Here is a 72,089-nt window from a genome sequence, read left to right as displayed (position 1 = left end):
ATCTTAATTCCATACTTGTGAATAGATCTTGGAAGATGGTATCTGCCAAACTGCCTTGTTCAATAAGGAGTCTGCCAACCTTCTTGTTGTTTAATTTTTATGTAATGACCGAGGGTTCATCATGCCCTCGGATGATACCTTCATAGTCATGGTCATCGAATGAGATTGTAGGAGCATTTCGACTAACACGCTAAAGGCGGGCAGTTCTGGCGGCTACTTGCATGTCTTCTCGCACATAGCTGTCTATGGCTTACTTACACCATGGTGACCACTAGAAACCAAGTAAACCCTACCAACGAGATAACATCTTGCGACGGAGTCTTCCTCCAGATAGGATTTGCCACCTGTAGCCCTAGCAGATGAAACCTTACTCATTTTTTTGGAAGATTATTTTATTTACCTTTTTTATCATATATAACTTGATTCATAGTATGAATGACTTTTATTTAGCTTTTAAAGTCAAAAAATGTTCAATTATCTTTATTAAATAATATAATTTTCGCTTATTTGTGTGCTTACCACTTATGTATCAAAGTTAATGGATGTAGTTGTTTTAACTAAACAAGTATACTCAACAATACCATACACACAGAATTTTGGAGCATTGCTTTTTGGTTTTTTGTTGAATCTTTTAGTTTTGTCAATGTTGGATTTAGCAATACAATATTTTGTTGTTTTTCATAAAGAATACTTTTCGTTAAAAATGATCATTTACTATGCATATAAGTATTGGCCAAAAATTTGAAATGCTTCAAAAAGCAGATAAGGCAAAGGATCATATAAGGATTAATGATTTAGAGCTAAAAAACTATTTATAATTGTATGCACAAGAATATGTTGATGAGTTATTGTCTTGATACGTTATCATTGTAATAAATAAAATAGAAATTGTTCCCTTATTTAATAAAAGCATTTAAGGTGTATGATCATTTATATATTCTATTGAGAATTTGGCTTTGATCCGTGATGTTTTTTTAGAATTTTGAGTATATTTACTATTATTTTTATAAAACATCCTTATTAATTGAGTGAAATAAAAAATTGGATGAAGTTAATAAAATCAATATTGAATAAAAAGAAAAGGAGAAAAGAGTTACAATAATGACAGGTATTTTTCTAAAAAATCAACTTTTGAAAAATTTAATACTAATAGTTATACCAACCAACTTCTCCTTAATTCACATGAAACTACTAAAAGAAGGATGAGACAAAGACACATCTATTATACATGAGTTTTATACATTATTATTACGTCATCTATTGTTTATATTTAATCATCATTAACTATTATAAAAAATAATTTAAATGAATTTTGAATGATATAATGACTGCATATAAAATTTTAATCTAAAATTGCATAGATATGACATTCAAAAATCATATAAAAAAGACTAGATAAAGTAAAAGCTTGAAAATGAAGTTATTTAATATTTTTATTGATACTTTATTTGTTATCAAAATTTTCCATTTATTATTATAGGTTAAGTAAACAAACAAATTTTTAATCAATCATTGTTAATTATCATTATTGTTTATTTTAAAAAAAGTGCGGCTAATAGATTTTGCTAAAGGCCATCAAAAATGCTTTTTACTCAAAATCCATGAGTTCCCTATTGACTTTGATATTAAGTTGGGGAGAGAAAAGGTTTCTTTCCCACCATGATTCTATAATGGTAATATTGAATCAATGCAAAATAGTATGCCTCTTCAAACTTCTTTAACTAGTATGTAAAGAATATACATTGACATTGAGAACTATGCAGCTAAATTGTAATGCCTTCGTATTGCAACTCATTGTTGACTCATTGGTCCAAATGTGGTGCCATTGAAGCAATGGTAGAATTGTTTCCATCAATGTTATGTTGACCTGACAATAAGATCCGACGATAGATTAGATAAGTGAATAATTTCGAACAGTCTAGAAAACTGTCTAGTTAGTCAGTCCGCTTTAAGTTGGGTGTTTTGACCGACCATTTTGATCACATTAAAAAACAAAAGGATAGATGTGTTAAAGTCAATTGTGAAACCTATCCTGTCTCAACCTCATCTGTCATTAACTTGGAATCTGCTATAATTTATAATTATATAATATTTGAGGTTATCCAGCCTGGTCATGTCGATGGTTTAACCAGTTAGAACCTATACGAGACCTTTCCTATTTTAATGTTCGACTCGAGTATCATAACATTGATTGCATATATAAAGGCATCGTTAATATCTGCTTCAACAATTCTCATGAACTCCCAGTTACACTGAATTGCTTCACGTGCTTTAAAATTTGGACTTGAAGGCAATGTTATTAAATTTAGATTGGTCGGTCATGACACTGAGTAAATGAGTCACTGGTTGGGCCAGTGAGTCAATGGTTGAACCAGTTGATTCGGATTGCATTAATAATTCTACAAAATTCATGATATTAGCTAGCATTATTTAATATCTCTAGTTCTCTATAGTAAAAAAACATTATCATACTTAATTAAACAACCAACAAAAAAAATTTCACTACTACAAAATGTCACAAATAAGTTAAAAATGTTATCAAAAAAACATATGTGGTATGTTTTAATTGAAACAAAGCTACAATAAGTTTAAAATTTAATTGAACAACAAACGTTTTGCTATAACATAAGTTAACATATGATAAAATAACTATAATTAAGTTAAAAACATTTGATTTTTTAATCTCAAGACGATATCATTTTATTTGTTTTTAAAAATTATTTTTTGATTGATTTGGTCAGTCCAACCACTCTGACCATCTAAGTCACCAATTTAAGTTTAAATTGACCAAATCAAACCGAATGGTCAATCCGACTTTGATACAAGATCGGTTAGATGAGATACTTGGAGCAATCAAATGTCCAGTTCATGGTTGAACTGGCCAAACCAGCCAGTCCAAGCCGAGTTTTATTATACTGCTTGAAGGAGATATTTCAGTTGCATGTTTCTTTATAGAGCCCTTGTTGTACATGCATTTTTGGAGCATGACTGCACTAAGTTACTCCAAAGCTTTGGTTAATCTTTCCCATTCAAATAATGCAATGGCCTTTGTGGATATCACTATCATCAATCAAAGAATTTCCACCATGAGGACAACATGGTTTTCAAGCGGCGTGATAATGTTAGGAAAGTGAGACCGAGTAATTAGTAGTTTAATTTTGGTATAACCAAGGCTATCTCCACACCTCATGGAAAATGAACTAATCCCTTTCAAAATACGTGTTTATTCATCCCAATAAGTTTCGCTCACAGGAATTCGACTTTTGACCTTCAGCCTAGTATTATTACTAGGGATCCAATTACAGCTTACACCACTAGATCTAGATCGAGCCTCGCTCGTGTGTAGTAGTGGTTTACATGCCTACATTTCAATTTCTAGAGAGAGAAAACTGTAGCAACTTTCACAAATGCAAAGGTAATAAATTGGTAAGCATAATACAATATCAAGCAATGGAAAGCTCACTCTCAGAACACCAAACAATGCCTTACTAGGAGCAGAATGGCTAAACCAACACCAACAAACACCCTGCAATATTGCACATAACAATAGCTTTTTATCATAACTTCCCGGAACAAATCCCATTGTCCCCTTGACCCGGATTTCTTATGCACAATGACTAGGTATGACTGTTCTCATTTGTCAAACTACTACTGCTACCTCCACCTACACGATTCGGTTCACCGACCCTGGCCGCCAAAGCAAGAACTTCGGGGGACATTTCCCAGCTTCCACTTTTTCTTCCCCAACTAGATCGCCTAGGATGCATTCCAGAACGTTCATCTACAGTCGTTCTAATTTTCGGAGACAGTTCACCTAAGTCGCCCTCCTTCACAGCCACACGATCGTTGTTCAATTGACCTTCAGAATGATCAATTCCAGTGCCCATGCCTTCCCAAACCGCTTTCCTGCCCATCTCTATGTCGTCCTCAGGTTTTCCCATATTTCGGTTCATAAAGCCTCCACCCACGGATCGAGCAGGTAATGCTGGTTCATTTGGCACCATTTCCCTGAAATTATTCTTCGATGGGGGAATGCCAGCACAGAATATCTCTCCGAAATTATCCAGCACTCCTTTATTATATGGGTTGGCTCGTCGGTCATATCGGTATCTGAAGTTCTCGTAAGTAGTCTGCAAGAGTAACAGCACAAATATCAACTTGCACTTTGAAAAATTAGCTTACTTTAAAGTATGTGAAATTGTGGATAAAAAAATGAACGTTAGTTACCTGATTTGTACTTATCAGATATAAATGGAAAGCAGTGAGGCCGCCGACAAACCACATCGATATGAAGGTGTAAATGATTAACACTATGGAGGCTGGAGTTTTGATCATTGCCTTCCAAATTGTCTCCTCTGACTCCATAATTCTTCTAATATACACCCAGCAGAATGCAAAAACATAAATACAAAGTAGCGTAGTTGAGAAGACAAACATGAAGAAGAACCGATAATTACGCTGCATAAAAATCGAGCAAGCATTCAGATGCATAACACATTCAAGAATGACAAGTAACAAATCAAAGAAAGTAATCTGAAAAGAAAATATATACAGTTAATGGAAATGAAAAATCCATGAAAAAAGGAAAATCGGAATCTGAGCAAAGAGCAATCCTCAAACGCAAACAGAAATCCTCAAACGCAAACAGAAAAGATAACTACATTTAAACCCCTTATACTTAGGAACAAACAGAGCCCCCCAATCTTGCAAATTTTCACAGGTAAAATTCCCTCAAGAAACATAAGTACGAGAATGAGAACCAAAACGAATAAATAAAAATTCATTACATCATCAGAATTTCATTACACATAAAATTTGCCTGAAATTTGTTCCATATGGAGATATCCTTTTGGTCACATCATTTCTCACTCATATTGTTATTAAACAAAAAAAGTTAAGGAGCCAAAAGATGGTAAGTTATATTGGGAAATGGTGTATTTAACTAATAAATTTCAGATTTTTTTCCCCAATAAATCTCATCTTCTTTGGGCTCCTTATTCACTTGCTCCAGGTTCCAACAGTTTCTGAACCAAAAAATTTCTAAGATGAGAAACTAAAAAAATTCCACTAAATTCATTATGAGGCATTTGTCAGCCCATACTATCAGATTATGAAACACAAAACTAAAAAAGATTTTATTAAAAAGGAAATTTTCCATAACAGAAGTAAATTTTAGAATAGCATTAAGCCCATTAAGTAGCCAACATTTTAAAGCTAAATATCGACTATAACAAACTTTAGAGTGATATTATACTTACACCAATAACATAATTTACTAAAGAATAATTTTTCACTTGAAAAATGGAGCCTGATAAAGTCGAATTTGATAAATTTATGAAGTCTATGCTAGTTTTCTTGGCAGAGTCAATGTACAAAATATGAACCATCTCAACAAGTTTAGAGATGACTAAAACTTGTCCTTTTAATGTTAATAGAAACTACTCCCCCCAAATAACATACCAATCTCTCACTTGATCTTGGAACTAGGTTGTTGATCGCACGAGATAGCGGTGCGATAGCAGAATGGTGCATAGCGGTGCGGTTGGCCATCGTGCCTGTCGCAGGTTGAGTTGCAGCAGAGACGTGGGCCAAAACCCACATCATTTTAATAGGAAATATCATTTTTGTTCTTATTTTTTATTACATGGCATTGGTTTTTTAAGTTTCTTTTTATAAAACACTTCTCCTTTTCCTTCCTTTTACAAAGTCACGTGAAAACACACGTGCTTCACTTCCTTCCCTTCTACCCCTTCTCTTCTCCGCCTTCCTTCCTTTTCTTTTGTTTTCCCCTTCCCTTCCTTCCGTGTGTTTCTTTTTGTTATCAAAACATTACTTATATTTTAATGTATTTTGGTGTATTTGTATATTTATATGTGTGTAGGATATAACATATAATTTGGTGTATTTGAAGTTTTTTTAAAGTATTTATATGTTTAGGATTTTCCCCTTAGTTGTAGTGGTCATCCCGCTATAGTGTTTTTGGGGTCGACCTCTATGCTCCACTATCTGCAATTGACTACCTAGCCTTGGAATAGGGTCAAGATCCACTTCCCCCTAAATTTTCTTCACCTAGAAAGTAAGAACACATGGCATAATAAAGATCATACGTACCAGCCCAATACATTGCCCAACCCAAGGGCAGTGATGATCAAACCGTTCTACACAGTTATTACAGATCGAACAATGTGAGCATCGAGGAGGCCTGTAGAGCATGCAAGTATCACAATACTTGACCTTAACAGTGATGCCATTCACCTCAGCCTCCTTAAAGCGAGGTAACCGCAATTGAGGCGTCTGACCAGCACCAACATCTAGATTACCATCAAAACCTTCTGGCTCTGGAGGATGTGCATTGCGTGGAATTATGCCAGGATCTCGACCAGATGTTACAAATAGAAGAACCAAGACCTGAACAGATAACAGTATCAGCATAGACTCGGAAAGAATATAACTTAATGTGGATAGCACATGAAATTGGTAAGTTGATGAATTAATGGACGCACTTTATGTTACAAAATCACCAAACAATAATTAAATTAAAAAGCAACTGTATTAAAATAAATAAATTAAAAAAAATTAAAATTTGGAACTAATAAGCCAAACAGCAAAATAAAGAACTAACATGTAGGTACCACATCAAGATGCACCATTCATAATCAATTCCTTGCATGTATCTAATTAAAATTAGTTCCATGAATCATGGCTAAGTCATTGAATCATCTTCTTAAGATTAGGGTTGTGTTACCTGCACTAGTTTGAGCGTATTAGTTTAGTTTTGTTTTGGTTATTTTTCCAATCGGAAACTGCTAAAAATAGGCATCAAAACACTTTACATTTCATTGAGAATCCAAATTCCAGCCTCTCAGTTCAAACATGTGTATGAGAGGTTCAATATAGAGCAATAGTGCAATACTTAAGATGATTCTGAAGGTTGATATCAAACGAAATTGAATAGATATAGCTAGAGAAAAAAAATTCTTATTGTACATCTATATGAGAGAAAAATACTCACATAAACTGTGAATACGACAGCAACAGCCATTATGGTTATCCCCAAGTGATCAGAAAATTCATCCATCAGTTTTCTGGCAACGAAGACACAGAAAACTGCTACAGGAGCAACGATAAGTAATATTGTCAGTGCCAGTGATCTCACATCTGGTCCGAATATGAACCTTCCCTGAAGAAAAAATTTCTGCAAGAAAAAAATGATGAATAAGGATCTCGATAGCTATAAAACGGTCAGATACTGCAACACGACTCAAATAACAATGCAGCAAAGGTGACTAATGCAATCAATTTGTTGAACAGTATGTCAAAGGCTAATGCGATCAATTTCATCAGAGCATCAGAAAATTGCCGTCTCGGTCATTTTTTGAGAACTTCACATTTATTTTTAGTGTTTCCATACAATCAAAGTGGACAGAACACATTGGTAATAAGATTTACTTTATTCTGCTCACTACTTATGTATTTAATACCTTCATTCAATTTTCAGATATTACATCAAAATCAAATAATATTATAATTTCACATAAAGAAAATAAAACTCATTCAAAAATCATTTCAAATTCATTTTTCTGAGAATTTAACAGATATAAGCTCCCAAAACCTTTGTATCCTTAAGTACCCTGAAAAAATCCACATTTTCCTAATTTCTTGTCAAATAAACCTACCACCTAAATGGTAACACCCCTGACATGAATCTCAGTTCCACTAAAACTTAAAAAGAGAAATGTTACAAAAAAAAAACCAAAATTAGAAAGAAAAAAGTTACCTAAAAAATTGAGACACATAACAAACAATTGTAAAAAGATAATTTTTGGGATAATACAATCATAACACACTAACATAGTCAACAACAAAATTCCATAAGCTATAAAAAACAAAAATTTATGAAACCCAGAAGAAGAACTTACATTACTTCCCTTCCATGCTTGATAAACCCGCAAATCACCAGATCCTGAACCCAGATCGGAGCTTTTGGGTGGAGGCACTACATACATATCGTTTAGTAACAAATTCTAACAGTATCTCACAGTTCAAAAAGTAAAACTCAGCAATAATTTCAGAAAATAAAGGTGAGAACTTTTAGGATATGTGAAGTTAGAAAATGATGAACATGGACAAATTCGGTGACCCTTTTAGCCAAAGAATCTTGGGAAGTAAAAGATTTGGCGTAGTTCGGAGATAAGGCATGAAGGGTAGGTGGTGGTGGTGATGATGCAAGGGTTTCACTTTTACACTGTTGATGAGTGTGTGTGAGCTGGTTTTGGTTATTAGCAAATTTTTGTCTAAAGACAATTTACACTTTCACTAATGTTTTTGCCTTATATGAAGAGTAGGGTTTTTAAATATATAAATTTCAACAAAATCGAAAATCGGTCCAAAAAATAAAATATAAAATTAAATGTGTTTTTATGGTCCATGATTGTTTTTAAAAACATTGGTTCATTTGGTTTGATTTTTTTGTTCCAATTTTAAGTATTAGTGGGGTCCATAGGTCCATATTGAACAGATTCTTACATGCATATATATACATAAAATGAATTTTTTTTGAACATAATGGAATAAGCTTTCACCTTCTTTATTTTTGCTATTAGTGAATCTTAAATTATTATTGTTAAATTAAATATATTTAGATGTATATTAGACTTGATATTTATAGTTTTGAAGTTGATTTATTATTTTTTATAGTTTTTTTTATAGTTTGTAAGGTTTTGAAGTATATGTACATTGTGCATCACCTTTTCATTTGCAGATAGTGTGTTACTTATAAATTCAAGAATATACTGTATATGGATAAAACTTTTCATAGATTTGAATCACCAATTCTTGTGAAATGGTTAATAAAATGCATTTCTAATTAAAAATATGAATCAAAACAAGCAAAATTGTATATAATGTTTTAATCGAAGTAGATCAGATATTTATGTAACCTAATCAAACTGTACCACATGTTATTTATGTATTAAAATCATATGACTTTTTGCCAAAAAAAATTCAACCTAAACCAATCTCTAAACACCTCTAATTAAGTGCGGAAATAAATTAGCTAGTTTACTCGAGAACATATTACTTATAATAGACAATCATACTTTTTAATAAATATGTTAAGGTTACCAATTTAGCATAACATGACTCACTTTAAACCATTTACAACATCTATCAAGCATAACATATATCTTTACTTAATTATATTATATATTTATAATATTTTATTTTAATATAATTAAATTATTATACAATAAGACATTAATCTAGTGATATAAAGTTTTGCTAGATCCCTAATATGACCAAAAGGTAATAATTCGATTCATATGAGCAATATTTGAGAAAATCAATCACATACCCCGAAAGAAATTAACTTTACCTATAAAGTGAGAGATACTCTTGATAGTACCAAAAAATTGAATAGTTATGTTTTTTATTATATTGTATATTTATATTATACTATTTTAATATAAATTAAAGAGTGTAATATTGATGCACTGACAGTGTAAAGAATTATGCACAATCAGTGCATTATCCACCCTTCATTTGGATTACTTTTTGTGAAAAGTCAAACATAACTGAAAATAAATGGTAGATAATGGAGTGATAGTGTAAAAAATTCTTACACTGTCAGTGTATACATCTTTTTCTCTGAGACAATTATTGAATGTATTATAAAATGACATATTTTGACTAGAGTACCCCTAATAACTAATACTTATCATTATCACACTATATTAATTTGTATTAAGTGTCATGAGGGAAAAGTTAATAATTATTGATATTCTAACATGATAAAAAGTATAAAATAATAGAAAGTATCAATTAAATAAGAATGGATGGAATAATTTTGACAATGGCCTAATCATGAAGGAATGAATTTCTCTTAGATTCTCACATAACCTAGTTTTGAAATGTACCAAACTAAATTATCCTTCCAAATATATGACATGTAAATACATGAATGCAAAGTAGTGATTTTGTCCAAACCAACATCACTAGTCTTCTCTACAAGTATAATATAATTTGACATCTTCATAGGTTTCACAACCAGCAAATCTGTTGTCTCACTTTTTGTATCACTCCATGTATCGTTACCTCTGACTGGTTGAAAAAAAATTATTCAAGTTAAAATTACGATTATTAAATATTTTTCTAGCTAACCATACCTCCTAATAAATAGAGTAGCATAAAGCAACTTCTGGTTTCATGTATCCCTTTAGTGACATCTTTGATGTGATGTAATTTCTAAAATAGGTTGAATTGGTTAGAGAAAATTGTTTAAGAAAGTTTGCTCCAACTAGTCCTAAGTGGTAAATGTGTTAGCACATATAGAATTCAACCATACATTTGTTTTATCCCTTAGTGGTGACAAAAATAGTTGCATGCGAATATCATCTCATTCAATCATGAGTATCTCATAGATTTCAAAGAACACATCTTCATGATCGTAATAAGGATTTAATATGAATATTGACAATGTAAATGTTTTTTATACTGTCCGTAAATTTCTATTATTTATATGTTAACTATCATTGATTTTCAAACCAAAAAATATTACAAATCAACAGTAGATGATGTACTGATAGTGTAATCTATTAAATTAGTTCGAATTTATCAAGGAGAGTAAATCATGTATTATTGTGATGTGGGCGTCTTCTATGGCTGGTCTTACAATATTGTATTGCAGACCTCCAGCATTAGTTGCTACTTAATCCTTAAGCAATTTGTTGTTTTCTAGATCAACCATGTCTTGTATCAATTCAATACTTCTCCCACTCTTTCCTTGTTATTGTCTCTATCAACCTACATGTAATCAAAGAGGAAATAAAAAATGTAATACATTTGCTTTTAAAAATAATCAAACAAAGAATTAAGAAGATATTTGACACAATCATGGGTAACAACGCCAAAATATTAATGTGTATAATAAGAAAAGTGTAGAATTTTGTTGTCAAATAATAAAAGATATCTATTACAGATACCTCATACATGTGTGTAATCTATAGGGATTTTCTTTTTCTCCTTCTTATGCAACCCTGAGCTAGTCAAATACTCTGTTCTACTTACCATTGACAATGAAACACATGAAACAGAAAAGATTTTGCTTTGTATGTGAGATCTTTTTTAGTAAAAATGTTCACACCTATGTTATGATAAATCAAGTAACAATAGTTTTTTTTCTGAGTTCAACTTGCAACCTTCTTCAAGCCATTTATTAGAGTGTTGTAAGAAATAATATCTAGGCCAAAACCAGTATCCTTCATGGATTCAAATACATCAACCATTTCATCCACATGGTCTATACAACCCAATATATCTAGAACAATATTATATATGATCAAATCTACATTGTAGTTCTGTCTTTTATGATGATCAAATATCACCAAGGCTGATGTAAACCCTCCTAGGGCAGCCTTTGATTCCAAGGGCAAAGGAAGTCATGATGGTCCTACAACTAGGGCCAAGGCTAATGCAGGAATTCTTAAGGTCTCAAAGGAACGATTGACCCAGGAGAGGGTATGTGAGAAGGACATTTATGTCCTTATGTTATATTCTAACTTAGGTTTATTTTAATTGCATTGATTCAAATAAATGAGATTGCATTCTCATATAGTCTTAGGTTTATTTTTATTCAAGTATTTTAGTATTTAATTCATGTAATATAGGTTGGGAATTATTTGTAACATTAGTCCATATTCATGACCAAGTAGTTCACTTAGGTTCAAGGGTAAGCCTTTCACGTGGCTAGGGCAAATGGGAATCAAGGCATGATCATTTTCTTACAAGGCAACCACTAAGCTAAGCGTGTAGCATTTGAAGATAAAGCCTTGGAAATTCAAATGGCATAATCAAATTTTCTCCAACCAACATGAGGATTCAGTTAGCATAAAAATAGGACAAGATAGATGATTTATGCACATCGCGTAAATCATTAAATCTGGTCAAAAGCCTTAGGGATAACATGGCTATAATCAAGGAAATTAGATTTGAAAGTTGTTATCATACTTGCTTGAAGATAAATTCGGTTGCTTGAAGATAGATATAATTTGGCAAAGGACTTGGTTCACTATCTTATCTTCTCCAAACTATGGGGATTTTGAAATCAAAAGAGGCTTGTGAATCTTCAAATAGATCAAGACTTGGTCAAGGCATCAACAACTCAGCCAACCAAGATCTCAACCAAATTACATTATTTAAGATCTTATCTACTTGATTTAATTAGGAGTTACATTATTATTTCATATTTATTTTTAGCCTAAGTTTTAATTAGGATTTTCCATTATGCAAGTTAATTAGGACTTAGTTTTTTATTTCAGCCCAAGACATTCAAATTGCGTATTTATGTAATTGAATTGTCATTAATAAAGTTAAGTTGAATTTTGAGTAAATTTGAATTGTTTTAGTTGAGAGCACTTCTCCTAAAAACTTTAGGTTGGCTGTGGCCACCATTAACAAGTTCTTATCAAACTTCCTTACTTGTGGCGAACCTCATAGCTTATCAAGCTTTCATGCTTGTGACACTTTCCCCTCCTAATCTTTTCCATTTCCTTCACCAAAACAACCTCAAATTCCCACAATTTACCAAAAATGAATTACAGTTTAAAAAGCTCAAGACTTCAAGCTAAAACGATCCTAATTCTAAGGCAACCCCTTAGAGGTTGTCATCAAAAGCCTTATCCCTCTGTCCGCTTTTCGCAAAGGCAAAAATGATCCTGTTTATGAATGATGTATTTGAACAATTTATCTCTGATATTTCTATAATGAATCTCAATAGCTCCTTACTATCATATACTTTTGTGATAGCCTGGGCAAAATTAAGACATGAGGTTACAGTTGGGGATTTTCTGGACATGAAAGGTTAATACCATTCTTTTGACTTGGTCCCATTAATATGTAGTGTATTGTGTAGTTCACGTGTATACACCATTTATAACACTTCCTCATTATGGTGATGCAATGATTCTTAATAATTCAATAATAGAAAATTGTTTTATCTTTCTTTGGTTATGTAGCAAACAAAAGTGCAGAGAGGAAATGTGTTATGTAGAATGCATAATCTTATTCATCAACAAGACACATGATTTATACATCATGGAAAAGAAAACTGATGCAGAAAAATAAATTTCTACATGAATGGCATAATGAGTCACATAAGTGCTCTAACATTGTGTAGGTGGAATATTCCTAACTGCCATATTGACTCTTTATTTCCTAATGAATACTCCTTGTTGCCTAATGAATTGAAACATAACAGATTCTGAGTCATATTAATCAACACTCCTCCTTGACTCTGGAGCTGCAAACTCCAAGCTTTTGCCTCAAGAATTCAAATCTTTCTTTAGGAAGTGCCTTTGTTAGGATGTCAGCACTTTGATTTTCTGTTTTGCAATAGATTAGTTGTACTTCTCCTTCCTTTTGTATCTCCCGGAGAACATGAAACTTGATCTTAAAGTGTTTTGTTTTGCCATGGAACACTGGATTGTTAGCCATTGAAATTGTAGCTTGGTTGTCCATAAATACATGTGTGCTTTCTGTTTGTTCCATATGCAAATCTGTCATGAGCTTTCTGATCCAAATAGCTTGATTCACAACTGTAACAACAACTACATATTCTGCTTTTGCTATTGGTTGAGCAATGACTTCCTGTTTTGTAGAACACCATGAAAAAAATTCCAGAACTAAAACTAAAACAATAACTTGAAGTGCTTTTCATATCTTCATCAAATCCAGCCTAATCACTATCAGAGTAACCATGAAGATTAAAATTCTTGACAGAACTGAACCTTATTCCATAATCTATTGTGCTTTTAACATATCTAAGAATTCTTTTTGCTACTTGGAAATGAATTTCACTAACACAATGCATATACCTTGATAATAAACTTACTGCATGCATGACCCCGTGTCTGATGTGTTTCAAATTATACTTACCAGGATCCCGTGTCTGATGTGTTTCAAATCTGAATTTCTAAGACCACACGCCTAAAGTGTTATAAATCTTACTTGTCAAGACTACATTTCTGATGTGTTTAGAAATCATACTTTCCATGATCTTGTGTTTGATGTGTTCCAAATTCATGCTTTCCAGGACGTGTGACTGATGTGTTTCAATATCATATTTTCTAAGACCTCGTGTCAGATGTGCATCAAAATCATATTTTTCAGGATCCCATGCCTAATGTGCCTCATAATTATACTTTCCATGACCTCATGGCTGATGTGTTTCAAAATCATACTTTTCTAGGGCCTAAAGCCTGATGTGATATCAATTATTGATTTTCAGGACCCCAAGCGTGATATGATTTTAATCTTACTTGCCAGGACAACGTACCTGACATGTTCTAAAATAATCTTTCCAAGACCCCGAGCCTGATATGAAATTAATTTCCAAGTTTCGCCAGTACACCGACATGTGTCCCTGGTTTTATATTTTTGTCTCCAAGTCCCGAAAATACACCGACATGTGTTCTTGATTTCACATTTTTCTCCTTAAGTTCCAGCTGTACACCGATCTGCGTCCTTGGTTATATCTTTGTGTCTCAAAATTCCTATAGTACATTGATCTGTATCCTTGGTTTCACCTTTTCCTCCCCAAGTTATAGCACTACATTGACTTGCATCATTAGTTTCACCATCTTCTTCCTAAGTTCCTGAAGTACACTGCATGTGTTAATGGTTTTATTTATATCATCAAATTCCATCAATACACTGACCTACGTCCTTGGTTTCACCTTTTCTCCTCAAGTTCCAGCATTACACCGACCTGCATCATTGGTTTATCTTTGTTTCTCCAAGTTCTAGAAGTATACTGACTTGTGTCCTTGGTTTAACCTTTTTCTCCCCAAGTTACGGTAGTAAACTGACTTGCATCCTTGGTTTATCTTTGTGTCGTCAAGTTCTGTCAGTACACAAACCTCTGTCTTTAGTTTCACATTTTTCTCCCCAAGTTTCGATAGTACACTGACCTATGTTATTGGTTTCACTTTTTTCTTCCCAAGTTCAAACAGTACATTGACACGTTTTCTCTGTTTCATCTTTGTGTCTCCAAGTTCCGGTAGTACACCAACCTGGTTGCATCCTTGGTTTCACCTTTTTCTTCTCAAGTTCCGACAATACACCAACTTGTGTCATATGTTTTATCTTTGTGTCTCCATGTTCTGACTGTACACCAACTTGCATTCTTGGTTTCATATTTTTTCTCCCTAAGTTCTTGCAGTAGACCAACCTGCATTCTTGGTTTTATCTTTATGTCTCCAAGTTTCGGAAGTACACCGACATGCGCTATTAGTTCACTTCCACTTTTATCACACCTCTTGAGAACAAACTCGAACCATCTTAAGAAATCTCAACTCAGAAAATATGATATACACTTTCAAGGAATTTGTCAACTAAGTTTTTCTAGGCCTTGAAAAATTATCGTTCATTTCTTTACTAACTACTTAGTAAGACATCTCTCAAACCTTGACTAGTTTGCTATCATGTAAGTAACAAGTAAAAATGACAATTGTGTAAATCCAATTTTGTCCGACCCAAAAAAACCATTTTTAGTAAAAAAAATAGTTTTTTAAAAGAAATATTTATTAAAATTCGAAAATAAATAAAATAAATATTAAAGTTTCCACATTGATTTTGAATCCTAAATTAAGAGGGGAAAACTAATAATTGCGGCTTTATTTTCTTGTTTATAAGTTCGATACATTTTTTAAAATTAGTTAATTAATAAATTTCAAAAATTAATAAAATATTAAACTTTCAGAGTTTGTTAGGGTGTAATTTCATTTTTTTTTTAAAAATACCAAGACAATATTCTCTAAAATAGAGCATCTAGTGGTTGCAAATACCCTTTAAAACAAAAAACAAAAACAAAAAATTAAGTTAAAATTGGTTGATGCTCATCCCTACAAAATAGGTAACAAAATTTAGAGTAAATAAAATAGGTTAAGATGCTAATCCCAAAGTAATAGATAATCAAATGAAAGTTGTTTACCATTTTTTTTTGTTGCTAAATAAGACCCTTTGGTTATTAGGTTAGTAACGAGGAAAACCAAAAAAACTATGATATTAACACACAAGAACACCATAAAAAACCAAAAAGAATATAAGCAGACATCTCTTTTATTTTTTTGAGATCTATCAAGAATTCTGCAAATCTCTTTCCTTTAGTTTTTTTGGTTCTTATGGGAGTAATTAACTTATCATTAAGAGATTAATTCACCCTATAGTTATTGTGTCGTTTTCCACAGCCATTAATGAGCTGTTGTAGCCAAAATACAAGGCCACATTGATTCCTTAATTATTGTCATCATACTCATTATTACTCTTCTATTTTTCGTGTAAAGCAACATTTATTCATCATTATACTCCATTAATCACGATGCTATTATTTCCATGTCATTGTTCATTGTTGCGGTTACCCTCTATTTTGACACTCACAAGTATACATTTCTTTTCATTTTCTTTTTTTAGTAATTTACTTCCTCATTTTGCAATTTGATTTAATTAATAATATGAACAGTGCCAGCATAACAATAATAATAATGATAATAATAATAATCACAATGTGATACAAAATTAAAATAATGCAAACAATAGCATAAAATGAAAAAAAATTTGGTTAATAAATAAATATTCTAGTAATTAATGCATCTACAAATCAATTAGTGGCAACAACTTTGCAATAAAAGGGAAACATCAATTTAATTATTATATTTTTTTAATATCTAACAACATCCTAAGTAGAGAAATATTTGCATAAACAGTTGCAATTTTTTTATTAAATATAATTTTTAACCAAATTTGTATGTAACAAATAATTATTTTTATCACTATATGTCAATTTAAATCTGAGTCACTATAATAAAAATGACAATTAATGAGATTGTTTGCTTTAGAAAATATATTTCATATGATAATTTTTTAACATCGTTTATTTATCACTTCACGTTCTCGTATTATTTTTGAACGGTCGCATTATGACACTTCTATTAATTTGGTTAAAAAATATTTTTCTATTTAAATCAAATAAAAAAAATTATTTTTTAAATAAAGATGCCATTTTAAAAAAATAAAAATGTATTATAATTATTATCAAATATCTCCTTAAGATGGGATACAGTGCGAACATTGTCTCTGTTATTTCGCTCTTCTTGAGCGGTAATATTTTACTATTTTTAAACCTCTTTAATATGAGATGTAGTACGAACATTAGTTTCTATTGCGTTGCCCTTTTTGAAGAGGATAAAATTTTAATGTTTTCCAATCTCTTTAAGTTGTGACTTGTGATGTAGTGCAGATATTAGTTTATGATGTTTCAGACTTTCACCTTTCTTAATAGAGGTAAATACAATTCGACTATTTTTTATTTTAAGCAATCAACATCATTTTTTAAAAAGAAACCTAGAACTACATAGTCTTGATTTCCTAAATCATTTAGGGATATGTAAGAGAAAGATTAATTCTTGTCACACAGAAATAAAAATAAATATTTTTTAACAATTTAATTTTAATAACTCTTGGTATTTAGTTCACGCAATTAGCTAGGGTACCGTTTTATTACAGGACAGACGTGATGCTAATACATTCCTTGATCCGTAATCGATTCTCGAGCTCAAAATCTTTAACTCAAAGACCATTCTATCCAATTTGGGCTAATGTAGAATTTTTTACGTTTTAACCACACAAAACATAATAATGATATCCAAGAGATTGCATTGCCGAAAATCGAAGCGCAACAAGAGGAATCATATAGATATATTAGAAAGCAATGACTTTTCTAGTACATTTTTACTGCACAACATCTTATTATCAATCATTTAAGGACTATTGATGTGCTTGTTATCCCCATCCACATCTCAATTTGTGGAACTGAATAATTATTCATTAAATAATTTTCTCATTTAATTTGCAATTGCTTTAAAATTTCCTATAAAAGTTTTTGTATATATTTTTAGTATTAATCTAAAGCTGTTTGAGTAATGTCATGATATATAGTTGTAAATATATGAAAAATAAGAACCACATACTTGAATTATCATTGATGTTTACTTTTAGATTATATTAAATGATCAAGATTTTGAAAGGTTGTGATTCTATAGTTGAATTGCTAAAAGTTAAGATTGTAAATTATATTGTTGTGTAAATAAGTGAAGAAGTCATAAACGTAAATATATTTTTACATCTTTGATGACATCCCAAAATCCACATTTATTGGCATCAATGATACAACTTGTGATTATGATATACATGTTTCTTGTATTTAATGATGGCAATTAAACCTAGATCTAATGGGTATTCATACAAATTTCTCACTAGGAAGGAAATTTATTGAGTAAATGGGGAAGGATATAAGGATAAGTAATTAAAACAAAAGTCCACGACCATGAGTATGGGGATCGTTACTCGATATTGGCACATGCATAATTGTCAACCTTTTATATTATACATATTTGAAATTAATAGACTTGTATGATAATGTAAACCAAATTCCTAATCCATAAGAATTTTCTACTTGGTAGCACACTAGCAATTCAACACCAACTTTTAACATATCTACTCTATATTATTTTTTTAGTACTAATGTTGAAAGATTTATTTTCGGGGTCCCCTCCAACAACAAATGTATCACTTTGTTGAAAGAGTTTTCCTTTGCAAGTTTATTTATTTGATTAGAGTGATGAATGACGAACAATTTATTTAATTATTGAATTTATTTATTTACTCCCTTTTCGGATCCTTTTAATCATACCATAAAGTTCGATCTCATTTTATTAAGTTAACAATACCATTTCTTACGAAAGGTTGGTATCAAAGAATAATAAAAAGAACAAAAAAATAAAGTTAGCACTTAACTATACCACTTCTTTGGAAGGTTGGTATAAAGAATAAAATAATAAAACAATAAATAAATTGTTAATTGCGAAAAAGTAAATGATAGTCGCAAAAAGTAAATGACAGAAACTAATGTTACTTGCGGAAAGTAAATGACAGAAAATAAATGTTAGTTGCGGAAAGTAAATGATAGAAAATAAATGTTAGTTGCAGAAAATAAATGACATAGAATAAATATTAGCGGTTAAATTATTAATTCATCACTCTTTTATTGTCAAATAACAATTAATTGATTGAATTACACTTTTGTATGTTATTTACACAGTTACAAATCATGAATTGATATGCACTTTTGTGAATATGTCATGTTTCAACAAATAAAATTTATTGATAACACTTTACTATTTTACATTTGCATCTCTTTCAAGATTCAATGGTAATATAGTATAAAGTTATGTCGAACCAAATGAAATTGCATAATAGAAGATAACCATATAGGCATATTATAACAAAAATAATGATTATCAACTTTTTTAATGGTTTTTGTTATGTTGTTGCATGAAGGTTAACAAAGAAATATAAACTAATATTCACAAATTCTTAAGGAGAAATTTGGTTTGAAATATGGAATTATTTCTAAACTCAAATGATTTTGAAAACCTTAAACAAGTTATGTGTTATACTTTGGTTAATTCCAAACATCATATCTTTAACTTTTCATCTAGTGTCTTAGTATGGAAAATATGATTTTCAAACCTTGTGTAATACACTAAATAATAGTTAACTGCCATTTGTCGGAGTAGGTTGTCACACCCAACTTTAGGCTCCATAAACTTTATGTAGCGTTGAACACAAGTTGCTTAAAATGGATACTTTGGTATGGAAGGTGAACTAAGGTGTAAGTTATACTTTTTAGTTCACTTATCAATACCTTAGGAAGAAGCATTTTTGGATCTTTAAATCAAATTTTAGGAGATCAAGCTAAAACCGCATTAAGAACTTCTTAAAGAATAAAAAATAACCAAAGTAATAATTTGAATATATTTAGAAACAAAAGATGATACCAATGAAGAAAAAAATAACATTACACCATAATTCAAATAAATGTGTAGGATTATGAGCCATCTATCCAAGGATGAGATGCTTTTGGAACCAAATAAGATTAAAAAATCAACTTCTGTATCCCATTTGTCAACTTATTTCTCCTCTTGAATTCTAAGAGAAATTTACAAGAGTTTACCTACCTAACTAGCTTGGAATCGTGGCCCCAACATGAGAGAATTCTAGAGAGAAGTTTTTTTCGAGAAAAGAAGTGAAGAATGGAATGAGAATTGAATTTTTTGAAAGTGTGGAAGAGGGCCTCTATTTATAGGCATTCTGGACACCGCCAGGCCCTCTTGGTCCACGCCAGGCGCTTGACCAAACCCTTCAGCATGGGTTTGGTTCCTTGTCCAAGCAGCTTGGTTAGCTGCTTCTTGTTGACTCACCCAAGCTATTTGTGAGCTACTTGACCAACTATTATGAGCTACTCTAAAAAGTGCTCAAAGGTCGTGTCAAGTAAGGTCATGCATGATATAATCTTTGCATGGTGGCTAAGTCAAGTTGGCCACATGCTGAGTGCAAACCGCCAGGCTCCTACGTGGCAACTGAGTTGTCTGCTTGAGCAGGTTGGTTAGGTCAGGAAGGTGCTTGGTGAGAAGGTTGTCCTGTCCGGCTAGGTATTTGGTTCAACGCTAGGCGGTTTAGGTGCACGCCGAGTTCACTGCTTGAGCAGGTTGGCTTGTGCCAAGCTTGAGTCTGACCGTGTCGTGCTTTTGCCTAACCGAGCCAAGTTGGTGCCATGTCATGCTTGGCGGCCCTTTGGTTCACTCCAGACTGCTTAGTGAGCAGCTTCAGGCTTTTGGTCAATGCTTAGTCTAAGCATTTAGCTTGCCATGTGTGCATCCATTTTGGCTTATGTGGACATCTCTTGTCTTCACCATTCTTTTGATTTTTTCTTCTCTTGATTTCTCCTAAAAACTTTACACAAAGAAATGGAAAAGAGGTGGACAAAATATATAATCTAATTATGACATTTTATCTGAAAAAGTGTTAAATTAAGTTGGTTTTCTATGATTTGCATGGGATAAGTGCCATGAAAAGGTATGAAAGTTAGGTATTTTTGGCACTAATCAACCTCCCTCCAACTTAAGACCTTGTTTATCCTCAAACAAATGGTAAAGCATATCCAAATTGGCTTTGGCTAATTTCCAAGACTTGATTGGCATGATTTCAAATTTTGTTTAAGCATGCTCAAAATTTTGAATCAGATTTTTCAATGTTTATGAATTTTTACACATAATGCTTCAAACATCAAACGTATGCTTATGTTCATAAAAAATGTGTAACAAAACCAAAGCAATTAATTTTCAATCAAAACGTGTTTGTTGTGCACACAAGTTCAAAGATAGAACTTTTCAAGGGATGTAAGTGTTTCACTCAATTTTCAACCATTTCAAAATAGTAATTTGAACTTGTTCTTTGTCTCACCTATTCTCTTAAAATTGTATTTTCAATCAAGGACCACTAAGGTCTTGCTTATGATTGTAATGAGGCTAGGCTTTGAAAAAAGTCATTGTTTTTCTCTATATGCAAATTTATTCAAGAGAGCAAAAAAATTCAAAAATTTTCAATGATGCACTTCACTCTACTTTTTCCCATAATTTCTTTTTCCAACCTCTTAGCTTTTGAACATTAGCTCTTTTGGCTTTTTCATTGTTTTTCCATTTATTTTACAACTTTTGTTGTTTTTGTAAAGAAATTGAAAAAAAATCATATTTCCTTTTGAAGAAGCCAAGTCCACCAGCTGACTCTTTTTCAAACACTTTAAAAAAAATTCATGCTCTCTTAATTAGAATCTTGTGTTCTTATTTTGTTCATGGGTTTGTTTGAAAAAAATTAACTCACTTTATTTGGTTCAAAGGGGCTTATCAGAAGATGATCCTATTTTTGGTCATTTTTCCCCAACAAAAGAATAAACATGCTTTGATCATTTCCTATCAATCTTATGCAATAAAGAGAACTAAAAAATAAAACAAGTTTAATTAGACAAAACATATGGTGATTTCACTTTTATTCTCACGTGTTTGAATTACTCCCTTGCTTGGTTTGGATTTACACGTTTGTTTTGAAAAATGTTTGCAAAAATTATGTTACACAATTTTGAAATTACATTTGCACAAAATTTCCTTGTTATGTCATTACGTGATGTTTTCACAAAAAGTTTTAAGCCTATATCTCATTTTGCTCAATGAAAGCTTTAAAATTTGATTAGAATTTTTTTCAATCACGCAATCTTTGCAATTTAGTTCATTTAGCCAATTCAATTCGATTTTTGATTTTTGTTTTGTGTTTTTATGGACAAACAAATCACTTTCTAAATAAATGTACATCCGAAAAAAATGACAAGTTCTTCAGAATTTTTACATATTCATTAACCATGTCCCCCCTCTTTAAATGATGGTTTGTCCTCATGCCAATGAAAAAATTGTTTTTTAAGGGAGATGTTTGATGAATATGGAAAATTATGAAGAATGAAACTACAATGCAAACAAATTTAAACACACAACATAATTCAAACTAAAATTAAAAAAAAAGAAAGCAAATAAACATTGTTCAAGTATTAACATAAGGAAATAAGTTTTTCAAAGTATCAAGTGCAAGAAAATAAAGTAAAAGAGAAAACGGAATATTCACTTCGCTCAATCTTCATCTTCTTCATCAAGCCCTTGTGACCTTCCTTCATGCCATTGAGTTTGGAAAAAAAAAACTCCTCATAAGTCTCACCTTGGAAGTTAGGATGTCAACCATAGATGCTCATCTCAGTTGGAAAAAAAAGAGATTGGTATATGATAGATAACTACCCAAGTATACGCAGGCAACCCGACTAACCTACCTATGCATTGCTCCAAGATCGCGTCCCCCTTCTCTAGGGACGAGCAAGGTATAATCACACCTTCCACCATCCAACATAATATATCTTCAGCCTCCTCCACTTCCGACCAACCAAACTTCCATCACTAGTTAGAAACCTCTTCACATGTTTATGGTGGAACTCCTTGTTCCAGGCCAAAGGGAACCACCTCCTTCCATTTGATCTGTACACCCATTGGTGACTGGCCACCCCTTCAATCTCCACTCGGTAAAAACTCTTCTACTAGTTCTTCACTGAGTGGTCAAAATGTGTTAACAAGGTTCGCATCTTCCTCGAATAAAGGCACACCCACCCATGGTGACCTTGCTTCTTTTCATCCGAGTTAGTGTTGTGGGTAACTCGAAACATCTACAAAAATAAGTTAACCAGGCATGGATACTTATTGACCCTACACCAGATGGAAAATGACCGGATAAAGCCCCAGGCCTTCGAATGGAGCTAGGATGAAGCAACTTGAAGATGACCCAAAACGACCACACTCTAGTCATCTAGAGGAAGACATAATCCGAGCTTTCGCGAATAGATGTCATATAAGTAGAAGGCGTAATCAATACCTACCTCAACCTAGAGATCCCAGCATACCTTCTCCACAGCCTGAGGAGACTTCAGGACAACAATATTCGCTAGACTCTCTAGAATGTTCACTTTAGGTTGATCCTCGGCCGAGAAATAACTATTGAATCCTAATATCTCCTAGTCCACCCACCAATATCGACCGTGAGGCCTATCCAAGCCGAGGGGATGACTAGCTGGTCAACTTTTGTCACGTATGTTCTCACCATGAAGTACCTGCGACTAGACGAAACATCCGATCCCGAACTAGAGTCATTACTCACAATCGGAATGCACCTCCTGAGCATGGTTGCTTGGTCATTCAACATTTCCCCTCATCTCGCCATTCTCTCTTTGATCAACCACCGAGGTTTGGACTAGGAGATCACACGACCTCCTCTCAAAGGTCGACCTCACGTTTCGACATCGTCAGGAAGGGATAGTGAAGAAAGGTGGAGGCTTGGACAAAACCTCCACGCCACCTATGCTAAGATCATGCTCAACAGAGGAGGACATTATCAGGAGTAAGAGTAAGAAAAAGAAAGAGAAATTACCTAATAAGTACTTCAAGGAAGATGAAGGTGAGTAATTGGTCGGCACGAGAGCAAGTTCTGCAGAAAGAGTTTTCAAACAAAGAAATATGCAAACATAGAATGACTGAAAGAAAGACCCTCCTTATTTACAGGGAGAGCCCAGATTCATCCAACGATGGACATGGTGACCCTCATGGAGGAGTTCTAGAACATTCAGAAAATGACCCAGTTCGAAATGCATCCTACTCATATGAAAGGCTCTCGAGTGCGATCCAACAGGAACCCAAGAACCAAGACGAAAGGCAGAAAGAAATGAATCGATGAGCAACAGTCAAGTACTTTGCACCACAAAACGGTCTGATAACCAAGAACACTAACGACCAACCACGTGTTACATAGCCCGGAAGGCCATCAACACCCTACTGACATGCCTAGAGTCTACTAGCATACTACTAGATTGGGGGCAATTGTTCCATCCCGGTTATCCAGACATCTCGACTACTCGGGATGACCTCTTCTCTATCCTATTCCTAGCATTCCATGTCGGAGCCGGTCTGACGCGCCACCAAAAATGCACTGTCATGATACTTTGAATCTCACCTACCCCCTTTACCAACATGATAAGAACAAGCCTGCAATATGGTTGTCAGACCTGACGCAAGCTATAAGTCAACTATGCACAGAATACGAATCTATCGAAGCCGCCTGACATGGAAAAGCAGCCCGACAAGCCAGGATGGTCGGCCATACCAACGGTACTCTCCAGAGCCATGTCATCCACCTCAACCATTATAAATAGGGGTTTCTCCCAACATGAAGTATCATTCATTAGAACTTATCACTTGTCATTATCACTCTGTGCTTACTTTTTCCCTTTCATCTATTGCTCTCGAGCATTACCTCTCCAATCATACTGACTTGATCGTCGGAGAACCTTTTCAAGTATCTCCATAGGCGAGTCCAGGTCAACCTCCGTCCATATTCCAGAAGAACTCTTGCCCCAATATTCGAAGAAGTCTTACCTGAATCTCTAGTTTGACCAAACTATTCATCCATAAAAGAACACTTTGGATTTATTTTATAAGAATTGTGAAGAGTACAATTGACACAATAAACAATAATGTTAAGAGTTTATGATGAATTTGTTATGTTGAAGGTTTTCTGAATTTGTTGTTTGATTTGCGAGTAATGGGCGTAGGTGTGGATTATACGTACCCAACGATTATGAGAGGACTGATATTAACGTTACCATCCACACATGTATGGAGATGCAAATGGTACTTAAAGGAATGAGAATCAATTATTCCACTTTTATGTTTCATTGCGTCCCAGTTAAACTGTAAGTTGTCACCAACTTGAAAGAAAAAAATACAAAAAACATAAAATAACATTTTTATATTATTTGGTGGGATATGATTGGCTTGAGACATGATGGTAGAGAAATATTGGAACAAAGGATCCTGGTTCTACTTAATGTCTTATTTTTTCATTCAAAATTTTGAGCCCCAATTTGGTATTTGAAAATTTAAAAGTCCAAAAAAAATCCACAAAATATCAAATTTGTTATTTTTAGCATTTTTATGACTCATCACATACACTATTTTAACTCACATTCGTGATATTTAAATAATAATTTATATTTTTTACTTTTCATTGATCAAATTACTAAATATGAAAATTTATTAGGACTAAAAAGAATATTTACTCTATTAAAAATCCAGGTTGGAGGAAAATCCCTCCCATTTCTATCCTTACTTTCATTGTAATTGTAAGGGTCAAATGGCCATTTTGCTTTTAAAATAAGGGGCAAGTCATATGCTTAAGAAAGAGCAGCATGGCTCTTGGGCTTTATTTGTAGCTACTACAATGGACAACTAATACTTTGTGTTTCCTTTGACACTTTTCTTTTCTTGGTTCACAAGTTGAGTAATTAACACGGGTTACCGGAAAAGTTGATAACTTCAGGCTTTTTGCTTGACATAATTTATCCATTTTTTTCATCGTTATCTTTTCATGGCAACTAGGTAATGATATATATTTCTTATTAAACTTGTGATTAGCTTTCATATAGACTTGTTAGTAGTGAATTTATCATTTTTTTGAGTAAACTTATTATCTTTTACCTATTCTTCAATAATATCCTAGTTTTATTAAGAAATAATATTCAAGAATAATGAGTTGCATTGGGAGACTTGTTAACAAAATAAAGAAAACACATAATGTGTTAAAAATAGTGGGACCAAATAGAGGCTAAAGTATATTTGGAATATGTGATGTGTGATTTAAATAGGATTATTTTAGGGGAGTGTAATATCTATGTATTATCAGTGTAAAAATTTATACACAGATAATATATCATTTACTTGGGTTACTTTTTTAAGAGTCAATAATAATTAAATATGAATGGTAGATGATCCAACGATAATGTATAAAACTTATTTTATGTTAGTAGATATATATTTGTATCTTATTTTATGTGGGTGTAGGATACTTGTGGTTTAGAAAAAGTAAAATAATCGGGAATGATTTGGAAGATCAGAAACAAAAAATAATGGTATTTGCTAGCAACAATATAATGGAGGCAATCAATCAATATAGATTAATCCGAATTCTGATTCAAACCTGTGATGGTTTATATTTGACGTGTTATATTATTATGAGTTTAAAATTTATCATTTTCTTATGTCCTAACATTATTTAGTATTGATTTGTATTACTTTTGTTTGAGAGTCAATAATGGTCAATATATAAATGGTGGATAATTTGATGACAATGTAAAATACACTTATATTGTCAATATATATATATATATATATATTATATCATATTGTTGGAACATGGTTTGTTGAAAACCATAAGTGAGAACTTTTGAGTGTGAAATCTAAAAGACTCCTAAGTCTCACATAGAAGAGTATTTGAAAAAACCAACTCCCAAGTCCCAAATTGGAGAGAGGAAGAACTTGGACAAAATACCATGTTATAAATAGAGGAATTCTCCCCTCATTATAACTCGCCCCTAGTTGGATGCGCTTTCACTCAACTTTTTCTTTCTCCCTCATATTTTTTGCTGATGCATTTCCGACAAACTTCTCCCCGTTCTTTCCGTGGTACTAAAACAATTGGCACATGTAGCCATATTGTGGGAATTTCGAGAATTGACACTAGTAGTCAGTATCGAGGGAAAAGAATTGACACAAGTAGCCATATTGTGGGCATTTCGAGAACTGATACTGGTAGTCAGTATTGTGGGAAAAGAATTGGCACGGGTAGCCATATTGTGGGTATTTCGAGAATTGACACTGTTAGCCATATTGTGGGAATTTCGAGAATTGGCACTGGTAGCCATATTGTGGTGGGTGTATTCGAGATCAGTTCTTACAGTGCAGTAAGAATTCGATAATAGAGATCCATCTGGGCTGTTTTATCCTGGGGATGGCATGGTTGATAGTCCGCTTGCTCTTTTTTGGCAGTGCCACGAAACGTCTTAAAGAGAGCAACCTGGTTGTGACTCAGCCAGTAACGATTATTTCGTGTCATTTATAATTGTTGCAAGCTACGGTAACAACACATATTATTATTGTATTTTTTATTTTAGTTATTGTATTTCCTAAAATTACATTAGGACTTTGTGATGACTTTCTTGGTTGTTTGTATACTAGTGAATGATGAATACAAGGAGAAAAAAAGTAATCTCATCTTCTTTTCTCATTCTATGAACCAATTGTTTTAATGGTTTGGACACATACTTAATTCTTAAACTTTTAACTTAAATATATATATTTCAACCAATCACAACAAATAACATACTTTATGGGATAATAAATGTGCTTCCAACCTTTAATAAGACTTGTTTTTTCCACTTCCCTAACATTTGTGTTTTCATTGATCCACCACTTAGGGTCATATCTATAAAAATATAGAATAATAGTCATAAAATTAAGTTATCTCATTCATACATCTCTTTTGTTTCTAGTATGGTAAGTCAATTTCTCAATTCACCATGTGTGGCATATCCTCCTATCGATAGAAAATCAACCTATAAGTATTATGTATTTGTTAAGAGAAATCTATTATATGATTGTTGATGAGAAATTCAAAATAATAACAATTAAAACTCTAACAGAGTATATGCAACATATAATAATTTCCCCAACTTCCTAGAATCTATGAGGAGCAATATCAAATAATGCAGTAACACACAAGGGACACCAAAATTTTAACATGGAAAACCTTCCCAATATGAGAAGTAAAAACCACGGGCACAATTCAGTCAAACAAGCTCCACTATAATCAAAATAGGAATACAGGAGTGTCTCCAAAATACAGCATAAAACATGCTCAACAATACGACATACAACAGTGCAACAAGCTTGAAAATGAGAATAAGAAAACCAGAAAAACAACTGATGTAACAACTCGTTTTCTACCACCTCGGATGTCGTCTCACTGATCCAACTATTCATAATGAATTAATATAAGCTATGAACCTGCTATCCAAATTTCAATCCGATACAACGGTGAACGAAGACGCATTCGCAAGTTTCTCACTACTGCTCGGAGTTCCCGCGGGTTGAGTTTTCTTATCTTCTCTCACAATTTTCAATTGCCTCTTTTTGCAGAAATTCCCTTCACACCCTAGACACATATGCCCTATCTATTAGATTAAGTGGGACAAGTGAGTTTTGCCCAACTGGGTCTTTCTCCACATATGAAGGGAGCCCAAACCCAACATATCTCCCTCTCACAACTATATGGAGAGAATCACCAAACCGGCGATCTCACAAGTTTCAAACTTCCACCTTGATAAGGCCTTAGTCATCATATCAGCAACATTATCATTTGTATAAACCTTAGTCCATTCCAACAACCTAGCATCCAAAACATCACATATCCAATGATACCTCACATCAATGTGTTTGGACCTATAAAGAAAAGTTGAATTCTTCCCAAGATGAATGACACTTTGACTATCACAAAATAACAAGTATTTGTCTTGGACAAAATCAAGCTCATGCAAGAATTTCTTCACCCAAATCAACTCTTTGCATGCTTCTGTAATGGCAATGAACTATGCCTCAATAGTGGACAATGCAATGCACTTTTGCAACCTAGATTGCCATGCCACATCTCCTCCTACAAACTTAATCACATGGCCACACAAGAAACAAATTATCCCTCCTTAAGTTACATGACAATCCTCCAAGAAAGTAAACAAATCATACCACTCTCTCCCTCTTGAACTCACACACCCACTTTTATAAAAGGAAGTAAATCATTCCTCCTTCAATCACATGTTTACTTTAAAAGGGAAATAAATCATTCACATGACATCTTCCCATAATGGGAATAATACCGTACCACTCTCACTCCTCATAGTTGATTACAATGTTTCCATATGAGTTATACACAAATTATTTTCTTATTTTATATGAAGGAACACGTGAACATAGGTTGCATGTGGCTGCCCAAGGTGTTCTTGGTCTCACTTGCACACTCTTCACTTTATTGAATGTGACATGATGATTTGGCATGAATTAAACATTTTCATCATATTATTTTTGGGCTTGGTTTTGGAACAATCCCTTATTCTTTAAGTGTGTCTCCAACAAATGTCTTTGAGTTGGTGCTTGTCCTTCAAATTATAGGGTACCTCCTTTGATTCACATCATCCCCTCCTTCTTGATATCCTCAAATTTTAAGGCTTCATGCATGTCCTACAACAATAAATGTGACATGAATTAGTCTTTTAATAACAATTTGAAAAATTATAACACTTATCCCCCAAGCCAAAATTGGCAAGCATTTTATTAACTCTACTTGTTTGTCCTTTGGAATGACTTATTCTCCCACTGATATGTCCAATCCAAACATCCTAAATCAAACACATGTCTCACAAATCCAACTATGATGTCTCCTCCTTGGTCTTGCCATTCACCCATCTTTATTAATTTATTGTTTGTCCAACCATGTACCTTTAAAAAGCTACAATCAGAAACATTACATAACACAATTAAAACATGAAAATTGTTAGTTCTAAAAAAATGTGATGATGCATGATGACTAGCTTTGTTATGTAAAAGATTTATCCTAAAGGATGTAATGCATGACTCAAGATTATATTCTCCTTTGGTTCTAAGCTAGAAATTCGAAATGGAGTTACACTAATTACAAAATAATGAAAATTCATATCTAAACAATCTACACTAGGTTGTATTAGCAAGGCTGAGGCACATTTATTGTTTTCATTTGGTTCATTATATTTCAAACACTTATTTCTCACAGACTTTGGATAATGTCATTGATGAGGTTGTTTATCACTATTATGCAAAAGCAAATCAGTTCCTAATTTATTCTCTAAGCACATATATTCAGAATCTTCACAATAAACATGGATTAAAACTTCATTAGATGTTACTAACTCCATGCTATTATCTTCTCTCATTGTAATTTTATGACACGGTTGATAAATACCTAGTTGTTTAATGATTGAGATTCATGGTTTCATTCTCCTCCGTGGGTGACACAATTTGTGGGGCATCCTCAGAAATTTTCTACACTTCAAACAAATATCACTATGCACAAGAGATTTGTTAGAAAAAAATTAAAATCCAAGCAAAGTCCCTCACTTTTATTTTCACTCAAAGTGTTTGCATTCAATGTATTTACACTCGAGCAAAGTCTGTGACTTTTATATGCACTCATAGTGTTTGCACTCAAAGTATTTTCCTTACTATCTCTTTTTATTTCACTCGACTTTTTCTTTCTCACATGTGTTTCAGTCATGCTTTCTTTTGTTTCTATCTTCTCATGCTCTATTTATTTCCTTATCAGATTATATTTTAATGCCCTTTTGAGCTCCTTAGAAAAATTGTTTGGTTCAAACTCCTTTTGAATGTCCTTGGGTTTGCTTTGTAGTTTAATGTGAATGTCCTTTTGATAGGACTTTGGGGCATATCTCCTCCTCATCACAACCTTCATATCCTCCCAAGTATCGATTAGTTTAGTACCACACCACCTCCTTTATTTGTGGAATTGATCCCACCACACAAGTGCATACTCCTTGAGCTCTAACAATATCAAATTTAAGCATGTGTTGCAGCAGGGTTGTCATGATTTATTTTTTGGAATATGGATAGTAGTATGGTTTATTATTGACAGGGGCTGAGTTTGGGAGGAGGGGAATGGAGTGGTCATGAGGTCGGGAAGGGGGTAGAGTAGTAGGGGTGTGAAAAATGTTGTTATAAGTTTGGATGAGGGGTAGGAGGTTGGGATGGATAGGTAGTGAGTCATTGGTTGTGTTTATGGAGTGTTGAGTGGGTATAATGGTGATAGCATGAAATGTAGCAATATTATATGTCTGAAAAAGTCTAGTAAACTGATGGAGGATGGATGGTTGTATGTTAATAGATGTTTCCTCGGTTAAAATGATAGTCTGGTCTCCCATAGTAAACTGCATATATGGAACTGAGAAGTCAGAAATAATGGGTCCTAGAGTGCGAAACCACTCAATGCCAAGTACCACGTATGCCCCCTTAACGAGAAGTAGGTAGAATGGAATAATGAACTCCTGATCTTGCAATGTGATTGGGGTGTTATCACACAGGCCACTGTAATATATATGGGCCCCATTACCTACCATGACCGGAAATTGAGGAGTGTGAGTGATGGGTAGGTGTAAGTGGGAGGAAATTCTTGGCTACAGAATGTTATGAGAGCTCCCTGTGTCAACCAGTACCGTCACAGGATGGACATATAATGAGCCTGAGAATTTGAGGGCGTTGGGGGAAATGTGACCCCCTTAAGCTTGATCAGAAATGTGAAAGTGAAGAACATCCCCAAAGTAAACAGTGGGGTCAAAAGTGGTAGGCTCATCAGCAAGGGGCTTAATAACCTGTAAGGTAGAATCTATGAGTGAAGTGAGATCATCTTCCAGCATTAATAGGAATTTTTTTGGTTGACATTTGTGTCCAGGAAAATATTTTTCGTCATAATTGTAGCAAAGACTTTGTGCCCGCCGCTCTTGCATTTGGGCAGTGGAAAAGTGGCGGATCGGTAGTGGCGAATTAGGAGGTTGTGTTGGGTGAACTGGTGGTGCGGAAGTAGGAAATTTTTTAGGGTATGGTAGGGCAGGGTGGGATGTTAATCGTGAGGGTCTAGGGATGGTGCGGTGGTTATCTTTCACTTTTTATTCCACTAGCTTAGCTAGGACCAATGCATATGAAATGGATTTGGGCCGTAAAATAGCTAATTCAAGTTTAATTTCGGGCAAAAGTCCAGAAAGAATACAATTAAGAATCACTTCTTGTGAGGGACCCCAAATACGGTTACATAATTTCTCAAACTGCTTTTGGTACTTAGCAACAGTCCCCACTTGCTTTAATTTAAATAATTCGACTTGGTGATTAGTGTAGGAAGATGGGCCAAAATGAGTCTCTAAATCCCGTGTGAAAGTCTTCCAGTCAGATAGTTGGGAGTTGTGGAACATCCATTTAAACCAACTTAAGGCTTCCCCATGTATGTAGAATGAAATCATAGGAAGACATTGATCGTGAGGTACCATGTAAAGCTGAAAAAATTGCTCCGCTTGAAAAATCCAGTCAAGGGGTTTTGAGCCATTAAATGGAAGAAGTTGTAGTTTAGGTGGTCTAGGTGGTGGTGGTGTCTATGGGAAATGTGGGTTGTGTGGAAATGAGTTTTGTGGGTTGGACGTGGGAGTAAGGTGTGGAGGGGGGTTGGGACTGTTATGAGTGAGAGGAGAGGAAGAAAGGTGAATTGGTGTACCTTGTGGTGGGTCTGGAGGGAGAAATATGATATCAACGAACTTTTCTGTGATATTGTGCAAGACTGTGGTAATGGCAGCATGTCTAGCATCATGTTGCTCTTGATGTTCCTTCAATTTTTCCATGAGTAAAGTAGAGATAAAGTCATCAAGATCTTTCTGAGTTGTTTTGGGAGGCATTTGAGGATAAATGAAAACACCAAATTGTTAGGAAGGAGATAAGAATAAAGATATAAGAAATACTTAAGGAAATTGTAAATATGAAAACTTCATTCATGCCTCCTTCATTCATCATTTACTAATTTATAATAAAAGAGTAGTGAATTTAATTGATCTGGACCATACACATGGCTAGATCTTACAAGGGTGACAACTATTCATAACAGAAAATATTCCCTAACAAGAAGATATATTTGAAGGCTGAAATTAATCCATAAAGTAGTCTTTCATCCAGTTGAGTTTTGTAATTCCTCTTTTGGGCCTTTCTCCAATATCCTAGCCACCATCAGAGGGTCAAGTCAGAGATGTTTGAATGCATGAGAGATTTGTTAGAGATATAATTTTTCAAGACAATAGCAAAAAGAATCATTATCCTTATAGAAATTTCTTTCCAATCAATCAAACACTAGACCCAATCTTGGGAAAAATTATAAGATTGGTGTTGTTTGACTTCCATTTTATCATTTTGATGTAATCTTTGTAAAATTTATGTTGGTGGAAATGAAGTTCAACTCAAAACTTAATATTTCTAGCTCCTCCACTAGCTCCCCCTCTTAGACTTGAAGTGCACCTAATGCCTTTTACTAAAAAATATTAAGTTTTGACAATAGCTAGGACTATCTTTTTAGAATATCAAACTTATAATATTGGTTATCGTGAATGGTTTTAGAGTCGACACTATATTTTTGTCAAAAAAAAGGAAATCCCTTTATAACCACTATGAAAAATAAGTTTTTATTTTAAAACGAAATACATTTAGTAAATGATAATGTATTTAACCTAAAAAACACTAACTATTCATATTGTCATATTTTCCTCATAAAATTGCATCACCTCACAAATCAAAAATTTTATAATCAACTTGATTATCTGTTTTTTCAATTTATTTATTTTATCATTTTTATATGGACAACACGAAATTAGATGTTCACAACTATTAATCAAACAACAATTGAGATATTCTTAAACTATATATGAAATAAGAGGGAAAAGGAGTTCAAAGAATATAAATGTAGCTTAATAAAAAGTGTCGAGCAATAAACATCCAAACCAAACTTTAAAATCCTTGTTTCCCAAAAAATGTAGATTTTTGGAAATTATGATTTTAATTATCATATATCAAAAATTAGTTGTTGTAACAACTCCGAACGTCCCATAAGCCCCTAAAAAGAGGTATAACATGCAGAATTTGGATGAAAAATAAATAAAATTACAAATCTAAAAAAAATAGTCTTCTAATATTGTGAATTCGAACTTTAAATTACCTCTAAATGGAATCCTTACATATATAAAAAATTAGAAAGTGCAAAAACCTTGGGTTTGGATGAAAAATAAGTGAGAACGAAAATCTAAATATTCCTTTTTCGATATTATATTTGAAAATTAGTTGTTGAAATTGCTTCAAATAGCCTACAAACCATTAGAAATATAATATGTTGGATTTGGATATAAATTGAGGAAGATTAGATTTTTTTTTTTTGGTGAGTGGTGTTGGTTCAGTCGATGACTGCCGGCCGCCTACGGTCGATCGAAGGAGGAGACAAAAATGAAAAGAGAAAAATATATTTATATGGGAAAAATCAAAGAGAAGTGTTTCCAACAATATGAAAGGAAAACTCTACTTATAAAGGAAAATGACCTAAGCAAAATTTAAGACATAGCTTTACTTATGCCAAATATATACAATATCATTTTGTTTTTTAAGAAGATGTAATTAAGATTTTTTTCTTTATCCTCATTTATGATTTTTATTTATGCAGAATTCCCTCAATCTTTATCCAATTTTAACAAACTTAGTCTATATGCAAAACTATATTTAAGTATAATCTATTTTCGTTCAAGACTTATGCAAAAACTACTTTGTTGAAAAAAGTGATTTTTCAAAAAGCCAATTTTTATATTTTCACTCCTCTTTTTACTTTTTTCATTTTTTTGTCCCCTTTTTATTTTTTCTCTCTATATAACTCAATTTGGTGCGTTACTATTTTTGTTTTAATTTTTAAGAAGGTCAAGATTGGATATTCACATGGTCTCATTTTACTTGATAATATATAATACTTAAGGTTTCACTATTGAAAAACATTGTTGGGGTAAATCGTTCCATAAATTGGGTTGGCTACCCCAACATCATCAAAATTTGCTCCTATATTATGCGTTAAGAATAAGAAGCTCATTAGGTTGAACTATGAATAATATTCAACAAAAAACTTAGGCTCCTCTTGGTCTTCATTCAAATCTGTCTCAATATCAAATTATTCTTTCATTAAAAAAGTGCTAGCATAGTCTATCACGACTCCTAATTTCCTTATAGAAGTTATAAACTTTTCAAAAAAATTGTCCTTGTTTGCTAATGGGAATGAGTGTCGAACCTCTTGATAGTGTCCTTTGAGGGTGTTCACTTAATGCATACAAACATATGTCAATGATATCCATTGTTGGTCCTTGGTGGGCTTCTTTTTTTATTACAACTCTAAGTTGCCCCTAGAAGTTCTCAACTTAATATCATATTCATTTTCCTAAGTCGTTCTTTTAGGTTTTTGACTTAATATATTTTATTTATTTTTTCTTTATTTTTCTTTTGGTTGAAACACTAATAAGTCTAATTCATTTTGATTGCCTCATAACTGAATTGAAGTGCAAGGTCTACACTATTTATGTGGTCAAATTGAAGCTTCTTTTGAGAAAGATTTATTCATAACAAAGGTGACCATCCTTTGTGTTTTCCTGATTATGTTCGAGGGATCTTTGATTTCTAACAATCTCCACAACCCAAGGACATCTGATTTCCCATTTAGACTTCTTCTCCCATACACACTCTTTTTAAAAAAGAAATACTAACATAATGATCATGTAAACATGAATGATGATTGAACTATATGTGGCAATTTGGTGATGATCAGGGTGAATGGAAATTAGTTTTATAAATTAAAGATGAGATACTTTGACCAAAAATTTTACAAGGTTTAGTAGAATAAGTGTCTATGTGATCTCTTGTGTACTTTAAGCAGACTAATCTTCGACTTGGTCTTCTAAGATTGTATTGTATCATAACAAGGAATTATGAAATAAAAGGATGTAAGACTTAGTAATCCTTGTTTTTTCTATTCTCAAACATATTTTCCACAACAATCAATTTATCATTAGAATTTTCTGGAATACAAGATAACAATCTAAGAGGGAGGCTAATTAGGTTTGCAACTAATTTATTTTTTTATACACTTAAAATCAGAATTATAACAAAAACATAAATATAAAGAAAAACTTTGCAGAATTTAAAGTGTAAGAGATATTGGGAATCACAATGGTATATATCTTCGTTCACCTTTAACAACTGGAGGCCAAGTCTAGTCCATTTTATTTTATTTAAGAGATTTCCACTATTCAAATATGAGTATCTATTACAAGACTCACACTGACACTATCTCTTTAGATCACTCATAATACCACAAAAAACACACACCAATTTCTTGTTTTACAAACACACTCACCAAACTCTATGGCTATCTTTATTTTATGATGTTGAAGAAGACTTAAGTAGGCTAAGGTTCTTTATAAGCATGTAGGGAAAGTTAAACTTAAGTAAACCAAGAATACTCTACTAGTGTAGTAAGGTTCAACTATCCATAAAATTATCATAAAGTCCGATAAACAAATACTACCCCGTTGAATTCATTGTTTAACAATGGAGGGCAATTTAGAGAATCTGGGATGAAAAAAGAGTCAATGTCAACTTTGGTCCTTATAAATTTCCTATTATACCATTACTAGAAAAATAAAAATCCAAATTAATACTTAAAATCGTGAAAATGAGTTAAAATAGTACATTTTAATGTCATAAAAAATGCTAAAAAAACAAATTTGATTCACATTTAATATTTGAGAATAAATATCTCATCATACCAAAAGATAACTTATCTCTTTAACTCTATTAAGTGGTTTGACATATGTCTTATTTACCTTCGTTCCAGGAGTTTTTATTTAAAAATATTATAAAAGAAAAAATAACATACAAGTCAAACAATAAGTGAATTTAAGGAGATAAGTTATCTCCTAATATGAAAATACACTTTAACTTTATTCTCTTAATATTTTAATGGGGAATGGAGTAGCTCCTGGTATAGGAGATATGATATCTCCTCTTACCAGTGAAATCATGATATATGTCATGTTTCATCATTTTTTATGAAAATATTTTTAAAAATAAATAAAATAGCACACATGTCACATTTGTACTGGTTAGAGGAGATAAGTTATATCATGATATAAGGAGGAGATACATTATTCTCATTTTAATGATTATTTTAAGTTTTTTACTTGAGACCAAATTGGTACATATAAAATTGAGGACAAAAATAGTTATTTACTCTTTCACCCTCAAGCTAGAATCATCCTCTTGTCTTTCTTCTTGTGTCACAGCATAACACAAACCCAAAAACAAAACTAAAACTTAACAAACAACCTCGTTAAGGAGGTTACAAGTACAATATATAATAACTGCAATTCTAGAACCACGGTTTGGTTCTCTCTCTAACACAGTACGAATCATCGTTGCTTCGTTCTTCGCTTATCTTCACTCACATTCTTCGTTACTACTCCTATGTATGTGCCTTTTATTCCCTTAGATTCTCTTAATTCTGATTTAATTTTATCTTTTTTCTTCAGTTTTCTTTGGTTTCTCTTACTTTATATCTAATTTGATATGCATCAACTGGTTAGGTTTGTATTAATTTGTATGATATTTTTGTTTAATGTATCATTGAGCTGTGAAGATTGTTTCATATTTATGCATTTTGTTAGTTTATATGTTGATGAATTGAAGAATTTTTTGAAAAAAATCTAATAAAGTCTCATTATTTTGAACTCCTAAGATAATTAGATGTGGCCATTGTTTTAAATTGCGGCCGTTGCAATGCGGATTGCGGTGTGAATTTTTTTGTGAGTAAAAACATATTTTGACATCAATGCAGTCTGATGCGTTTGCGGTCCGATGCGGTTGCGTTGTGGCCCGATGCAGTTCTGTTGTGGCCCGATGCGGTCCAAATGCAGTTACGTTGCGGCCTTAAGCAGTCGCATCATTGTGATTTGGTATCACCCCACAATTGCGGTGTGATGTGGTTGCGGCAATCACTGCAACCGCAATACGGCGGCCGCATAACGTGATGCGGTCTGCAATTTGAAACACTAGATGTGGCAATCCCTAACAAAGTTGTGTGTCTTTTTATTTATTTATATAAACATATTATCTTCATGTTGAATCTGAATTCTTGGTTTTTGCTATGGTTATGAAACATGGAATATATTCCTTTCAATGCAAGTCCAGAGTCTATAGCCATGACATTGGTTAAATGGATATTATTTTTTTCCACCTTGGGAAAAGATATCACATAATTGTTATTAAGTTATTAAGATGTGAATTTGAGAATCTTCTTACCAAGAAACTTGGTGGACTAAAGTGGAAGATTTGGGTTACACTTTAGTTAAGCTGGTTGATTTGATCATATGCATCTGATAAGTGATGTTGCTGAGTTTACTCGCATTAATTTTCGTCATGTATTTTCGTCTTTTTTCGCTTTGTGCTTTTGTTGTCACTTGTGGTTTGATGTCATTAATATTGGCAAGTGTGTGCGTGACGTGACTGTCACGCACACCTCCATGTGTATTGATGGTGTGTCCTTTGTGCATGTCTCGCTCTAACTAATTGGGATGTATCTCATTGCATTTAAATAACGGTATTCCCTTTCATTCCACGGGGGCATAAATGACTTATCACATTTATGTATAAATTTTTTATTTTACATTGCAAGTTTATAACTAAAAGAACTAACCTTTCAAGTAATTAGATATTAAATGCTTCAATCTTATTAATGGTTGTTTGCTTAACAAATAGTTTTTTGAGTCACACGGTTCATGAATTCATTCGCAAGATTAGATATCATTTGGCAAGCTAGCGTATCATCTCATGCGATGAGTCGCAAATGGTCTCAAATCATGCATGAATTTCTTGAATCAGTGTGATTCCGTATCACCGCATCATGCGATTCAAAATTTCTGAATTGCTAGATTTGATACCATTGGGCATGCCAGCGGTTCATATCATGTGAAGAATTGGAGATGACTTTGAATCATGAATGAATTTCTCAAAAGGGTGAGATTCCATAAAACCGAATCATGCGATACACCAATTCTCATGACAGAATTCGAAGGGGTAGGGAGGCATAAATTGTTAAATAAAAGGAACTGAAGGGGCAATACTGAGCACACTCAATTTGGCTGTTGAATTGCTCTATTTTCATTGCTCTGAGAAAGGTATTCAAGCAGTCACTTTTATGGTTCCTAAGGCCAATAAGAAGAGGAAGAAAGGATGTTATCCGGGAACATTAGACGACACTGATGATAACGAACTCTTCAAAGAAACAGCTAGTCTATTGACGGTTCACAAAGAAAACGAGCTTTGCACACCTTTCTCATGAAGGGGAAGGGGGAAACCTGTATATTTAAGTTTTTAATTGACATGTTTTTGAATTCGACTATACCTTGTGGTACACATTTCATGATTCTAAAATTAAACAAACAATTCTCGGGAAGATTTACAATTTTAGAACTAATGTCGTGACTTTGATTGCCTAGGTTTACTTCCTTTTTTACATCTCTTTATGAACTAACCTAGTTAGCTTTCTATAGAAATTTAATTTTACTTCGAAAACCAGCCTTTTCTTCTCCCGTGTATATTGTGGTTTACTGAAAACTAAAAATCTTCCTCATTCAATTCTGTACTTGTAATATTAACTTATTAATGTCACTAGTATTTATTTCCGTGTGCCTTTTAAAACATTACGTCTCAAGCTCTATTATTTTCATTATTTGTTAATCCAAATATTCACTGTTTGATTGCCTAAATCAATGTTACTTGTTCCTGCTGTTCTTTGATACTAGTTTCTATTCTTGCTTTTGTCTATGAAATGAGGAGCTGCATAATTAAATTATGTATTCTTGTAAGTACTTAATTATATTTCTTAATATATACATTCGCTCTTCATATTGACATATACACCTAGACATATTAAGTAAACTCCAAAACAAGATGATATATGAGTATGATTCTTTATTGGAAATGATACATCTTTTAGGTGTTTATCACTGTTTTCGTGCATGATATTTCAAGTGCATTTCGTAGGAGTATTTTGTTTTGAAGGGTTATTTGTCAAATTTGATCAACCTGCATGTTTTTTTTTGTAGAAGCTTATGTGTATACTTGTGTACCAATCAAAGTATATCTTTATTTTTTTCATTGCATTTTGTTTATTTTTTCGGGATTGACTCTATCGTAATGTTTGTTTTTCCCTTATTCTCTTGACTGAAGGTTTTTGTGAAAGTTGGTGCAGCTGATTAGGTGTGCCAGCTCTAATCGGAAAGATGGGTAGCACATTCAATCCACAGATTTTAATGGAAAAACTAGCCAAGCTGAATAGTTCGCAGGCCAGTATAGAGAGTATCCTTTAAGAAATTTTTATGATCTATAATTTCTTTTTTTCCTATTTATGTTCATTATTGTACTGTTCAAGCAATTGTTTTATTTGTTTCCACTTTGCTGAGTTCGTTCCGCTTTGGCAATTGAAATATGACTATTTTTCCATTTTTTAGTATACGTGGTTAGCAACTATCACGTTCAGAGTTTATCTGCCGATGTGCTTTACAAACACACTTATACTTTCACACTCACATAGATACACACACTGACACAGACATTAACATGCTTTTGATTTTTCTTCGGTTTCATTTCACATTCTTACGTATAAATATTTGATGCTGGTGGGTTGTTATCCTTGATGTGGTTAAGCTTTGTCACATTGGTGCATTTTTCATATGAATAAAGCCAAACAAGTTGTTGAAACATGGTCGAGACAATTTCATTGTTCTCCTCGTGAGAAGAGATTGACATTTCTGTATCTTGCAAATGATATTCTACAGAACAGCAGGAGAAAGGGTTCTGAATTTGTGGGTGAATTCTGGAAGGTTCTTCCTAACGCTCTTCGAGATGTGATTGCAAATGGTGACGAGTTTGCGAGGAATGCTGCACTTCGTCTGGTAATTTAATAATTTGTTTTCTGAATTATTAAGTGAGATATATGCTTGTTGACAACTTGAGATTGTATCTTCTGTTTTTTTGCATATCAACTCAAGCATTAGGAATTGTTTTGTGATTTGGACCTGACAAAATGTTCTTAGTTTTTGTGATTTAAAAGATATGTTATCTTCAATGCTTACTTTTGTTGAGTTATTTTCAGTTATGGCTTCATTTGATTATATAGATATTTAGTTTCCTTAGTTAGCTGACCCTGATGTTAGATACAGAGCATCGATGAAATTCAAGTAACTCATTATTCAGTTTCAAGTTGGTAATTATTCTAATAACCTATGTGTCTGTTCTTAGTTATGCAATACCTCTTATTTTGTTCAAACTGATCGAAGCAACCAAAAAATTGAAGTTAAAAGAAAGAAGGGAAAAAATTAAGAGTTTAGTGCTTAATCTCTTTGGTTTTGGTGCACTAGTAGGATACACTACATTGAATGGATACCCGGAAACAGGATATCCGGGTATGAACATTCATGTACAAGAGAAACTTTGACTAATACTTCTATCCATATGACATTTAGTAAAGATATCATCTAAAGGCTTTTGTTTGCTATCGTTTTGGACCAAACCCCCCTTTTACTTTTACTCAGAATCAAGGCAGTTTAAGGCGAAAGGCACCCTCAATATGCTTGGGGGTTTTAATGCCTTGAGACAACATTCGTTAAAAAGTGCACGCTTCACTGAAGAAAGGCGTTAACATTAGAAAAAGAAGACGGTAACTATTTTAATAGTTTGAATTGATTTTTCATATAAATTAACTAATCAAGCATGTCATTCCTAGTAAAAAATAAACATTATGATTCAATATTTTGAGCCTTAAGCTGCATGCTGCTAAGATTTCCCAAAGTCTGATAACTAGTAATTTTTTTAACATTCTGACTATTCTACCCTCTTCAGCATTCAAATTAGCAAATTACATGGCTGGTCTTTCCGAGATTGTTTCACTGTTATCTAGAAAGGCACTTGAACCACTCAAAGGTGCCACTGATCCTTCTAATACTTCGCCTCAGCACCTTAGGCATGCTGTTTGGTGCCTTTATCTACACTGCTTGGAAATTGGCGTTGACACGGATTTTGGCCAATTTCAAAGTCAGTGAGATGTCCACTATTCAATTTCTCCTTGATAAAGTGCCACTCTATTTTATTATGTTTTGTTGTGTCATGCTAAACCGAATTATGACCGATGCTAATAGCATATTTGTTATCACAAAACTCCTTCACACAAGTTTCATACTTCATTCTAAGATCATCCATTATAGTCTTCATCTGTTGTAATTCATTAACTCCTCGTGTCATAGCTCATAATTTAGCCTCTGCACTCCACAGAGCAACCATTGTTGTTTCTTATTCCTCCGTCTCCATGTTACTAAATCACACCCAAGAATGTACAATAACCGAAGGTTGATCTCCCATCAATAATCTTGCATTATCAATATCATTATATACTTACATAGGTTCCTGCCTCTTCTGAACAATAATACTTTAACAGGGGCAGTATTAAGATTCTATATAATTTTATCCACAACTTGAAAGTGTCTCTCCCTTCAGTTATACATGAGATGTCCACTGACAGTATTTCTAAAATCTGGTGAAGTATGTGTCAGGTATATCTATTTTCCTACTCTAACCTTTGAGTTAAGCTCTATCAAATATCGATCTTAGGGTTCTTCATTTTCCTTTGTGATTTTTCTTAATGGATATAATAATACCCTTACAACTTAGATTTCTGGTTTCTTTGTGAAGATCAAGAACATTTTTCTTTTGAGAAATAAAGATGTCTTGTTTAGAATAGGCAACTTCAATCCCAAAGAAGCACTTTAGCCTTCCAAGGTTCTTCATTTCAAACCCAGTCGCTAATTTTTCATCTATCAATTGCGGCATCACCATATATGATGATGTTATCGACTTGTGTAAGTTTAAGAAGAGAATATGATCACGTTAACTTTGTTTGTATCCCAAGGATGCCATTTCTTATGTGAATCGTCCAATCCGTGCACGGGGAGATTGCTTATAAAGTCTTTTAAACTTGCAAACCTTATGTTAGAACTGATAATTTAGAAAGAAAGAGTGAAGTTCAAAGATCTGAAAATGGGATCTTGAACGAATTCTGTGTTTATTTCCTTGAATATGAAAGCTTGAAGCTTGAATTAAAATGGAGAACTATCTCTTGAGTAACTGATTTCCTAAATCAATTCTCTACCATTCAACTAACTGAAAAACTACTCCAGAACACAAGGCTAATCCTATTTATAGGATTTCCCTCATTTTCTAACTAACTAACTTCTGAAAACATAAAACTAACTCATTCCCTTCTTACTTCTTCAAACATACACGTGAAAGAATCACCTTATAGGGGGTTTCACTACCCTTGTCCTATCAATACCACCCCCCCCAATTTCTCTTGAATCATAGCAGCAGATTCCCATGAGTTGTCACAGCTTGGCAACTGATCCCACTTGATTAGCACTTCAACTTGCCCTTGCTGATCTTCTCTCCAATCCACCACAGATTCTGGTTCTACCACTAACTCATACTCTTCATTCAACAATGGGGGAAGAGGCTGAAGTTGCTGGTTAGGTTTTAGGGCCCTTTTTAGCAAAAGATACATGGAAAGTAGGATGTATCTTAACTTGTTTAGGGAGATCCAACTTGTAGGCTACAAGACCTACTCTACTTTCAATTTGATAAGGTCCACAGTACCAGGCTACTAACTTTGCGTATGGTCTAGAAGCCAAATATTTAAGTTTATAGGGTTGTATCTTCAAGTACACCCAATCCCCTTCTTGAAATTCTACAATTCTTCTATGCTTATCAGCTTGTCTCTTCATTTGATCCTGGGCTTTGAGCAAATTTTGCTTGAGCTCCCCTAAAATGAGGTCCCTTTGGTGCATCATCTGGTTAACATCTTCAATTTTGGATGGGAATTCCCTAGCTTTCATCAACATAGGAGGGTCCCTTCCATAAAGAGCCTTGAAAGGTGTCATACCAGTAGATCCATGATAGGTGATATGTACCAAAATTTTGCCCATGGCAACTAGTGCAGCCATTGTTTGGGTTTTGGCCCAGTAAAACATCTCAGATAATTCTCTAAACACCTATTGACCACCTCTGTTTGACCATCTGTTTGGGGATGGTAAGAGGTACTGAGCTTTAACTGTGTTCCAGCCAATCTGAACAACTCTTTCCAGAACTGACTCATAAAAATATGATCTCTGTCTAATATGATAGAGGTAGGGAAACCATGCAACTTCACTACTTCATTCACAAACACCACAACAACTTCCTTGGCAGAATAAGGATGGCTCAATGCATAGAAATGAGCATATTTTGTGAGTCTGTCAACAACCACAAAAATGGTATCCTTACCTTGGCTTTTAGGTAGTCCACCCACAAAATCCATTGATATATCCTCTCAACAAATCTTTTAATCTCTACCTTCATCCCCTTCCAATAGACACAACCAACTATTCTCTTATAAGTTCTAAAGAATCCTGAGTGTCCTCCAAAAGGAGTCTCATGACATTCTTTCAGAATCAGAGGAATTCTATTGGAATCCCTGGAGATCACAAGCTTGCCCTTGTATAACAGTACTCCTCCCTTAAATTCAAACCCTTCATGACTATCTGGAGATATAAGGAGTTCCTGAATAATTTGTTTCAACTTGGGATCTTGTTCCAATTCTTGATTCCATCTTTCCAAATCAGCCACTTATACCAAGGAGATAGCTGAATATATCTCTCTTCTTGAGAGGGCATCAGTTGCAGAATTCTCTTTCCCAGGCTTGTATTGGATCTCAAAATCTATCCCTAACAGTTTTACAACCCAGCTGTGAATAACTTCTGATCATTGAGAAACTTGAGCCTTTTTTGATCAGTTCTTATTATGAAATGTCTCCCTAATAAGTAGTGCCTCCACTTCTGCACAGATTGCACCACTGCCATCAACTCTCTCTCATAAACAAACCTCTGTTGAGCCCTGATGGATAACCCTTGACTCCAAAAAGCCAAAGGCTTCCCCCCTTGCATCAAGATTGCCCCTAGGTCTTTTACTGGATGCATCAGTTTCTACTACAAACACTTGAGAAAAATCTGGAACAACCAGTAGAAGTAGATTAGTCATAACTACTTTCAATGCTTCAAATGCTTGAATAGGTTGCTCTGTCCAATTATAGTTGTCTTTCTTCAACAAATCAGTCGAGGGCCTTGCTATTTTGCCAAATCTCTTACAAACCTCATGTAATATCCAGTAAAACCCAAAAAACCCCTTAAACCTTTGATGTCTTTAGGCCTAGGCCAAGAACTAATAGCCTCTACCTTAGAAGGATCAGCCTCCACCCCTGGCCAGAGATAATATGGCCTAAATAGTCTAACCTCTTTTGAGGAAAAGTGCATTTCTTTCTGTTTGCATTAAGAGAGTTAGTTTCTGAGACCTCCAATACCTGCAGTAAGTGCCTCACATGTGTGGGAAGATCCCTACTGAAAACTAGGATGTCATCAAAGAAGACTAATACAAATTTTTCAAAAACTTCTGCAGCACCTCATTCATCATGGCTTGGAAAGTAGAATGGGCATTAGTGAGGCCAAAAGGCATAACAACAAACTCATAATGCTCCTCATGAGTTCTGAAGGCAATCTTTTCAATATCCTCATCCCTCATCCTTATCTGATGGCACTTAGATTTCAAATCAAGCTTAGAGAAAACCTGAGCACCCCCCAACTCATCTAATAGTTCCTCAATAATAGGAATTGAGAATTTATTTGGGATGGTAACCTTATTTAAAGCCTGTAGTCTACACAAAACCTTCACCCACCATCTTTTTTCTTGACTAAAATGATAGGGCTAGAATAAGGGCTAATGCTAGATCTTATAACCCCTGCCGTCAGCATCTCTAATACCAACCTTTCAATCTCAGTCTTTTGGTAGTGAGGATAGTTATAGGGCCTCAAATTTGGGATATCTGCCCCCTCATTCAGATGGATGGCATGATCATGCCTTCTCCTGGGAGGAAGACCCTTAGGGTCCTCAAACAATACTTCAAACTGGTTCAACATTTCTGTAATTTTAGTATGAATGAATGTTTGAGGAACATTGGCCCTCTCTGGTTCTCTACAATGTACCATCAACCCTTCTCCCTCTTTTCAGCTCCTGTTAGATGTTTGAACACTTCCCCTCTATTTTTAGAACTAGCCACAGAAGGTGCATTAACAGAGGCACTACTACTAGAAGATGGTTCAACCTTCTTTTCCCCTAGGCTTGGTTTCAACCGTCATTGACCTGTTGGGATAAGTGCTCCTAGAGTAGCTAGGATTTCTACAATAGAAATTAGGATTTTGCTTCTTTTGTAAAACTACATTTTTTTCTTCAATTATAAGGGATTTTTGGATTACCTCAGAGAGAGTTGGATGTTCATGTAGCCTGACTTCAACTTTGACCTCATCTTTTAGACCATTTAGGAAGATTCTTTTGACAAACTCAGGGTCAATTTCCCTCAGAGCCCCTACATACTTCTCAAATTCCTCAATATAGTATACAACAGACCCCACTTGCTTCAAGGCCAGCAACTGTTCAAAGGGGTTTTGGACCATTGAAGATTGAAACCTTCTTACTATTACTATCTTAAATCCCTCCCAAGATGAATGGAGATTGCATCTACTCCACCAATGGTACCAACTGAGTGTTTTTCCTTCTAACACCATCGAAGTAGCTTGCATTTTTTCTTCCTCCGTGACATTCTCGAGGAGGAAATATCTTTCCAATCGTTGAACCCATCCAAACGCCTCATCCCCCGAGAAGATTGGAATATCCAACTTCCTCCATCTCTCTCTTCCAGGAAATTCAGGCAATTCATGTTCCCCCCTGTTCCACTCCCTTCTTCTTGGAAATTGGGAACCCTAGTTCTCGTAGTAAGTTGAGCAATTACCTCATCCAATCTCTTGGTTATTGCTTCATTCACTTCCAACCTGATTCGTTGTTCCTCCCTTTCAGCCTCATCTCTTCTCGTTCTTGGATCCAATCCTCCGCTGATCTAGCCATTCCTCTTGTTGATACCATAAGCCAATAGCGTAGCAGAATCGTGTTTTTCAGGGCACCAGGATGGTGCTCTGATACTAGTGTTAGAACTGGTAATTTAGAAAGAAAGAAAGAGTGAAGAAATTGTAGAATTTAGGTAAAGAATGAAGTTCAAGATCTGAAAATGGGATCTTGAACGAATTCTGTGTTTATTATTTCCTTGAATATGAAAGCTTGAAGCTTGAATTACAATGGAGAACTATCCCTTTAGTAACTGATTTCCTAAATCAGTTCTCTACCACTCAACTAACTGAAAAACTACTCCAAAACACAAGGCTAATCCTATTTATAGGATTTCCCTCCCTTTCTAACTAATTAACTAACTTCTAAAAACAGAAAACTAACTCATTCCCTTCTTACTTCTTCTAACATACATGTGCTTGATAGGGGGTTTCACTACCCTTGTCTTATCACCTTATTCCTTCCAACAGTAGAACTATATCCATTTGGAATCTCCATATAAACTTCCTCGTCAAATTTTCCATTGAGTAAGACATTTTTTACTTCAAATTGGTGCAATTCCTAACCAAAGTGGGAAGTAGAGAGGAAGGCCGCCATAGTGTTCATCTTTGATATTGGGGTAAATGTCTCATGATAGTCAGTTCCATAAGTCCGAGTGTATCCTTTTGCAACTGGTCTTGCCTTATACCGATTCAATGTTCCATCTTACCGATATTTCAAGTTATAGACCCATCTGCATCTCACTGACCATTTGTCTCCTGGTATTTTGACAACAATCCATGTTCCATTCTTTTCTAATCATCTAATGTACTCATTACTTGATTCAGGACTTGAAACTAGTTCTTATTGTTCAATGCTTCTTGTACTGATATTGGGATTCTAATACAATCAAGGGCCGACATGAAACTCTCATTCTGCAAGGAAAGATTTAAGAAGAAAGAAATTGAGAAATAGGGTACTGAGTGCAAGATCTGTTCCTTCAATGTGTTTAACTTTCTATTGCTTTTAAGGGTGGTACCCATGGCTAGTAATTTTTCTATTGAGGTGATAGGTTGAGTGTATATAGGTAGGTCATTGAGCTTGAGGGGCGTGGTGATTAAGGATTTAGAGGAATGGACAGAGCTTGAGGTATCGGTAATTTCTATGTTAAACATGGTGGTTGAAGTATGGTTGAAAGTGTTGTTTGGGACGTTCTGGTTGGCAGTGAGAGGGTAGAATAGGGTGAGCAACACTTGAATTGGATGAAACAGAGGCGATAACATCACTAGATAGAGGAGCAGGCAGGCGTTGGGTGATGATAGAAGGGCAACCAACGTAAAGGCTCACTGAAAGGGTTTTTGCGATGAAAGCAGGTTGGGTGGCAGTGTTAGAACCGGTACCTTAGGAACTAAAAATTGAATACAAGAAGAAAGAATGGTTTAGTATCAATGAGATACTAAACAAGAATGTATTATTATTGAAAGAGATGAATTACAATTTGAGAGAGAGAGAGAAAGTCCCTAACTAATTCCCTGAATTAGTTATGCCATATTCCAATTACCCAAAAACTAACTAACTTCTCTAAAGCTAGCTCCTTATTAATAGGCTAACTAACAACTAACCACAAGGGGTATTTTTGGAAGCTACTTTCCTATTTCTCCTTCTATATACATTTTTAATATTAGGCTTTGGCTTTGGCCTAATCCTATCAATACCCTCCCCTAAAAGAATTAACTTGTCTTCAAGTGGAAATTCTAGGAACTTGTTTTGTATAGTAATTGTCGGTTCCCCTTCTTTTAGCAACACTTGCATCAAAGCGCCATAAGATAGTTATGTTTTAGCCAGTGCTAGGTTTCCTAGAATTCTAATCAACTTCATGCCTTGTCTCACAGAGTTCCAATTTCCCAAAATCAGCTTAGATTTCTCCCAACCCTACCAACCAGTCCAAACCCAACACTATATCAATCCCCTTGAGAGTAAACAGATAAAAATCCTGTATCACTTCAAGTTGTTGCATTTGGAACTTCAGCTGAGCACACTTTCCTTTGCACCTCACCTTATGGCCATTACCCACCTCCACCCAATAAGAAGGGGTGTCTGTTATTTCTAGCTGCAATTTTTCCACCTAGTCAGTGACTATAAACTTGTGGGAAGCCCCACAATCTATTAAAATGATTACTGCCCTCCCCTTCAATAAGCCTTCAACCTTCCAAGGCTTAGTAGTGGTAAGACCAGACATGGAACAGGATATGGAACAGAGGGATAAATACCAAGATTTAAAGGATTGTAACATCTCTTCATTTTCTTCCAATTCCTCATCATCATCATCCATGATAATCATCTTAAACTGTTTGTTCTTGCGTATATGTTCTCTACTGTATGGCTTATCACATCTAAAGCACAATCCTTTTTCTCTTTTTTCCCTCAATTCAGCATTACTGAAGTGTTTAAACTCCCTTCCCCTATTCCTTATTCCCTCTACATTATGACTATGTTCAGTGCTTCTCAAGGAATTACTACTACTGGAGTATTCATTCCTTCTATCTATCACAGGTTTTGAATCTACTGTTATGGTTTTAGTGTAAGGACTGCTTCTTGAATTCACATTAGTCCTTGTTGGAAAGTTACTACTTCTTGAATTCACATTAGTTCAATTAACAAGATATGGAATTCATGCAACTTTACCTCTGCTCGAAGCTCCTCCTTCAGGCCATTTAGAAATATTCCCTTGACAAATTCTTGGTCTATACTTTTTAAAGCCGCCATATATTTCTCAAAGTCTTTCACATAGTCCTCCACCGATCCTGTTTGCTTGAGGGACAACAATTGCTCAAAAGGATTTTGAATCATGGATGGTTGGAATCTTCTTACCACTGCTATCTTGAATCCTTCCTAATTTGGTATCAGGTTGTATTTCTCCCGCCAATGATATCAACTCAAAGCCCTTCCCTCAAGAGCCATGATAGTCGCTTGCATCTTTTCCTCTTCATTTAATTCCTTCAATTGGAAATACCTCTCCAATCGGTGAGTCCAACCAAAAGCGACATCACTGATGAATATCAGTATCTCCAATTTTTGCCATTTCTCCCTCCGATTTGACTGCTCTCTACTGTGAACACCACTAGTCGCCTTGCCTTCGTGGAAGGAACTCTCACAATCACGATTCTGGTCTATCTTGGCCACCAAATCTTAGATGTGCTCTTCGTGCTTCTTGGCCAAGGCTTCGGCGAATTCCAACCTGGTTCGCATTTCCTCTCTTTCTTGTTCCCAATCTTCAGCTGATCTCGACATGCTTCTCGTCTTCATCAATAGCAGCGGAATTGAAAGTCTTAGGGTACCATAATCATTGCTCTGATACCAGTGTTAGAACCGGTACCTTAGGAACTAAAAATAGAATACAAGAAGAAATAATGGTTTAGTATCAATGAGATATTAAACAAGAATGTATTATTATTGAAATAGATGAATTACAATTTGAGAGAGAGTCCCTAACTAATTCTTTGAATTAGTTATGCCATATTCTAATTACCCAAAAACTAACTAACTTTTCTAAAGCTAACTCCTTATTAGTAGGCTAACTAACAACTAACCACAAGGGGTATTTTTGGAAGCTACTTTCCTATTTCCCCTTCTATATACATTTTTAATATTAGGCTTTGGCTTTGACGTAATCCTATTAGGTAGCTGGAAGAACAGGTGTGGATAAGGCGAACTGCTTCTACCGCAGTGGCTACATGTGATCACAGTAGTATAGTCTTCCAAATTGGGAGTTCTAATACTAACTTGCATGAGAAACCTTGAATGAGAAAAGTGAATATTATTATTATTTTGTATTAAATCATAGTAGGTTTTGTTAGACTATATTGGCCTTGCGTGATAACTACTACAACAACAACCAGCCTTAATCCAACAAGGTGGGGTTGACTATCTAGATCAAACGTCACCATATCTTCTATCATAAATCATGTCTAGACAAAATGTTGATTTCTAAATCCTTCTTAATTGTTTTGCCTATGATTTTTCTTAGCCTCCCTCTGCCTCTAGAAATTGGCCTAACCTGCATTTGATCTATTCTCCTTAGTGGGGCATCTACTAGTCTCCTCCACACATGTCCAAACCACCTAAGGTGAAACTACCATCTTTTCTATAGTAGTAGCTACCCCAACCCTCTCTCTAAATCATTCACCTACCATAATAACTATTTTCTTAAAATAAGCTAAATCTTGAGCTGCTAAAAATCTGTCTTAATACTCTTACAAATAGACTCATTAGCATTCCATTTAATTTTACCTAGAATATTTTAATTAGAAATTAAATAAAATAAGTCATAAATCATCTGATTCTAGAACTAGCATGTTCCTCAGTGATTCACCAAACTGCTTTTGTGATATTTATTTACCCTTACCCCTGTCTAGTATACTGTATACCAATTTTTAACATAATATCCATATAGTGTCCGGAATAACTAATTTTTAGTACTCTTGTTATGTGTTATTTTGTTTATTGTTGGCCTTTTAGCTGCTGGTTTTTGAGTGTCTGTCGTACAAGCACAGCTGACGTTTTGATTTGTCTGTTGGCAATTTCCTCCTCCATATCCCTTTCCTCCCCCTTCCCCTCCCTTTGTAGCGATTTATGCAATAATTTCACTTTCGAGAAACATTCTTTGGTTGTCCTAAATTGATGGTGGTTACTTGAAGTAACTTAATTGAAATAGTATGCTCTTTGCTTCAACTCACTTCACCATCATTGGCCGATTCACAGGTTTAGGGTTGCTCTAATAATGAAATGCCATTTGCTTGTAGGAATGCTAGGATTGTAGCATTCCTCCTTTCTCTTATAATTGAACTTTCATAAAATATCTAATTTATTTAATGTTTCCTGTTTCTAATGTACTTTAACTTTTTGTAGTATAATAGATAATAAATTATGTGAAACAATGGCTTTCTTGGGTTACACAATCACTGTCTCCTTTATGCAGATTGGTATATGGGAAGAAAGAAAAGTTTTTGGTTCTCGCGGTCAACTTCTCAAGGAAGAGTTTGTTGGGAGGCATGTGGAAAATAACAACCGTGACGTTAAACCCATGAGCATGAAACTGGTAATAGTTTCTGTATTTATTTGATTATGTGTGTATATCTCTTCATCCTATACTTAATTCTCTCCTTTCGCAGAGGCCGTCGGCTGGGAATGCACTGGAGAAAATAGTTTCAGGTTATCATGTTATTTATGGAGGGCAAACAGATGAAGATGTTGTATTGAGTAAATGCAGGAATGCCATTAGCTGTATTGAAAAAGCGGATAAGGAAATAAGTCATGATAGTGATTCCGGTATGATCAACTGCTTACTTTTTTTGTGTCCCTATTTGTAGTAATTGTGAATTTGTGATTCGACATATGAGTGAGTCTTCGGCCTTGAGCATGAATAACTTATTTGCCGGTTTTATTTTATTATTGTATTTGTACTGCCTGAGTGCCAAAAGGTTCATTGGAGTTTTTGGTTTGACTCAAAAGTAGCCAACTCAGCTTAGATGAAAAATGCAAATTAGGGTTAATCAACTATTATTAATGAACTGGAAACAACCTCTCCGATTGCGGGGGAAGGCTGCGTACATCTACCTTCCCCAGACCCCACTAAGTGGGAGCTTCATGCACTGAGCTGCAATTTTTTTAACTATTATTAATGAAATAAAGAGGAAGAGAAAAATCTGTAACATGGATACTTTTTTAGACCCTAATTAGTCCAGGTAGATGTCATAACTCATGATATCATCTCTTCAGTTTCCACTACCCCTTGAATTTTTTTGAAAATGGTATAAGCAATAAGAAGCTGTCTTAAATATATCATAGAAAAAGAAGCTGACTAAAATATTTTCAAAATTCTTGGTTTTGTTATGTAGGACGAAAACCGAATGATAAAAGCCGTATCACCCAATAGATGTTAGTACAGAGTGAAAATGGGCAACACAAAGCATGAGATGGCTATAATATAATCTTCTAGGATGTTCCTAATGGTAGTTTCCAACTCTACCATAATACACTTAAATTACCTACATGAATCAATCGACATCATTGGTATTTTTATCAAAAACTACAATTCTGCAAAAGTTACATGGAGTAAACCTTCCTGAGTCATGTTTTTGGTGATTGATTGCATTAGCTCAAGTCAATATCTGATTTTTAGCTTTCTGTTCAATCACTTATTCATCTCATGCACTTAGTGTATGTGTTCTCATGTTATGCAAAAAAAAAATCATTGATAGTTTTGTAGTTAAAATGTTGAATTGACTTGGAATACATGTTGACATCCTTGGCTGTTTAATTATCAACGAGTAGGGCAATTCCATGGATCTGCACTTGTGGATGAACTTCAGGGGCACAATTCCGTACTTCGGGAATGCATCGAGCAATTAACTTCAATAGAATCATCAAGAGCTACCCTTGTGTCTCACCTGAGAGAGGCTCTCCAAAATCAGGTTAAAAAAACTTATTTGTTTGACAACTAAATTTATCTTTGCAGAAGTGCTCAAAAGCCTATATCATGTAATTCTGACATGGTTTTGTTCCTTAGGAAATCAAGCTTGGTCAGGTCCGAAGCCAGATTCAGGTTTGGAACCTATCCAATTTCATTCAGTAAATTATGTAGTTTCTCTTATTTTCTATATTTTATAGATATATGAGATACAGAATTCTCACTATTGATTTTAAGCCCAATGACATGAGAACTAAAAATTGACCTGTCATTTATCTGATGGTCAATGGTTGAGTAACTTTTTTCTATGAGGGACATTAGTTCTTTATCATCGGGTGAAATAAAGTCAAAAGAAAACAGCAGTATCCGTAGGTCAAACGAAAAAAAACGAGCCTTGTTTTTCTGTTGCGATTCTCAGATTCTCTTTCTTCTGTCTTTATTCTACATTTTGTGTTCTTTGTTTTTGTTGATCCAGTTTTATATAAAAAAAGTTCCCATTGGTGGGGAGGGTCTTTAATGCCTTAGGACATGATTGATAGACATCAATTTGTTTCTTATAATATTTCTTTTAACATTTCAGGCGGCACGTGTTCAGTCAGAACAGGCAGGTAATACCTGCCAACAACTACTGAATGGCAACAATATTCCGTCATTAGCTGAACAGGGCTCTAAGGAAATCCGAACCTCCTTGGCATCCGGAAGTTTTATTTCTGATGATAGGGAGCAATCAGTTCAATTAATGTACTCACCACAGGCATCTTTTCCTCAAAAATCTGGACATATCGAGGAAGATCCACGAAAGTCTGCAGCTGCTGCAGTGGCAGCAAAACTGACTGCTTCGACTTCGTCTGCACAGATGCTGTCTTACGTGCTATCCTCCTTAGCATCTGAAGGGGTTATTAGCAGCGATCCGATGAAAGAGTCTTCTGCTGATTATCATTCTGAGAAGAGGATCAGACTTGAAAATGACCAGTCATCTTATCTACCATCTCAGCATCCTCAACAACAACCACTCCCTTCTTTTTCACTTCCTGAATCTATTCAACACAATGGATCTTCTACCAACCAGCAATCTACTCCGAACGAACTTCCACCTCTACCGTCATCATCACCTCCCCCATTGCCACCACCACCACCAATGCTGCAGCAGTACCCAGTGCCACAGTTCATGCAGACTGCTGGATCATTTAGCAGTATGGCATACAGCTACGGCGTGGCACAACAGCCATCAATGCAAGCCTATCCATCTGTCGGGGATTCCCTGAATGGCGTCTCCCTTTTCGCTCCTTCTCCAATGAGTGCATATCAGGGTTTTCAGGGTACAGATGGAAATTACTATAACCAGCCTTCATCAATGCCTATGACCCCGATGTCCCGACAGTAACATTCCTAGCGTTAGAGCTTCTTCAAGGTAAACAATGGTTGCTGGGAAAAAGCCTTTGTGGATCCTTAATCCATAACATTGCTATTGGAATCTGATTGTTCCTACACTCAGATGTGCACATAGTAAATGTTCTGTAACCTCTGTAGTTTTTATATAGTATTAATTTTCTGGAGTTAATAATTTTTAGAGTAAATGCTTATTTCAGCCCCTTATGTTTTTCGACCTTACCAGTTTGGTCCTTCAAAAATTGAAAAACCCAAAATGGTTCCCAAAAATTTTAAATGTGGGTCAAATTAGTCTTTAGCAGGTGTTATAAAACATGCTAAAAATGATTAATTTGACCCGCATATAAAATTTTGGGGAACCATTTTGAGTTTTTCAATTTTAGAGGGACCAAACTTGTAAGGTCGAAAAACATGAAGGACTGGAATGAATATTTACTCTAATTTTTATTCTGTGGTACATTGAGGATAAAGGTTTTATTGCGTAGGGTAATTTATCTTCTGATGATTGTAAAACATAGTTGATGTTGTTACCTTGGGGTATTAGATGTGTGATATTGGAGGGTTGTAGGCTTGTCAAAGTTAGCATGCATATCTTCCAATGACTTGCATCTTTCCCTGTAGGTGGATAGTGTACAGACCAGTCCTTGTGTTTGTATGTTATGGTTTTATATATAAATTGTGCTGGATTATAAACTATGTTTTATGAGTCAGGTTAATTACAAACATTATTTTTAGTTAGACATGACAAGGTTTGTTAAAATGTTTATGTTTGAATTATTCTAGTTATAATATCTAGTACATAGATATTTTGGTCCTTGGCAATGTTGCCATTCATCACTATGATGCCGGAGAGATGGATATTACACTTTAGTCCCTGAAAGTGTATCATGCAATCATAGTGTGAACTGTGTTGTCATAAAGTGAAAGGAACAGACAAACTTGGCACCCAGTGGTTGCATATTTAGAGTTGGAGCCTAGGAAACATAGAAACTTCAATATTCTTCATCTATTCTATATCAATACTCTTCCATATTTCATTGATAAGTATACATTGAGTATAACTTTATTTTTGTTTGAAAAATAGTTAAATTATAGTTTTGACACTTTTCGATACTCTTCAATATTCTTAAAATATTTTTCTCATATCTCCTAGACTCCAAAATTATTGTAGGACAACATTTTAAAAGGGAGAAAAATAGAAAGCATAATAATTAATCAATTAAGTAGAAAATCAATTAAGTAGAAGAAAGAAATACAACATTCAATCTAGTGGAATTGTAGTAAGAGATGGCAAAATGGGTTGTCCGACTTGTTTTTTTCGTGCTCGCAAAACATTAAGTGGATGTGCGCATGTCCAGATTGTCTTAACAGTCAAAATGACATGTCTTGCTCGTTTTAAAATGGGCTAAAGAGTACACAAGTGACCCGTGGGCATTGACAAATAAATTTAAAAAATAATATAAAAATAAAAAGAAGTTAAATAAAGTAGTTGAAGAGAACAAAATTTTGAAAAAACTTTGATATTTTATATGAAGTAGATCATATCATATTACTTACAATTTTTTGACATTAAATCATATTACATAATAATTTATTTGAATTTTTTTATTTTTTCCTTAAATTATGTCTCAAAGATCGCCCACATTGCCCTATAGAAATATCTGCGAGCTTGACGGACAACCAAGTTGGACAAAGCTGACAAATGAACAAAATTTATATGTCATGCTTGCAAAAATTTGTGTGCTATACAAGCGAGCCCACGGGCGTTGCCCATTTTATCATCTATACTTGTAGTATAAGAAAAAAGAAGAGAAAATATATTTGTATAATATTGATGGTGGATTAATGGATTGATATTATTCCTATTTGTGCACACTAGGCAATAACTTCTTATGAAAATATAATTTTCATTTTGTCTCTCATAACAATTATATGTTTACTATGTCTTATTAATTTTATGCATGTATTTTATATGCATATTATCGAATGCATACCCCTATTGATATTGATGCTTTATAGGTCGGAGCCATCCCAAACTAGTTAAGTCCCAAGGCAATTTCAAAATTGTACAAAGATATTGTTCCTCACATTTTATTAGCCCTAAACTGACTTACCCAGCCTGCATCCATCTTTAGGTCATCTAATCTTTGTTTACATCACAACTAATTGTCCATTGAATTGCCATCATATCCAATTATCATCAACCCATTCACAAGACTTGTCACATAACCACAATGGGTTGTAAATAGGGATGACAAAAAACCCGTACCAGTGGATATCCATGGGTAAAACCCGTATGGGCACGGGTACGTGTTACAAACGGATACCCGCGTGTTTTAAAAACGAGTTTTTAAAAATATATGTAGTACATACAGGTGGGTATTAGTATTATGGTACTTGTACCTGCTGGTACCCATTATGTATATGATTACTATATTATTTTTAATTAAAATAAAAATATATATTATCATAACCTTCATTACACTATGTATATCTTTTCCTTTTACTTTGTTTACATCTTTTATTGAATTTGATGGTGAAACACGCTACAAATATTATTACATGTGTAAAAACACACATGTCTTGTAAAGAAAAAAAATATTTTTTGTTAAGTAAATGAGAATAGCAAACCACAAAAACAGAAAATTTCATTAGATTTAGCATTTTTGCCAAATATTCATTCAAAATACACAAATAATTAAATTTTATCTCATTTAAAACATAATAGAAATAGGAAATTAGAAATTCAATGAAAATATAGGAAACTCACAGGTACCCATTTTACCCTGCGGGTACACAGAATACCCACAAAAAACCCACACGAGTATGGGTCGATATGGGTGTTGTTATCCTATTTCGAAACAGGTAGCTACTACTCATGTCCGCCCGTACCTGTTGGCATCCATAGTTGTAAGTTGAGGGTGATGGTGAGTTGAGTATTGTGGACAATGACTCTAATGTGAATTCTATTTAATGTGAGAATTCATTTATATTTTGAATAATCAATTGTGCAATGAGAATATTAGATGAGGTTTTTTTGTCAAAGAATAGGGTTATGGAATTTGGTGACCCATCATATGGATTTTAATTAAAGACATTTTTTATCATTATTCTATTATTTTCGGACATGGTAATGTTGATCAAGGGCCTAAACCCAAATGGATAGTTGTTGTCTAATAGAATCTAGTTCAACAAGTTTTTTTTGGTACCATTAAGAATATCTCCTAACTCTTTAGTTAATGAATTAATTTCTTTTGGGTGTGCGATTGCCTCTCCAAACAAGTGTCACTCCCAGAAATTAAATCCCTAACATTTTGGTCATCCTAAAATCTAATGAGACCTTATACCACTAGACCAACACTTTATTTGTATTTCAAGAAGTTAAGTGACAATTCACTGAGACCACTTGGAGGTGGCAGGAATTTTACTTTCCAAGAAAAATTAAACTATTAAAGCCATTTATTAAACTATGTGATAAGGAAGTTTATATGCAGCTACATCGTATTTCGCCAAATGTCAAATGCTTGATTCCTAAAATCGATACTTGTTGGAAGAGACAATCACAAACGCCGAAATAGATTAGTTTCTTACCCAAATAATAAAGAATATCCTTGATTATACTAAAAGATGATAATATTCATGAATTTAGTAAGGCTATTTGTATTCTAGATCGGAAGGCAGCAAAGGTAATTTATATGTAGGAGATATTTATAGGGGGCGCCAATCTTTGGAAATGTATGAAATAATATAAGGAGAGTTTGTTGCTTTAAAAGTCTAGAGATTTATGATTAGATGAAGGTATATGAACATTCCCCCCTAGGGTTATGAAGTTTTTGTTGGAAATAACAAGGTATCATTTCATCCAATATATAATGAACTAACCACATTTGAAGTTTGATAGAGATTAATTTCTTAGCTATTTAGTGATGAAATATCCTTAATTATACACACAAATATTCTAGAGTTTAGCAATTACTTGAAATATCGATTAAGGGTTGCTGCAATTTCTGGTTTCTTGTCTTTTAAAGAATCGTTAATCGATTAAATGTTGCTGAAAACAAAATTGTATATAAACCCAAGTTTTTCATATTGCTTCATAATTACATGAACATATTTTCATATAGTTAGAACACATACACGAAAAAATGATTTTTCACATTGTTCTGAAAATCATTGCTCTTTCACTTTCATATCTTTAGAGAGATTTTCAAAGTGTTCTTTTGAAAAAGTGAAAAGGGAGAATCTTTATAAAGATCCCCAAAGATCTTCATAGTCAAATATTTTTTTAAAAGAAACTTTGCATCTCACATTTTCTGTATTCTAATTGTGAGATTTTTAGATGGGTTCTTAGATTCAAAAAGAGTGATTATTCTGCACAATTAGGTGTATCAATAACTTGAAAGATTTTAGACAAGGCAACAACACATTCTCTCGGTGTGTTTATATCATGATTGAAAGAGAATTGGTTTGGGAAAACCCTAGCCGTGGTTAGGTAAATGTCTTCATGAGATGAATAGGTCTTGGTTTGAGCGAAACAGAGGTTGGGGCTAGAGTCGCGAAAGGTGTGAGTATCTGTGTAAACGAACTGAGTAGTGAAACCAATGTGAGATGTTCAACAGTTCCAAGAAAGGAGCGTCCTGTGTCTTATATTGAAAGTTTTTTTGTAAAAGAACATATAATTTCCATAGTGAAGAAAAATCTCCCAAGATTATAAAGGAGACCTGGATGTAGTTTACAAGCGGTCCCACAAATGAACCAGGATAAAAGTTGTGTCTCATTCTTCTCAACTCTTAACTCTTTACATTTTTGTATTACATGATTTACTTAACTTCAGATGCATATTATTCTGAGTTAGTTGCATATTTTGTTATGTGCATTTACTGTTCTTAATCATCTAAAAGAAGGACATATAAGTTTAGTTGAATCTTGGTAATCTTGGAAGTCAAAGAAAACTATTTTTCATAGAACAAGAACTGAATAATCGATTAGGTTGTTTAGTTAATCGATTATCTGCAGATCTAGTTAATCGATTATAGCGGGTGTTAATCGATTAAACACTGTGTGAATTTGTATAATCTGTTTGTTTATCAAGCAACGATAATTATGTACCATATCACCTATTCACCCCCTCTAAGTGAGTTAGAGAGCCCTATGAGACCTAACATAATCATAACTACATGTCACAGCTTCTGTTGAAATCATGCCTGAACAGGACAATTTCAGTTTCTTTTATTATTTTATAAATTTTAAACTATACAGAACTTAGAGTTTGGAATCGTTTAGGCCATAAATGATTTTCTTTTATAATATTATTAAAAAACAATATATATTAATAGATTATTATTATTTTAAATAGGATAATATTGTCAAAATAACAATTACAATAATTTTAATAAGATCCTGGATTATTAGTGTCATCTATGTGATGAAGTGCCATATGAAGTTAGCTCTCTCATTCGCGATGGTATAACCCTTAGTTGTTCACATCATTGTGTTGCATATGTTATAGTACTCGGTTCATCAGTCACAAACTCAACCTCATCATCTTCACTGCATAGCTCAATATCCCCTCATCACTAAAATTGCTAACAATGTCTCATCTTCATGAATAAAACTATTATTAAAAAGTGACCTAATGAAAATATATGTAATACACAAAAAACAATGTGATTACCTTATGTGTTAGAAGTAAAAAATTATAACTTACCTTTTTCAATTATCACTTACTAAATGGAACAATTGCTTGATAGGTGCAAAATATATCTAATTTTGACACATTTTTCATGACACTTATCCTATACAAAAATGTGAAAAGCAACTTAATTCAACACTTTTTAAGATAAATTTTGTAGGTTTGAATAAGTTAGTTTTTGACCATCTCTTGTCCAAGTTCTCCTTGAATTTTTGTAGGAAATTGAATAAAAAAGAATTAATCCAAATGATGGCCAAGAATTCATGCTAATTCACAAGCCAAAAGCTAAAAAAGAAATGCTCCAAACAAACAAGTTGAGCATGACATGCTATGTGCTTAACTTGTAACCAAAAATATGACTCAAGCTTGAAGAAAGGTACATTACCATACCTTGAAGAAACCCAAGCTAGGTATGTTAAGTAAAATGCATAACTCAAAAGCATACCTAGACTTAAAGAAATCATGCTCAAAGTTCTAAGTAACCAATTAAAATTAACTCAAAAAATATGGGACAAAGGTTGCTTCGGCTTGAAGAAATGTAGGTTCCATCACCATGAAGAAATAGGCAGCCACACGTGGGCAATAGGGGCCAGGTGCCAAAGCAGGTGCAACAAACCTAACCATGAAGAAAGCTTGACCAAATCATCAAGCAACTTGCCTATTCTTTACTTGAAGGCCAAGCACATGATCTCATGCATGACCTATGCTCTGAACACCCAAGTTGGAGGTGTCAACATGCGTATAATCTAGCCCACAATAGGTTATCCAAGCTAGCTGACCAAGATGTGACAACCTACTGACCCACCAGCTTTGGGTGTGCCAAACCGCCTGGTCAGGCGTTGAGCGACCAGAAAGGGGGGACAGGCGCCCCTCAGCTTGCATATAAAAGGAGGAGGCATTTCACCACTTTTATACATTGTAAATTCTCTGTAATTCTTCTTCTTTACATTTCAATTCTCTCATTTTAGGTTGTTCTTAGGTGTTTAGTTCATATAAATTCAGAGGGAATGAAGTTGACAAATGAGGTGCAAAAATATGATTTCGTAACCTGATTTGGAATCAAAAGCATTTAATCTTTGAATAGATGACTAATGCTCAAAAAAGTTGGACTATGGTGTGGGTTCTTGTACTTTTATCTTCTTCTTCTTCATTTATACAAGTTATTATTTTGGTTATATTGTATTGGGTACCAATAAGGTAAAACACAGTTAGAGGGGGTGAATAAGTGTAGCGGATCACCAATCCTGCTTTTCCGATTTATGCGCAGAACAGAACACTGTTGCAGTTAATCGATTAATAATAGGGTTAATCGATTAAAAATGTACAGACATTAAATCAAGAGATTTCTTGATGAATTCATAAAACAATAAGTCGCATGTATTTTCACCATAATTTGGTCTTCGTTGATACACTAAGGCTACTGCTAGAATCATGAGCTCAGTAATTGAGCATCTAATTTACATCAGAGCATTGAAGCTTCTACACCAAAATTAATTGGGAGAGATAGAAATCGAGTTTGCCTCTTCCTAAGTCGCAAAGCCGGTCTTCCAACCGAAAATCGGATCATGACACTCATGTCACAAATAAGGTACAGTCTACAGAACCTCAATTATGGCAATGCACTTCACAAGTTAAAGGATTGTGCCAAATCAAGCATATTATACACTCCTATGGAAAGTGTGTACGTTGATTTAAGGTATATTCAAAAGTTTGTCACTTTGTCTTTCTTTTTGGGATTCAGTAGATGAAAACAAAGTAATCATGCATATATATACTTGTACAACTTCATTATTTGAGTATCTAATTCTTAAATCAATATTCATCTCACTTACATCTTCTCATAAACTCTTGTCAAATTGTTTGCATTTCCAAATGTTTGCTTAGGAACTCAGATAGTGGTGCTTCATTTTGTTTGTTTTATCGTTTTATATTTTGGTAATAAAAATTATAGTGTAGGTGATCACTGATAGTTTTTGAACTTTATTTCTCTCAGCACCCTTCAAAGTCCAATGCAGTGTCTTCTAAAGTAGCTACTTAATGCTTGCTTTTATGTGTAAATATTTTATCATTAAAACACATGATGAAATTATTATTGTAATTGTCTAATTGTTATGGGAAGATATGAGTGAAATGAATATTGATTTAAGAATAAGATAATCAAATAACTAAGTTTTATAAATATTATATATATATATACATGATTACTTTTTAATATAATGTATTGCATGAATTTCCTTATTATCTATGATTAATTTAACAATATATTTGTATAGGGACCAATTTCATTAAATGATAAAGTTTAAGGAGTAATTAGGAAAACAAAAATACATATGCCTCCTTACAAAATGTATAAAGTTTAGGGGGTTTTATACATTTTTCCCTAAATTGAATAATAGTTAAACTTATATTATATCCATAAAACTAGTAATTTAATCCCCTGACTGGGGATAATAATTAACGATTTTCTTTAATTTAATAAAATTCAATTCCAAATCAATTTGTTAATCATAAAATAATTAAATCTTTTTTAATAATAATTATTTATTTATTCTTTATCGAACGATTTTTATTGATTTTTATAGTACGCTCACGATCAAGTTGTCTCTAACTTCTCTGAAAATGGATAAAAAGTCTACAACTAACACTGTCTCTATGCTATTAATTTCATATCTAAAATAATTAAAAACTATATTATCACTTAATTAACTATGAAATTTTATTCAAGTATTCTTTGTAATGTGCAAACCAATTCTTTTAAGTAAAAATTATTATTTTTGGAATTCAATAGCGATGTTATGACTCCTATTGTCTCTTTCTCCTTACTTAGAGCTGAAAACTGATCACTTGTACTGCTTCTTCTATTTATGTAAGTGGGAAGAGGGTAAATAATCAACATTAACTCTTTGTCTATTAATTCCACCTCAAACAAAATTCTAATTTTTTATCAAACCAACATACTAGTTTTTAACACAGAACTACATAATCTTGATTTCTCTATTTCACCTGGAGATACGTAGGAGCAAGATTAACTATTGTCAGACACACAAAAAAATTGTTTAAACAATTTATTTTAAATAATTCATGCAATTAGTTAGGGTACCGTTTATTTACGGGCGGACGATGTGCTAATCCTTTCTCAGTTTGTAATCGACTCCTGAACTCAAACTCTAATATAAAAGACCATTTTATCCTAATTTGAACTTAAATTGAATTTTCCATATTTTAAACGCAAAAGACGTGTTGATGACTCCAAAAGAGGTTACATAGCCAAAAATTGGGACACGATAGCATGCTATAATTTAGTTTCTTGCAATCTAGTGTCTTTCCTTCAAATATTATAACCTCACCAAATTTTTATTAGTGTCAAATTAGATGGAGAAAATATTTTAATTTTGACTCTATTGAGAAATTTCCTATTTTAAACCTTATTGGATGCCCTTTTCATGTAGTCGAAAATACAAAGAGTTACAAGCACCAAACCTAGAACGAAACATAAGTTTGTAAGCAACAAACTTGATAGATAAAACTCTAGAATCTACTAGAAAGAGAACACTCTCGAACTTTTATTTAAGCATAAGATAAACTGGACGGCCACATCCCAAAAGTGCTTAAAAACTTCAAGGAAAACCTAATGAAAAATTATCCAAAGAAGGAGAAGAAATAAAACAGAGTTTGCTAAAATTATTAAAATGTCCTTTTCGGGCCTGAAACGGGCTCAGATGGCCTAAAAAACCTATAACTCATGGCAAAGTGGTGATTTGTGTTTGTTGGCCAGATTCCCTATTCGAAAAGATTTAATAATGATCATTCTGACTTTGGACACCCAACTTGTGCAAACCTGGTCAACCCTTTTCCAAGAGTGACTTCGTCTTCGATACGTGCAGTTGGCCTTCCTACTTATATCATATCGTTTCTTATGTGATATATAAAGTAACTTCAATGTTTATGAAACTTTGGAGTCAAAACTCAGATAAACTATGTTAAAATCATGTATATCAAATTTTATTAATGTTTTATTTGCTTCCAACTTGTGTAAATATTATGTACCGAAAACTTGTAGAAATGCTTAACCCCGTCCCTTACAGTTAGAGATGGCAAAACAAGTCGCCTAATCCGTTTTGTTTGTATTCGCAAATACATGTAAAATTTAAGTGGACGTGGCATGTCTGCATTTTCTTAACGGACAAAAATTGCATGTCATATTCGTTTTAAAACGGGCTAGCAGGCATGTGGGCGGTCTGCGGACATTTATAAATAAATAATTAATTAATAAAATCATACAATACATTAAAAAAGAATTAAATAATTAAGAAAATCATTTGCCACGATATCATATATTATTTGAATTTTTCATATTTAATTTCTAACAATAACATGTTAGCGGACTTCCTGCATTGCCCAATAGAAATGCATGTGGACATTGCGGACAAACGGACAAGTGAAGAAAATTTTTATGCCCTGCTTGCAGAAAATTGCAAGCTATGTCAGCCGATTCGCAGACTTTGCCCATTTTGCCATCTATAATCACAATTAGCTCTTGCATTACTCCTCAATTTCAATTTTCTTTAACTTTTATTTTTTACTTTCATTTTTATTTTATTTTTATTTATTATTATATCCATTGTATTTTATTTTATCCATTTTATGACATTATTACATTTTGATAAAATTTTAGAATGTTCTTTATTCCAAGTGTGTATTTCCATAAAGAAAGATTATACTTATTTATTTGGGATAATTGATTTGTGTACGATAACCTAGAAATAATGAATACTAACTGATTTTACAAGTGGATGAGGAATGAATGTTCTGGCTTAAATGAATTTAAGGATTCAAATTATTTTGTGATTTATTGTTTTAAAGGGATGGAGGCATTATATGATGACATCGTGGCAAATGAGCCATCAGAGGTGGTAAAAAATTTAACAATTCAAAATACAATCAAATAATAAATTAAATTCATCCAAATTCATCAATTATAACATATGTATTTAAATGGATATAACTTAATGAGCAACTTTTATAATTGAGGATTTGAACTTAACCATTATATCAAATAGATATCCATGAATATATCTACTTTGATGAATATTAAATTAATCTAAAAAACAAACTTTCAAAAACTGTATTATTTGTTTTCAATTTTATTCATTATCTCATTTTTCACGTTCTTGTAGTGTTTATCACTCTCATTTTGAATCTTTTATTTCTTGTAGTGTTTATCACTCTCATTTTGAATCTTTTATTTCTCACTCTAACTTTGAATTTTTTGTTAAATTAAAATCAATTATAAGACATGTGCATGTAATTAATATTTAAAATTTGTTCTCAAGTGCATAACATATGTAAATATTTGTTAAAAATTTACATATACAACCTTAAACGTCAATGTAGAATATTGGAAAAAAAATATTTTATTTAAAAGTTCAAAAATCACTTTTAAAAAAAATTAAAAACACTTTAAAAAATGATTTTTAAGTTTTTTTAAAAGTGCATTTCTCAAAAGGGAGGATTTTGAAAAATATTATTGAGATAATAATTTTTAAAAGAAATTTTTTTTAATAAAAAATCAAATAGGTTGAATATTCATTCATTCAAATCCATAAAAATAGAGTTATGCATGTTTATATATGGATAAATTGAATAACTTCAAATAATTTAAATAAATTTATATGGATTGATATATAATTTTTCATCTATCCTTTAGAATTCAAATCTATCAAAATTCATATATTTGCTACCCATATGAGCCATATTATGAATTATGAAATATTTGAGAATGAGATTTTGTGAAAATTGAAATGCAAATTTTTTACAGATATGTTGTCAAAGGTAGAAACTTTTTTTTTGATAAGCAGAAGTAAAGGGGTGCTAACCCAATACAAGAAAGACTGATTTGTGATCTTTTTGGAATATAAATTTATACAAGATTTAAGATCATTACACCAGTTTAGGAAAAAGCAAAGAAGTTGGACCAACTTTTGAATTAAACCAAGTTCAAGATCTAGCTTGGATCAAATCCATAATATGCACATATCTCACCTCCTTATTAGAGAAGATTAACTCATTCCTCATCACCAATATGAACCACATCATAACAAATCACACCATCCTCCATAACTTATTACTTTTAACATTGTTACAATATCATCATGCATATTCAACGACTCAACAATTTAAAATGAATTTTGGAAACACTTAAAATGAATTTTGGGTTGAGTAAAACTTTATAAACTAACTATTTAAGTTTGATTCTTGAATAGGAAGTGAAGAATAGAAACAAGAGGAAAGTCTAAATTAGTGTTAAAAATAATTTATTTGATAGATGAATAAAAAGTTTATTGTTTAGAGTTTGGAATTGTTCGGATTAAGATTGAGAATGAGTACGGTGGAGAGTGAGTGGAAATATTTTGGATATTAGATATATCTTCCAACATTATTAACTTCCAAAAACACTAATGTATAACCACTTACCCTAAATAATGTAACTTCCAATGATATTCCACTTTGCCTAAATAAAAATCTCAACTTTGCATAATTAACTTAATACAGTAAAAGTTAGTGTTGGTCCAGAAAAATAAGTCCATATTATATTCTTAGATAGACAAAATGATCAACAATTCGATTCCTAAGAATTATACTTGTTGAGAGGAATGATCACGTACCATGAAAGAATTAGTTCTTTAGTCATATAGTAAGAATATCATTGGTTATATCAACAAACTTAATATATTAAAATATTGTGTGTAGAATAGAAATCATCTATGCTAAAATAATTTTATCCCTCTATTCCCAACAAATCAAATACTACTATATGTAATATTCTTAATTTAACAATTAATTTAATATTTATTTGATTCATATTTGTCAAAAACCTATTGATAGTAATGAGTTAGACATAGACAAATAGATTAGAAGATCTTAATTCTTATGTGTAAGTTATGATGGTCATCCATCACTTTACAAACACACTTCCTTTCCAAATACTAAAAACAGTGATGTATCACTATAAAAGATACATAAATATTACACAAAGTATCATATTAATGAAGTTTAGAATTCAATCTATAACCATGAATAAGTTTAGAATTCTTATATAAATTAAAACAATCATGTCCAATATTCTAAGCACAAGAACTATATACACATTGAGTTACTTGAGCTAGGACCATGTTGGACACTATGTATCACTCATTTGAGAATGCTTTATCTAATTAGCATTCAACAGTATATTATATAAGCAATTATTTAATGCGAAAAAAGCGAATTCAAATTCACTTTTCTACAAAATGAAGTTTGTGCAAAATCAAGCTTTCAAAAGAATTATGTAGAGTGACTTAATGGATAAGATTCAGATGTAATGACGTAGATATTGTTTAGAAGGTTTGAATTCATGACTTCTCAGTAAGAGAATGTTTTGGAAAGCCTCCTCTTAGTTGAGAGTTAAATGAATGAAAGAAGAATATTTTGGAGGGTTTTCAGATTCACAATATGTCTATTTTCATTGTTAATTATATTTTTAAAAGAAAAAAATTCTTACAATAACATTAGTTTATCATCTCTCATTTAAATTATTTCATACTCCTAAATAAAGAGATGACTATCTTTGATCTTACTCATTCTCTTTCCCTCGTAACTCTGAAACATAGTCTAAGAATATAATTTGCGCTCCTCATGGTTTCAAACCAGACTTGCTAATTCCTTTAAACCGAGAGAAAAGGATAGTACTCTGAATTCAAAATTGGAAAAAAAGTATATTAAATTGCTTTGGTAAGATGTGTATTACTCCCGAGAATTAATTTGATTGACATAATAATACACTTGGAAAGAAGGGACCATGAGTAATTTATATTTCTCAATAATTGAAAAGATGAGCAACACCAGAAAGAAATAATTTAGTCCAAAATTTGATGCATACAGTGTAACATTGATTTTGTGAAGGGACCAGTAGTAATTTCACCTTTTTAATAGCTTCTCTGAAATGACACTTTCCGATAACTGTGACTCTGCTCTGAATTGCACATGAACGACATGAATGCTCTTCCTCTCCTCTCTCATGCTATTCTTTAATGCCTTATCCTTTTTACATCTGCAATACTCAGATTCACATTTAGTAAATGAATGTAATAAATAACTGGTTTAGAACTTTAGATGCATATTAAAATCGAGACTGAATATTTATATAACAATTTCATCCTCAAAAATTAAAATTTATAAGAGTAATCAAAAATTATGAAAATGATTTAAAATAGTTTTTATCAGGATTATAAAAATGTTAAAATTGACTAATTTAATCTACATTTAATAATTTTTAAACCATTTTAGATTTTCCAATTTTCTATTGATTAAATTGGTATAAGCAAAAATTTTGGTACGGAAGATAGACCTTTACTCTAAAATAAATGCTCTTATCATATTTTTGTCTAAATCATACATATCCTTCATCCATTGGATCGAATTTGATGAAATCATCCACCTAGAGCGAAATAAAACTAATATATATAACAAAACTCTCCCAGTCAAACATATTTGCATTCCTAACATGGATTCAAAATTCCAACTTCTCATTAAATGATTAAACTAAAACAATTATATCAAGTATTTTAGTTACTTTCTTGGTATTTCCTCCTCCATTTACTAAAAGCTACTCATTCAATTAAATAAAATTATTTTAGTAAATTTGTATAAATTTGTTGTATATTATTTATTGATTTTATAAATTATATGTATAATCTTAAACATTAAAATGAAGCAAGTGGAGTATTCCCCAAATAACATTATAGAAAGGGTAAGAGAAAAACGTGATATCAATAATTCTTCAATACTCCACAACACTTTTATGGGAATCTCTATTTTGAATCAATCAATATTTGTCAACAAATAAAAAATAATATTTTATTTTAATTTAATTTTATAAAACAATATATTAAATCTACATATTTACATGTAAATAGACATAATAATGTTTGGGATACTAAATTGGAATAGATTCATCTCTATTTTATATACCCTTTTCACATCTAGTATCTCTATTTAAACCACTAGCTGAACATTACTCAATGAACCAATAGAAACAATCTATTTTGTGTCTTTTCCAAAACAAGAGAATCTACTACCTTCTCTCTCTCCTACTCATAATCTCTATATCTTGCCAAATAACATTCACATGTCTTTGTTTCTTATGAAAAAGATAAATCATTTCAACCTTGTTGCTTGAACTTGTTTCTTCAACTAACACCTTCTCCCTTCTTTATCCACACACACAGCAAAATCATCTTCAACTATGCTCTGAAAGCAAAGCAATAATAGTTGCACATCATAAAGAAGCTTCTTTTCTAAGTTGGCCATGAATATCATTACTGTTTTGCTTGTTTTATCTTTGTTTACATTGTTTTTGGAAGTTGAACCTGTAAAAACCAAGGTTCCAGGGAAGGCAAGGTTCCCTAACTCACAAATCAGTGTGATGGGTTTTGTTTATTGTGATATCTGCTCCAATAACAGCTTTTCCAGACATAGCTACTTCTTGTCAGGTAATATGTCACAATAACCTCAACTTTCAATATTTCACTATTTGTGAGAATCAACTTAATTGAGCGTGCACGAGGCTTCCACTTATCGGAGTCTCACGAGGTACATATATACAACTTTATTCAAGAGTTGTTTTCGGGCCTTAAACTTATAACTTTGAGTTACTAGGCAAACAATCTTGCATTATGGTGACTAACAACTTCGCAAAGAAAAAATTGCATACCTCAAAGCTTTTTTGGTACTACGAAAGATATTCCCTTACATTTTTGTTAAGGGAACTATCCACTTTGGGGCATCTCCTAACCTAACAAATGTCGCTCCTACAAATTAAACCTTTGATATTTTCGTTTTCCTGAAGATTTAGTGGAGCCTTACACTACTGAATGAATGCCTTATTGGTTGCCTCAAAGCTTTTGAACATAATATTTACTGTATCTTGTGAAATGTGGTGAACCCTTGATTTGCATGTTTTTTGGTACTGAGAAATCAAAAAGAACCTTTACACATTTTGTTGTTATAATTATATTTGCAGGTGCTGAGGTCAGAATAGATTGCATGTTCAAAGTAGTCTCAGAAAAAACTGAAGAGCAGATTTCAATTTCAGTGAATAGAACCACAAATAAGTATGGTATGTACAAGCTTGAAATACCATCAGTTGATGGAGTGAGATGTGCAGAAGATTCTGAAGTTTCATCTTCTTGTGAGGCTAACTTAATAGGAAGTTCAATCTCCTCATGCAATGTTCCTGGTTACAAAAGTACTTCTAATGAGATAGCCATTAAAGCAAGAAGAGCTAATCTTTGCATATATAGCCTAAATGCTTTGACTTTTAGACCTTCCAAGAGAGACATCACCTTATGTGGTGGTAAATAAAGATCGTCTGTCCCAAAAAAATCATGTACTCATGTTTCTAATCAATCAGATTCCGAGTAATATAAAAATATTAGTTTTTATTTTTAAGGATTTTCTTTTTATTTAAGTGATATTTTTAATTGGCCGGAATAGGAAATGGGACGAGCTTGGCACAATTGATATGTGTTCCGTAACTAAGAGTAGCTTATACAAGTAGCCTAGTACTTGTGTGGAGCCACATCTTTTGTCCCAAAGTTGTATCACTTGATATATCATTTGTTTTTCATTGGTTAGAAAGTAAAACAAGAATTAAATATATATAAACATTACATTTTTTGACCAATTAGAAACAATAGGTACATAGAGTGGTACAGATGTAGATCTCGTGTACCCATTGGTGTCCGCATGGTGTACCAAGCCGATGAAAATGTGTCACGTAATTGAGTAAAAAAATTATTAAAAACAAAAATTAATATTTTATATTTTTTTAAGAAATGTTATTGGTTAGGGAAAAAGGACATAATATTTTTGGGACAGGATCCTTGTCCAGAGTGATACATGTTTTGGGACACAAGATGTGCTCCTAATTCTAAGAAACAATGATTTTATATATGTTCTCTTTTCCATGTCTCTATTGTTCTGCTGGAGTATTTGTTTGGTTGTGGAGCAATACCATTGTCTTATCATGCTATGCTAAAAGGAATATCATTGGTGTAAGGGATTATTTGATTTACACAGTTGATTAAGTCCTGTTGAAATGTACTAGATGTACATAATCTGTTTCATGTGAAGTTGTTATAAACAAACATGCTGTTCTACAAAGCAACAATATGAATAAACACTAGCTGATGTTTACATATGAAATAACATTTGTCAGTGCACAAACTAGCTCTAGTTCTTCCCAAAGGCTCACTTGCACTTATGACCTATTTACCACAATTGTGGAAAAAATTGGAAAATGCGGTCATATTACAATCACAATTACAATTATGGAGTATAATTTAAAACCATAGTGGACAATAAGAAGCCATGAGCTATGTTCAAAAACTATTATTTGCCATCAGCAAGTTGACAATTATAAAAGACATTGCATGGTTTGTGTTCTTCGACCTTGGTGGGTAGTTATTTGAAAGGG

The 72,089-nt window shown here is 33.3% G+C and overlaps 3 protein-coding genes across 4 annotated transcripts; 2 read left to right on the top strand and 1 right to left on the bottom strand.

Annotated features, from left to right (window-relative positions):
- LOC109343524 (probable protein S-acyltransferase 7) lies at positions 3,384 to 8,006 on the bottom strand. The gene is made up of 5 exons (XM_019581861.1): positions 7,920 to 8,006; positions 7,013 to 7,195; positions 6,112 to 6,408; positions 4,228 to 4,458; positions 3,384 to 4,130 (listed from the first exon to the last, which is right to left on the bottom strand). Exons 1-5 carry the CDS (start codon positions 8,004 to 8,006, stop codon positions 3,618 to 3,620), a joined length of 1,311 nt encoding a protein of 436 aa, XP_019437406.1. The 3' UTR covers positions 3,384 to 3,617.
- Positions 37,301 to 55,620, top strand: LOC109343521 (UPF0400 protein C337.03-like). Of its 2 annotated transcripts, none has more exons than XM_019581859.1 (9): positions 37,301 to 37,480; positions 40,264 to 40,370; positions 40,719 to 40,966; positions 52,003 to 52,122; positions 52,196 to 52,352; positions 53,358 to 53,497; positions 53,593 to 53,628; positions 54,074 to 55,056; positions 55,321 to 55,620. In XM_019581859.1, the coding sequence occupies exons 2-8, from the start codon at positions 40,295 to 40,297 to the stop codon at positions 54,875 to 54,877; spliced, it is 1,581 nt and encodes a 526-aa protein (XP_019437404.1). In that variant the 5' UTR covers positions 37,301 to 37,480; positions 40,264 to 40,294; the 3' UTR covers positions 54,878 to 55,056; positions 55,321 to 55,620. The 2 variants fall into 2 exon arrangements, with proteins under 2 accessions (XP_019437404.1, XP_019437403.1); XM_019581858.1 differs by having other exon boundaries at positions 40,242 to 40,370.
- LOC109343523 lies at positions 54,793 to 70,989 on the top strand. The gene is made up of 4 exons (XM_019581860.1): positions 54,793 to 54,803; positions 56,690 to 56,696; positions 69,892 to 70,104; positions 70,635 to 70,989. Exons 3-4 carry the CDS (start codon positions 69,921 to 69,923, stop codon positions 70,973 to 70,975), a joined length of 525 nt encoding a protein of 174 aa, XP_019437405.1. The 5' UTR covers positions 54,793 to 54,803; positions 56,690 to 56,696; positions 69,892 to 69,920; the 3' UTR covers positions 70,976 to 70,989.

Source organism: Lupinus angustifolius, chromosome LG03 (assembly GCF_001865875.1).
Source record: "Lupinus angustifolius cultivar Tanjil chromosome LG03, LupAngTanjil_v1.0, whole genome shotgun sequence".
Taxonomy (NCBI): Eukaryota; Viridiplantae; Streptophyta; class Magnoliopsida; order Fabales; family Fabaceae; genus Lupinus; species Lupinus angustifolius.
Note: the sequence above shows the minus strand (reverse complement) of the source record. Positions and strands in the feature narration are given on the sequence as shown.

Coding starts and splice junctions, on each gene's coding strand:
- LOC109343524 (XM_019581861.1), bottom strand. CDS start 8,006: ATGTATGTAGTGCCTCCACCCAAAAGCTCCGATCTGGGTTCAGGATCT. Junction 7,196..7,919: donor AAGCATGGAAGGGAAGTAAT/GTAAGTTCTTCT, acceptor TTTTTCTTGCAG/AAATTTTTTCTTCAGGGAAG. Junction 4,459..6,111: donor TTGGGCAATGTATTGGGCTG/GTACGTATGATC, acceptor ATTTTTATGCAG/CGTAATTATCGGTTCTTCTT.
- LOC109343521 (XM_019581859.1), top strand. CDS start 40,295: ATGGGTAGCACATTCAATCCACAGATTTTAATGGAAAAACTAGCCAAG. Junction 52,353..53,357: donor AAGTCATGATAGTGATTCCG/GTATGATCAACT, acceptor ATCAACGAGTAG/GGCAATTCCATGGATCTGCA. Junction 53,498..53,592: donor GAGAGGCTCTCCAAAATCAG/GTTAAAAAAACT, acceptor TTTGTTCCTTAG/GAAATCAAGCTTGGTCAGGT.
- LOC109343523 (XM_019581860.1), top strand. CDS start 69,921: ATGAATATCATTACTGTTTTGCTTGTTTTATCTTTGTTTACATTGTTT. Junction 70,105..70,634: donor ACATAGCTACTTCTTGTCAG/GTAATATGTCAC, acceptor TTATATTTGCAG/GTGCTGAGGTCAGAATAGAT.